Raw genomic sequence first — 72,089 nt, 5'->3', positions numbered from 1 at the left:
GCCTCTTCCTGTGGTTCCCATGGGTCATGATTCAGTTAGTAATTAATTTAACTATTTTGGAAGGGTCCAGGATTGAGACAGTAACAAAGGAATTTGAAAGTATAGCTGTAGGAAGTGCATGTATGTCTACTTTAAAGTAGAGGTCACTATATTAAAAGAAAAAAATATATTATTTCTTACTGCCTCTCTTACGCTGTCAAAGTTCCTTCATCGGGTATTAGTGAGGCCTATTACAAAGCAGGACCCTGAATGCCAGACCCAAGTATCAAAATAATATTGACCATACATAAGTGTAACAGTCATTATGGCTTTTCTGTGTTGCTAGAGAAGATAGACATTGAATTTTGTTACATCCAGTTGATTGTATACTCTCGCAATGAATATGTGACCTTGATGATCTTAACTGTTCTGAACGAGAGCCCACTAAAGAAGCTTACTTAACAGCAAGGGGCAAAAAAGGGGTAAAGAATGTCAAAAGATCTCAGTCCTTCAGTATCTGGATTTTATGCCAACAAATAATCTGACAAGTAAGGTAAACTAAGTTTATACAGCTTTAAGTACCTATCAGATAGTCATCCTTTTTATCCATCTTTGTCATGGCTATTTTGAAATAGACTTTTGAACTGGGAAAAAGACTCATCGCTCCTGGACCAAGGTTTTCTGGGCAAACAGAAGAAAAACATGCATGGAAAATTAGCACCTTTTCCTAAGTGCAATTGTGTATCTTAGGTACCAAGCTGAGCCTGGAAGGTTGAATAGGAATCTTGTATATGTAAATACACACTTGCAAATAAACAAACAAATGCCTACAGATACTATAAATGTTATATGATATGCTGGCACTTGTTCAAAACTTAGAGGCATTGGCATTATTTTAATCATTTTTCCATTGAAGTAAAGAAACTGCATGTATAATTAAACAGTCGTATTGTATTGCAGAAATAACCATGTAATGACATAGTTAGAAATTCTTGGTTTTTCATGGTAATATCAAGTATAATTACCATGTAATCTGCAGAAAGCAAACAAGGCTATAATTATTCTGTAATCCAATTTAATTACAGGGTAACAGATTTGTTATTCCTTCCCCATAAAATACATATGCAAAGGAAATAAACTGGTACAGAAAAGATGTTTTTCTTTTAAAGAAGCTTTCTTTAAAAAAAAAGAGAAAAAAGAAAAAAGTTGATGTCCTTATGTCAAAGGTTGAATTGAAGCAAACATTGGACATCCCACAGGCCAAACCCTGCAGTGCATAATCTGGACTCATTCCATCACAAGAGATATATTCTTTGCTTTATTCTTTCCTTTTTAGCTGCTAAAACTGTTGCGCTTGCATTAGAGTTGAAATTATATATATGTACAGTTCTATAGAAAGTTACTTAGTTAAATTCCTAATGAAAGGGAATCTTGTAGATATTCCTAAAACATGCATTGTGTATATTTCAGAAGTCTTTACTTCCCTGTGCCACCTGCCTCAGTGACGTGGGAACAGAAAAGGATGAGCTGACCGTGTCTGTTCCATGTTCCATCCTTTGCCACAACAGTAAGCAGATCCTGACACTGACTGCAGCTGAAACTGTTCCTTCCATTTTTGCAAAGTGCCCACTTCCAGCTACTCAGACATAATGTAGGCTTTCCCCAAGCTAAGGCAGAATGGAACAGCTACCTCTGTCCCCCAGAAGCCCCAGCTTGTTAGAGATGAGATCTTTATTCCTAGACAGAAAAGAATTAGTACTGTAAGCTACAGGAGGGGTATTTTGTGACCCCTTGAGATTGGGATTCTAAGCCAGCAATATTCCACCCTTCTAGACTGTGCATAAAGGACAGACACAAAGTCAAGATAAAGTCACCATAAGCTGAACTGTGGTCTTCTCATTGTTTTCTGTGCTCTTTCTGTTTAATTAGAACAGCGCCAGAGAATGTAAGTTCCTTCTTCCCCACCAGAAACTGAACTCAGAGCTTGGTGCTAACCTCATGGTCCCAACATTCTCTGGTCCATAGGTGTAGCACAACATCCTTTTGTCCACCACCTGTTCCTGTACTGCACCATAGTCTGGATCTATACAAGAAACTGCAAGACAGGACTGAAATCATTGCATCAGAAAGGCACAAAAGAAAGCAGATCTGCTTCAACCTACTTCCATTTATCATGCAAGCAAAAACACTGATAGAGTTCAGTGGCCATTTGAATTATAAATTACTGTATTGCAAATAATAACTTTGCCCTACTGTGCCTGGCCTTCTCTGATCTCTTTTTTTTATAACCTTGAACCACTCTAATCCTCAGCATTCCGTTGGTAATCCTTTTAAGAACAAGATGAAAATTGGTGCAGTAAAGCAATGTTTGAGGGCATGCTAACAATTATACTTCTGCCCTTAGCAGGTGCTGTTTCTATTTCCAGAAATTGTTTAAAGGTCTTCAAAGTATGAATAAATTGAAAGTACTCTTTCTGCTCTGTTTCCTCATACACGGTACCTTCTTAATGAACAATACATTCCACACTGAAGGAGTCCTGGGGGTCAGGTTTTCACTTAGAAAATTTGGGCACTCGTCATTAGATATTAAATAAAAGCTCAAGACATTTCCTCTATTTTGATGCAAATATGATTTTGAATGTGCATAGTGTTCATTTTCAGAGCATGAAACATACACACCAGTTCAATGAATTGGGACAATAGACTTCTGTCTCCTAGAATATAAGTGTGAATTTCTGGGGAGGGGGATAGGAAGAGGCAAATTTCAAGGGTCACACACTCCTGTAATACTTTCTTCCTATCTGCCTCTCAAGCCAGGTTTAGAAGCTTAAAAGGAGGAAAGGCTATTACACAGCAGTAGTTCTAAAAAGAGAATACTTACAGCAACATGCCCACAGAGAAGCAGTTTTGACAGTCTGCCAGATGCACACAGGCTTCTGACCCACGTTTTGAATTTATGAATATTTGTCTTTGGGTAAAGTACATCAGCCTGGTTGTGCGGGGCTGCTTTTTTTTCCCCCTTGGTCACACTGTTGTAAAACTTTCAATGGGGAAATTACGCGGGTGTAGGACTGGTGGCAAGATCCATTCCTGCTTTGAGACTACAGTTTCTCTGGGGAACAGCTTGGCAGGGTGGAGAGGGAGTCTGCTTCCTGCATGTTGACTTTTGCATGTTTCTTTTTCCTTTTCTTCTGAAGGGAATGAAGCATATGCAATCACGTTGTGTTGGAATGTTCCCTCCTCCTTCAGCTTTTCATTTTGCAAATGATTTTAGACACTACTAGGAAATTTCAGCCAAATGTGATAGAGGGGTGGGTATTAAGTCTCTTTAAGTTTCCTGAAATACAGTAGCTAAGAAGGGTGAGAGATAGTGACCCTGTGGATATGACCGCAGCTTGAACATAATTTCTGTTAGCCATAAGGGTGAGAGACATTGTGTGTACTAGGACTAGAAAACAAATAGATAGCTGTCACATCAGCAAGTACAAGTGCAGTGCACAGGTCCATGGAGAAGCAAGTTCCACCTGTGCCACAGCTTCTTGATGCCTGCTGTAACTCAGGTGACAGTCAAACAAGAGTCTGTGGAATGAGCCTCCTGAGGTGCATACAAACAGATGCATTGAAACTCCTATCAAAAAACACCACAAGTCAACTTAAGTGACAAAATCAAGCTCTATAAACACCGGCAATGACAACAGATACAGAATATGCATATACAAAGACTAAAATACCAGCACGCAGTGGCTTCATTTTGATTCAATAACTCTTTTTACTTCTTTACTCAATGCAGTTATATACATACATGCATATTACTGCACCGTGGTGGTTCTTAGTGTATGTATGCATTTCTTAAGGGTGCTAAATCGTGTTTGCTTTGCCAGTGAAAACTGATATTCTAGTTTAAAATGAAATAATGATGTTTTAACTGTGTGCAACAAAACCCCAACATCTCGTGATGACGGAAACACTTAGTGTTCTGCTCACTTAGTAATTTGAATTAGTGAGCTAGGGAAGAAGCATATTCTACTTTATACTGTGTGCTCATGTGCTTAAAGACACAGTAATACATACAGCCCTCCTAATACTATATAAGCAGCACATGCTGAATGTTTGACATTTCAATAGTAACATTCTTAAAACAAAAACAACACAACAAACAACTTTCTGGATCGAGTTCAGAATTAGGAAATTATCTCCTCCTTAATCTTTCTCTCCACTTCTATCATGCAAAACCACACTGACTCCACCCAAGGTCAGCAAAAGGATTCAGACAATAGATATTTTACTGTCTCTCTTGAACTGTTGACAGCTGGAGACGTAAAAAAAACAACCCTCTTAAAGCCATTGAACACAGACTAGTCAGCCAAGACATCAACAAAAAACATCTCAACAGATCGAGCACTGATCTCTGGAGAAAAAGCAAGATATGAAAGATTTGGAGCTCATTTCTTTACTTACATCGAATAGACCCTTACTGTGAAAACAGTGGAGGGAAGAATGTTTAGGATGCCTTTACAATTCACTGAACCTGGTGCTTAGCATGTGCTAATGGCCTTTGATGAATGAACTTCTTCGAAGAAATTCTACCTTCAAGACACAGCTTGAAGAGTGACTCAATCGGAGTGAAAATCTTTTTGTAAAGTTCTTGTTTTCTAATGTTATCATTTCTTTCATATCAAAACAAACAACACAGCACCAAATCTCCTGAGCAAGCACAACTTCTGTGAGCTTCGGTAAGAGGAGATGCAGATGCCCAGCACTGCTCACAGAGAGATGAGGGTTGGTTACCAACACCATGGTATGTCAAGTGCCTGTGATGAGGCTTAAATGCAGATAATTGTTTACAATATCACTTCTTTGCTTACAGTTCCAGTATTTGTGTATAAGGCCATTCCCATGCTTAGGGATGCTCTTTTGGTATCTCCACAGCATACTCTGGTTTTATCAGTACAGTTGGAGTATATTGCCAGTATATTGGTTGTAAACTGCACATATCTGAGCCCTTAACCAATGTGATGAAAGTCTGCGCATCTGTAGCATGATCCCACCTTGTCCACCCCAGCCTTGCATTCCCATCTTCTTCCTCATGACAGCATTAGCAACCATACATCTGGCTGTGACTGACAAACGAACTCTGGTGGGGGTTAAGACTTCTTTTGAATGGGATCCACTCACTGATCTGACCAGCTGCACAGCTGTCCCATCAGTGCTGAAACAGAGGAGAGAGAATACACAGCAGGACCCTGGTCTTTCTTTGGCTTAAACTGTTTGATAAAACACACTCTTTGAGTGGTACAGGGAGTGATATCCAGCATAAAGATTGCTGGTACAAGATCATCTGAAGTGACAGCTTTAGCAAAACAGAGAAAGTCTATTCAGCCTCGGTGTTTTGATGCAGTACTACAGGACCAAGCACAAATTTATTATATCACTGAACTATGGGCTCCAGTCTGTACCCCAAAGTACTTTCAGTTTGAAAAGGCAAGTGAAAGAAACAAACAGAAGAAAGGATGCATTATCCACCCATTTTCACTGGAAGGTGTAAGGTCAAGTGACCTACCCAAGGCTGCACGTCAAGTCTACAGCTGAGCGGGGAATTTAATCTGGATTTTCCAAATCTTACTTTGATGTCTTAACCGTAAAACCACCCCTTGCTCACTCACACAGCCCTTTCATTCCAAGAGACAGCGAACTATAAGGCAGGATTTCTTAAAAAAGGCCTTATCCTTTTGATGTACCACAAAACATGTTTGAAAATCTGACCTTTCTGCAAATGTTCAAAAAAACAAGTGAAAAATCCAGCTCGACTTCCATCTGCCGTGCATTTGGAAAAACAACTTGGAACAGTTGCTTTGTTACTTAGGCAAAACTCCACAGAAGCACAAAATTTGGAAAGCCACAGGGCAAAGACACAGGCAAAACAGGAAATATTCTGCTGTCTTCCATCCCTAATTGTAAAATATGGTTTAAAAGAAGATTCACTCTCCAATTCCCACACAGATTTATCTACTGAACACCTTTTATTAGCCTTTTACTGCTACAAAGTATTTTCTCAGTAGGTGCTTAAAATGTGAGAAGAGCAACTCTAAATAAAAAAGTGAAGGTTCTCAAGGCACGAACATTGCCTGAATTTAATAACTGCCCCCTGTTTAACTGTTACAGAAGCAGTAGGTTTTTCTGGTTGTCGAAGTATTGGCATTGCTTTATTGGCATTGCTTTTCTTAGATTGAGGAAAATTGAGCATCGTGATATAAAATTTTTGTTTCTGATACTAATATCTATTGGCAAAACTACCACTTCTTAAACAATAAGGCTATTCAAATGAATCTATTCAATCTAATCATGGTATCTCCAAAGTAGAAAATTAATTGGATGAAGTTAAATATCCTCTTTTTATGTCAACAAAATTGGTTTTTCTGGGGATTAAAGGATTAACGTGGTGTTAAGTCCCTAAAGAGGTTAAAACACTTTATTATTCATTACAAAACACAAAGATTGGGCTGTTATTTTGTTCTTATGTCACTGGTTGTCATTTCACTGAAATAACAAAAGTAGGAAAGGAAAACTTTATTGATTCAAAAAGAGGAGTAAATGTAAGAACTGCTTTGAAATTAGTAAACTGTCTATTAAATTGTCTTTAAAACAGGGAGCATGTGCATTCTTTTTTGTATGTGAAGAAGAAATAAGGCAGAGCAGAGTTGTGGTTCTGCATAGATATGTTAGCATTTCAGATAATTCCACAAGTATTACCAAATTAATCTTTCAGTTATCTTTCTTAAAGCTATAGAATGAATAAAACGGTTCATTACCTCTGTGTTCAGAAGAAATTCTTGCTGAGGAGAAGGTTCTTTATCTAGAAGAACTAACCCTCACAAAACACTTCCCTCAACGCTATGGAACTGATCTAAAGCCCATTAAGATGACCAGTACCTTCGATCAGCAATGGACTAAGTCCTAAGAGCTGTGACATGTCAACATCATTAAAACACACATTTTTCAAAATCTGTTACAGAAGCAAAACTTTGCACTAATATGACCTTTGAATGATACCCTTTATTAAATTAAAGTAGTGCTAATAGGTGCAACTGCTGCTAGGTACTTTTACCACTCTTAACTCTGAACAGATCAATGTCAGTAGCTCACAGTTCAACAGCACCAAGTGGAATCAGTGTATGGATCTCCTGGTGGAATCCGAAGACAGAACCCTACAGCTTGTTAAAAGCCAAGGGTATGAATGAGTACATGATCTTAAAGCAAGTCAGATTTTCCATCATAATGGCAGCTCACAGCCATCAGTAGAGTTCACTGGGATAGGCATTTCCAGAAAAAGGAAAGTTCCCATTTTCCAAGTGTTCCTGTTTCATGAAAAGATTCATCATCTGCAAAAAAAAAACGGATCCCTTCACTGACCTGACACCTACAACAAAGTTCAAAGTAGCTGTTTCCACCAGTTTAAGAGCTATTATGAGACATTTCCAATCTGGCAGCCACTTCTCAGAAACTTCACTGGCACAAATGAAGTGTCACTTGTGACACCAGCTAGCAGCATCTGGAAGAATGATCTTTGATTACCTGCCAGTTAGCCAGGAATCAACACTTTATTTGTGTGTAGCACTGTGAGAAAGTGCATGTAGGCATGCCTGCTGAAACACGTCACATAGCTAACTCCAGTCTCATTGATTTTCAACTGGAGAAGGTCCTTGGACACTAAGTAATGTCCACATGGGAAAAGTATAAAAAACAATCTGGTTGATTTTTGTTATCTGCTGCACTGATGCCTTGGCTCAATATTACTCTGCTAACAAGTTACAGTGCTGGAATCCTTGGCACCAGTAGGCCATTCTTGGAGGAAAAATGCCTTATAGCAGTACTTCAGCTTCTGTGAATTCAGCCCAACTTTTAATCTGTATCACATAAGGTATGAACAGTGAACCCCACAATGCTTTACTGCATACAGCTTGGACCCAGCCAACATGCAAGCTCACGCCAAAATAAATCAAGAGCCAGTTGCAGAAAGGGTGTTTAAAGGGTACCTAAGAAGAACCATGTATCACTATGAAACAAATCACCTCCCTTCAAACCAAGTGCAGAGATACTCAGCTGCATGAACAGAGATGCTTGGTCACTAAATGAAGGTCATGTGATTTTATTTCCATCACTGATTTGGATGCAAAACAAATCCCTTGGCTACACTTTCCTCCCAGATTTTTTTCTGCTGGCTGTGGAAGTATCCAAGTCCCATATCTTCAGATGGTGCCACCCTGATAATAGCAACAAATTCCTTTAATTCCCACTCCTCAATCTCTTTAGCCTCAGTGTCCGATCCAGCTAGCCTCATCTTGCCTTCTCCCAAACAAAAGTGTTAGTTTCGTCTTCAGCTAGTGAAAAGGAAACCAACATACAAATAAATAAGAAATGAAAAAAAAGTAAAGTCTGAAAACATCACAAAAAAAGCCAATCTTGAAGCATTTCCAGCCTGAAGCAAAGCAGGAAATTCTAAAAACATCATAATAGAGATTATCTTCTTGATACATCCTGCCAAATTCTGGCAGTCCAGTAGAAAGCAGTAAGCTGACAAACTCTGAATTCTTAATGCAAGCTTTGACCCATATTAGTTATACCCATCTTTAGTCAAAACTCTGTTTCTCAAACCCCTTAGGGCTTTTTCCAGTCCCACTGCTTTGATGTCTGTATAAGGAAGATTTGTAATCAGAGCTTTCACACTATCACATGCTTTAATTTTCAGCTCTGAAAAGAAGCATCTTTTCTTTTCATAATTCTCACCTCATTTATTATATTAATTAGGCAATCTTCCGTGCTACTACCAAGTCCACTGCAGAGGAGAAACTTTTCCACATCCTTCCCGGCAACAAACAAGCACTCTTTATGGCTTTGTTTCATGAGACAGAGCTAAAGGAAAGGGATGAAGCAGGATAAAGCTCCATGGAAACTTCCCCTTTGCTGTCCATTGTAGTCAGCGTGGGTGAAAGCTGCATCCCTGGCATGAACAACCCCATTGCTGCAATTAGATTACAGTGCGCTGTATCACCTGGCATGATGTCGAAACAGATGTTGATTAGCAGAGGCACATGGCATTCATTTTGAGCAAAGCAATTTCAATATTCATTTCATTTAAAGAAACAGGATAGTTTTGGATGTGAGGAAAGAGTGAAAACAAACTGATATGTATTGAATGTGATGAAACTACACATTCTTTGTCTCTTTGTTGTGCTCAGCAGGTGGTAATCAATGACCTGATAAGATTAGTGAGACCTTTAACATTTCAGAAAGGAGTGTAGGAGCCATGAAAAAGTCTTATAATTGACCGGTATTGCAGTAAGCTCACTCAGTGCCAGAGCATACTGTGCTCATCTTTTGTTTATCTCATCTCTGACAGTAGATATCAAACTTGTAATGCATTTTCTGAAAACAATAAAGTATCAAAACAATACTACTACAAACCTTTTCTTTTTGGCTAACGATGGATACTCTAATTAAATCAAACACAGTCTGGACTTGCCATAGAGAAAAAATAGAAATCCAGAATGCTGTCACTTAGCTTTAAAGAAGTCATGCTGGATTCATTTAGTAGTGCTGATTTCACAGCAGAGAAGAGAGACTGATAAAAGTGCTAAAAGAATTTGAGGGTAGGTATATATCCTGGTGTATGTAATGACAGCAATACTCTACATTGGTGATGACTGCTGTTGTTTACTTAAATTAACCCATGCATTAACCCATTAAATATAGTTTGCATGAGACTGCAACAGCTACAGAATCTCAAAGTTCCTCTGAGCCTAATCAAATAATACTGACTGACAGGTAGTGCTGATCAGTGGGTTCAGCAGCTGACGTGACAGCAAAGCCTTCACCCTCACCAGACTTATCCATGTGCAGAAGGAACATCGAACTTCTAGGGCAGTTGTCTGCATTGCAATAGTTACAGATTATTTTCAAGTATAAGATAGAAAACGCTGGACTTCATACCATTTTCTTTATGTATAAATGTGCCCAAAATTAATTTTCATCTGGAAATGGGAATAAAGTCTGACATATTCTTAAGTTCTATTTTTATAATTGAAATCTAATGCATTGCTTTTCGTAGTTGTTTGTAAATATGGGCTTACCCACTTCTCCCATATGTACAGGTTATGTCAGAATCTGGGCAAAGCCAGTGAGCGTCAAGGACTATGAAAGAAAGCAAAGAATCAGCAATGATTGGAAGCAAATTTTGTTTGTCTGGCTGCAAAGTATGAAGCAGTGTTGAACTAGAGGTGGACACAGCTTTATTCTGACTAGACTTACGGTCTATAAGTTTAATTTGGGGCAATGCTCTGGGAAGGAAGAGAAGAATGTACCTTTTCTCTTTAATTTATGCAGAATCAGCTTCCAGCCACCTGGAGTTAAGACTGTGGATATGGTTACACCTCTGGTATGCGACAGGATATTTGGGGAAAAGGGAGTGTATTCAAAACCCCAAAATGGGACATAAAATGAAGACAGACGGGAAGATCAGGACTGAATTATTGAGTGATATGAATGCAAAAAACAACACATTTGGGAAACGTAGGGAAAAAACAAGATGTGGGCTCTGTGAGGTTTTAAATTGCATTATTGGCATTTTCCCAGCAAATAACCCCGAAAAAAACTCACTTGGTTTGCCAGAACTCTGGGATGATTCTCTACATGAAAGAAAAGACCTCTCACATGAGAAAAGGCTGATCCCTTCAGAAATAGGCCCTTTGACTTATTTTTCCTTTCTCGCATAGACACAGCGAAACGACTTTGGTCACTTGTCACATATATGCAACCCCTGTTGAAGAGTGGAGATACTACACAGATGAAAGTGGTTCCCAGATGAGCATTTTCAACACAAAGGAGGTAAGTCATCTTAAAATCTAGGAGTCTTCTCCAATCTGAATTGTCTATAAGCAAATAAAAACATTAAACAAAAAGGAAACCAGCTTAAATATTTTTTATTCTGTCTTGCAACTAGTGCAGGCTGTATATTGCACTTCAGACACAGATACCTTCATAATCCTTAGCTCATGTCTTTAAGTGACTACTGTTTCTGAGACGTGCAGTGTAGTGGCTAAACTGTTAGCATTGAATAGAATAGGACAGAATAGCTCAGTTGGAAGAGACCTACAAAGATCATCAAGTTCAATTGCCTGACCACTCCAGAGCTAACCAAAAATTAACACATATTATTGAGGGCATTATCCAAGTTGAGGATGCATCAGTGGTAAACATAGTGGGAGAATCACCTGCTTTGACCAGCTGGCTATGCTGTGTTTTATGCACCCCAAAATGAGTTTTGACTTCCTAGCTGCCACAACACACTGCTGGCTCATGTGGAAGCTGCTGTTGACCAAATGCCCCCAGATCCTCATCTGCTGAGCTGCTCTCCAGCCACTTTTCTCCCAGTCTCAAGACTCAAGCACATCCATCTCCTTCATCACATTCTTTATTTGTTCAGAGTTCTGTACTGATCCAGAGGGATAGAAATCCACATACAGGTCAGTCAGTTAAATGTGAGCGTGGATTTACCTGCGCTGCATTTCAAACCAACAGTGTGCCCCACCACTTGTTTACCATAAAATCTTTGGGAGGGATGTGATGGATAGAACCCTCCAAACCATTCAAGCTGTAAGAGCATGAAACAGTCTGTATCCGTCTATATCTTCTCAAAGAAAGCAGGTCTGATAGACCCATGACAGAAACGAAATATCCACTCTGCAGTGAATGGCTTCACAAATTCATGCAGAACACCAGGCTTACAACCAAAAAGGGATGAGTCACAGGGCTCGTGGAGCTGCCTTTAAGGATAACTAAATGTCATGGGTTTGGAGGATAAAGGAGAGAATATCACCTCTGCCTCGCCCAAGATCACCCTCAGTGATGGCTCTGCAATGCACAGCTCAAAAGTGACAAGAATAGCAACAGTGACAAGAATGGAAACATTTTAATTGATTTCAAAAGTCCTTGAATATGGGTCATAACATGCAGCTGAATTTTCAATAGTAAAATCTTTAGGGCAGGAACATCAAGCTTTTATTAATCTGGCAGTCACTTAATTCTCCACCCCCTTTTACTTAGAGCACTACAGGAATGATTAGCGTGAGGATCTCAGCACTGCAGTAATCTGCCCTTGCATGTTAGTATCTCTGGCTGTGGCTCACATGAATTAAAGGTTCATCAGCATCAAAACCTGGCCACATTCATAGAACCCAGGCACCAAGGTCACACCTGCCAGCAAAAAAACCCAAGGAGCTATGGAAGGAAAAGGATTTGTAACACTTGCAACACAGAGGCCAATAAAACCAGTCAGATCTTCAATGAACTTGTCTGAGCCCTGCTAAGAGGTAGGAGGGACCAGCAAAAAAAAGAAAGGGATTCCAGTGGAAAATGGTTCATCTCCCAGCTTCCCTGGAGTCTGCAGCCACAGCACAGGGATGAAATGCTCTCCTACCAGGTAACCCAAACTCAGCAGCAAGCTAAGTGCTTTGCACGCAAACAGCACACTCAAACAAGGAATACAGGAGGCTTTTATAATCACAGCACTGACATGCACACATTTAGAAGGCTATAAAGATTCTTGATTTCTCAGCCAAAAGTGATCAAGAGCTGAGTTCAGGCCTCAGACATTCTGGATGAGGTTCCTTTCAGCTGAGGAATCATGTGAGCAGAAGATGTAACAGAAGCCCCTCCGCGCCAGCATACAGAACTCAGCAACAGCACTAATCTTGCGTGCATGGCTGTACTGCTCAGAGCAGTATGCTTTCTATTAGAAGCTGAACTGTGAGACTCTGAACTAGAAGACAAGATGGTGACTATCAAACCCATAGCAATCTCAGCAGCTTTGCACAGAGATCCAGGCACCACTTTGCTAACACAGCTCTTGACATCATCTCAAGAGAAGGAAAAAAGAAGAGTGTCTCGCTGAGCCTCAACACTTTGCAAATGTCATACAAAGCATAAAACTTCATAGTTTGTATTTAAGTTATTACATTTTGATGATAAAATAATACTTGTTTTAATGTGTTACTTTAGTATTTTGAATTTAAGAAATGACACAGATCTGAAAACTTCAGATAAAAAGAACTTTGATACTCATTCACAGATTTAAAGCTGTGTTTTGCCGGCCAAGGAGAAATTGTTATTCCAGACAAGCCATAATAAATTCCTATTTTGTAGTTTCTAAAATATTTTCTTGGAATTTATGGCATCACTGGAACTTATTCCTTACATTTTTAAACACAACTTTATTATTTTGCCAGTAATTTTATGTATTGCACTAAATCACTGTGTTATGAATGTTCACATTCTTTTTAGCTTTTGTCTTTTGTAGATAGAATTAAACACAACCTATAAAAATGCACTATCAAGTGTATGTACTCCTAACTTTGTTGAGCATTTCAAACTGGGTATACTTGAAAACTCAGAATTAATAAAGCCAATATCTTGAATTGATATTATTTTGATTCATTTATCATAGAATATAGTTTGTAGAATCTGATTTTGGCCACTCTGTAGCTCCAGTGACAACCACAAATCATGTGCACGCATACAGATTTCCTTACATCTCCCCAGCCTCCTCTGCAAACAAATCTGTTTCCTTTCTGTCTGCACAGCCTTCTCAGTTCTCATTTCTTCTGCACTCCGAGCCTTTGTTTTCCATTAAAACAACACTCTCAGCTACTTAGCAGAGAGCATTAAGTGACAAAGTCTGTGTACTCCTTTGGTGCTGCCCTAGAATTATCTTTTCATACAAGATGTAACGTTCTCTTCTTCACCTTCTGAAGCCATAAAATGCCAACCCTCTGCAGCTGAAGGGAGGCAGAGATTTATTAGCCTGTCTAAACCAGACTTTGAGAAGTGCAGAGGAAATTTCTGCTCAGCAGATGCCCTGCAGAAGGCATTTGCAACATTTAAAATTAACTTAACGTTCCTTTTCAAGGGACTGAACAGACCATAAAACTTGGGTCCCTTTTGTCCAGTTGCAGCCAGTTCCTCTCCAACATCTCCTGCTTTTTCCACAACAGTCCATTTTAGATCTTTCTAAATTCCACACAGACACACTCAGACCAAGTTCACAGTCCCTGCAATCCCTATGATCTCTGCTTGTCTTTTCAAGGTGCTGCTGGCATGTCAGAACGCTTTTCTGCTGAGCTGCTTCTATCCCAAAAAAGTCTTATGGCCTAAATTTAACTTGACTGAACTATGAAACCCAAAAAGAAGGATTTGTGTAGGGTATGGTGAGAGACTTGTAACAAGGACAACACAGCAGAAGCTGAGGAGGTACAAGTGATGCTGAGAGATCACTTGAAGGAATAAAACAATTCCAGAAGATTTGCCTGGCAAGCAAAAACATATTTAAACACTGAACATCTCAGCAATCTGGTTTTAAATCAGAACCAAATCAAGTACCAAGAAATTTACAATTAGGTGACATTTTAGTCAGATTACTTAGAAAGAAACATCAGAACGGTACTTGCAGAATGAGTCTCTTTTTTTCAAGAGCAAGTTTATCACATGTGATTGTGGAAAATCTGTCAGGTTTAGAGTTTATTATCAAGGCAGCACTGAATGAATATGAATTACATGTTGGACACATTGCTGCAGCTAAGTCATGTCCTAGGTAGCCCCAAGCCAGAGACTTCCTCAGTGTGGCAGGGCTCAGCAGTGAGCATGACACCTGGTAGCAATAGCACTCACAGCATCAGAACCAGAAAGCAGGCGAGCGTTGTAAGCTTTTGTTAAACCTGACAGTTTAACCTACTGCTGAAAAAGGAATTTATGGACCTCGAGTTTTGATTTAAGTCGCTGATTTATCACTTTCATTCCGTACCAAACTTCGCCCAGTGAAAGACTTTGCATTAACGATTCTACTTCTCTTAGCAGAATTTTTTGGAGGAGGTTCCTTATGTGAAGAGTAATCGGTCTCTTCTTTCAACATCCATTCTCTACCAGTGCCTTGCAGGCACACAGGGTACGTCCAGTGTAACAGGGTAACATTTTTCAGACAATTATCTTTGTCAGGAAATGTCACACTGGGACAACATGTAGAAATATCTGAAAATTCAGGTCAGATTCATCAAACAATTTGAAAATAGCAAAATGGAATGAAGAAGTAGCGTCTGGACATTTTACTGAACCAGTTTCTGAGTGAAGCATTTCAGCAGCTCATAACAAATTATTGGCACATCTCATGAAATAAGGTATTTTTCACATGAATAGTTTAAATAAATTTTAAATGTAAAAAAAAAAAATGCAAAAAAAAGTAATAAAATAAATTGCTTATTTTCTGTTACAGCTGTTGACCTCAAATAATAATTTTAGCCAATCACAGGAAAGATTGTTTTTTTAATTGCAGGAAGTCATTGTGGATCACCCTGAATTTTCTTCATCCCTTTAACCTTTTGATTTTTGATTTAACAGGAGGCAGGGATACAATGAACTTATTTGCCCAGCTTTAACCATGGAGTGCTGCACATGGAAAGAATCCCACTTAAAAATAAATAAATAAATGACTAAAAAGCACATAGCATTAAGATTTACACTGAAATTTGTCCTCATATAAGTAGTTCCACATATTTCGGCTACCCACAATATCTTTAAAAAATTATTCCATTGTGAGGCTGCATATAAATGATGTGCAATACCTGGAATGAAGTGCAGGAAATGTCAAGGACATTATTTTAGCACTGCTTCCTAAGACGCCCCAAGAAGAGACGCAAGTGAAATTCTGTGAGCAGATAGATGCATGAAAAATGGACCAACTGTCCCTCCCTGTGCAGATATCCTCAAGTGCTGGATCCTGTCTACACTACAGCTGCCTCTGACTACACAGCAGTAAGTAAAAAAAGACACTGATTGAGAACATTTATTGTCTGCTATTGGAGTTAGAGCTGTTTTCCTTAGTGTGGCATGATTCTACCCTAAGTTACTTCCGATTACTGTGCTCCTAAAGGTGTGACCTCCCTGCCTACAACAACACATAGCAGTGAACACATCTGAATAACCTGGCTGTATTCATCTCTCTGAACTATCCAGAAAAAGCAATCAGTTCTTTTTAGAAGTTCATGAAAGCACACGCAAAAAGGGAAGGGTGAATAAACTGCAAACCTTCCTAGGAAAAAAAATCTAATGCAAAACACTGTGCAAAGGCATCAGGGTTTTAAGCCTCTGAAAAAATCCAGGCCCCACTGAAGAAATTAATCTTGTAGAACTCCATATAGCATCTTTCAGCCTATATTGTTTATGACTTACCACAGCATCAGCAACACATCTAAACGAGGGGAATTTTACCCTCTTCACAGTACCACACACTGACTCCTCACATTCTTGAAACAGAACTTAAATAATACATTATCTTTCATTCTCTCTCTGCGCAGGAACTTTTCTGCCAATATAGTCATTGTTCAGCATGTAATCCAAAAGTTGTGCCTTCTCCTCTACCACCTTCCAGTTTACCCTTTACTGAAACTTGTTACACCACTGTAACTCCCATAAACCACATTACCAATCTTCAGACTTGGCAAAGAGAAAGTACGTATGTCTGGCAAGAGAATGAAAGAGAGAAAAATAAACTTTATTCAAGCTCTTGACAATGATTTGTCAAACTCAGCCGAGCCCTGCACTCATTCAGTGGTAGGGAGCAACTAGACATACTTACATTGAATCCAGCCTTATTTGCTCTTGGGTTATACAACATACTATACCTTGAAAACGGCACTTATATAAGTGAAGTTAGAGTGGACTCACATTTCACATGTAGAGAAAACAGCTGCTTTTTTAATTCAAAAAATCCAAATTAAATCATAACTTAAAAGCTATGTATCGTCATCTACAGAACATGCCAAATCGTATGCCTGAAATATAAAACTGATGCTGAAATTCTGGTAATATTTAACATATTCTTTATGAAGAAAACATTCTTCTTGAGCTTGGAAACTGACTGAACAATAGCAGCTTTAGGACCTCCAAAGCCGAAGGCGTACAAAGGTTATGAGAATGTGTCTGCCCAAAACTACAAATCAAGGAGTAACAACAATACCATATGTTACAGAACATAAAGTATCCTTCACAAACACTATAAAATCCCCACATATCTCTGCCTCCAGAGTCCCACTGGCCAGTGGATGGTTGTGTTTCATTACACTATCACCATATAAGAGCATTTTTTCTCCATTTTTAAAGGCATGTCGAAAACCTAGTAGTACCACTATGTGACCTCTGGAGGGTTAAGACTAAGTAGTAATGACAGAAGATCGTCTTTGGCCTAATGCTGTTTAAAAATGCAGAAGCTGATTTCATGGAGAATGGATCCATGTGGCTTTAAACAGCAGCCAAAAGTGGTCCTTACTCACATTGTTTGTTTTATTTAAATTAGAGAAGGTATATAGACTCCCATAAAAACTATTTTTGTTTGGAGTAATTCACACGGAAGTACCAAAGGACCCTGTGGTCTAAGGCATGGCAACTAGTTAAAGAAATGGGCACATCTACTCTGACACTGAGACTCTGCATCAAGGCAGAAGGAGAGAGAATTAGTTGCCTACCATATTAAACAGCACATACTCAGGGATTTATAGCACGGAGATGCACTCACCACCTCACTGGGTTCACAGATGGAGGGACTTGGTGCAATAGCAGCTTCTTCCACAGCCAATTACAAAAGATGAAGTACCACCAATTCCATTATCAAATTCTTCATTTTATTCCCTGGAAGAGAAAGTAAAAAAGTGTGGGAGTAGTGCTTTCCACGCATCTACATGTCAAAATGCTACAGCTAGCAATGTTTCGATCCAGTAAGGGCACAGAAAACTTGGTCACAGAATGAGAATTAGTCCAATGAGAACAAGGCCTTTTAGAAAGCCTAAATTAAAAGCAGTAGATGTGGAGAGATACCTACAAGTCCATTCAAGACCCCTCTAAAATCAATGAGTTATGCTTTACAGCAGCCCTCTGAGAAAGCACAATGAGACAAAGGAGTTCAAGCTTGAGCCTGAATGTTTGCAACTGGGACCTGGGTTAAGCTGTGCACGTAGCCTCACCCTGCACATAACTGTTTGCAGAAGCATACTCCCTTTTGAGAAAGATTAACATAAAAGTATCTTATAGAGTCACCAAACATAAATACCAGACATTTTCAGCAATAAATCCCCAAAATTTTAGGAGGTACATGGAATAATCTTAAACAGTTCTTTAAATAGAAGATAATAAGCAAAAAAACCTGTCACTCTCTTTGCTATATTGATTTAAGAGACATTTTTCTTATTCTGTTAAAAGTCCTTTTTCAGACTCTCAGCAGCAACATTTTTGCTTGGTAATACTTATTCACAACCTATATATGGTTTACATGGAAGCTTAAGTAGACTCTTTGAATATAGTTATGGAAACAGACATTTTCTGATCTGCCATACAAATGCTCCCATCTCATATTAACTTGTGAGTTGTTCAGGACACTTTCTCTAATCAAAAGGAAAATTACACAAATATAAGATGAAAAGCTTCAGCCAAACCCACCACTCCTCATACCCAGAGCACAACCACTAAACAACATCCTCTACATCACACAAATGGACTTACCTGTAGACAGATCTGAGGGCAGTGAGAAAGAATCTTTCCAGGCTGGACCTTAAACCCCCACACTTCTGACAGATTGCTGTGGCCATCTGCTGTCTTTCCACAACAGGTGGAATAGGCTTTATCAGATCTGCCATTGCCAAGACAGCTATCATTTTACTCATTTACAAGATTTATGCCCCAATTGTCCTCATTCTTTCACACAGAGGACTTGTCTGTGTGGGAAACAGTGCACAGTAAGCCAAGATGCTGGCTTTCAGCAGGCAAACTTTTCTGTTCCTAAGCTCCAAACATCCACTTTGTTACTTTTTGATGAGGTGCTCTGAAAGAATACGTGGTTAGAATTTGGTACAGAGAAGCTGTGTACAACTCTCAGCCTCCCAGGATGGAGGTTAACTTTCTCTGGTGAAAGCTGGCATGGAACAACTCTAAGAAAAAAAAAAAATCAGGGTGTAAGATCCCACCAACTTCTTTCCTCAGAGATGTGGGAGGCAGGAGATGTGTATAGGCCCTGCCAGGTAGGCCTCAAAATGGCAGCTAGGCCCAGGCCCTCAGCCAAGCTCATGGGGCAAATGCCAGGCTGGGCAGAGCTGTGGTGTAGCTGCAAATCAGAATCTTCTGGAAGGGGGGGGGAAGTAAGATGTGTGGTGAACATGGAGCCTCTGCTCCAAGCTGGGCTGAGGTAAAGTGCCACAGCCAGAGCTGGGTCAGGAAGCTCCAAGGGATCCATCACACTGATGGCAGCTCAGTTCTCCATCATGCTATTGTCAGACAAAGCTTGGGAAAGAATCTACTTGTTCTTGCAGTCCAAAAGCAGACAGTTTGTTAGAAAAAAAAAATAAAAAATCTCATCCTTCACTCCAACTAATTGCATAAAGAAAAGCATAGACCAAGGCAGGCAGATTTATCATCAAAAACATCCACATCCATCTAGTTTCAGCAAGAGGTAATTCTCTGTGGTGACTGGAGGTATTGCACTATCACATTTATGGCAGTGCCAAGTGTGGAGAACAGAGGATGATGCTGTGCCAGCTGCTGTACGTTATCATTATTTGTACTAGCATCATGCCAGGAGCCAGGTGCTGCACAACATAAAACAAAAAGTAATTCTCTCTTGTGGACAGGTTACAGAATAATAGCAAAGGTGACCACTCCTGACCTGGACAGCTTAGTCTAGATCAGGACAAAACAGCATGTATCAGATGTCATGCTTAAATAAAACATTTTTCTTCCCCATGGAAAGAATCTGTGACTAACAGGAGTCAGGATTACAACACTGGAGACAGTCTGAAGGGACACTTTGTAACAGTATGTTTATTCAGGGTCCTGTATGAAACATTTTATCAAAGACACCAAACCCCTGCAGTCTGACTCAGAAGCCAGTTGGAAAAGGTTTAGTCCTTAGGTGGTAGAAATAGCCGTGGGTCTCAACACAGTTAGAAACCAGCACTTTTTTTCTGAGTAAATTCTTCACCTACAAACACACACAAAGCACTGCCCAGCTCATACACTTAAAAACAAAACATTACAAATTTATCCTAAAAGCCCAGTAAAGTTGCTTTCTCCTGCTCCTTGTGATGGAAGAATCCATCCCCAAGCAGTCACCTTGCTTAGCACTCACAAGCTTGGTGAAGCCTTGAGCACAGCCAGATGGAAGCCCACAGAAATGGGTGGAATAATCTTTTAAAGACCTAGAGTTTTGTTATGCCACAAAGATAGATCTTTACCGATTAAAACTTTAGGGGAGTTTCAACATGATCAGCAACAGAGTAGGGGACAGGAACTTGATTTTTGTCATAGAATATTTCTGCTTTCTTCACAACTGGAATTCAACTTTAAAACCTCCAGGATAATTTCATCAAAATTTCAGGGTTTACAGGTAAATAAGGATATTCTTTCTGTTCTGTTGAAAGAATCATTAATACTTGCTTAGCCAGAATGAAAGTCTCCATAACACAGGTCTATCAAAGGTAAGTTAGAGGAAAAAATAAATAAATAAATAAGTCACCTTTTTGAATCTCAAAGAATACGTCAAAGATCTCCATCAAAGGAAGACCAAAATTCCTACAGAAATATGCATATAACTTCCAAATCCACCCCAAATTTTCAGAAAGCATTACTTTGTGGGCAGTAGGAAATCTGAATAAAAACTAACAGGTATCCTTGTAAAGAACTTTATAGAAATCTGATTGGTGTGTCTCTTATTTCATTTGACTGAATGCAAAAGTGAAGTTTGAGAAATTTGGATTTAGGCAAAACGTGCCTAGGAAGATCCATTCAAAGCCCATTTCAAATGCTCCTAGGTTTTCTATATGGTCCCTGCCCTGGCACTCCCTTCATCTTAGTGCTCATTGTTATGTATCTTAACTCCGCACACAGGGCCCAAACGAATGAACTGCAGTTTTGCCATTGTCCCTATAGGCTGATGGATCACAGTCCTAGTATTTTACCTGCATAATCCTTCCTCCCAGAGGGATGCCCCTAATTCTAATTAAATGAGTACCTTTGAGTCCCTAATCTATGCAAAACCCTTTTTAAAATGTGTACTGATAAAAGCACCAGGAACATATGTGCATGCCACAACCCTATATGAAAAATACAAGAATTTCCTTATCCAATCACAGGCCTTATGAATATTTTTTGCATGTGTTGAGTCTTACACTTTCAGTATAGAAATTATAAGCTATTTGAAAATATGACCCTTCTGCTTCTAATACTGGTATTAAGATGATGAAGGCAGGCACTGTACAAAACCAAAGTATTTAGTGGGAAGGGAAGATTAAGATGGCAGAGAGGCAGTCTCAGGCTGGTTGCAGCACCTGACTTTGATTATGATCCAAGCAGACAAAAAAATGAGTACGAGGATAGTATCCAAAAGACCTCTCCAAGAAAAGTATGATAGCTTGTCATAGTGTTATGACAATTGACGTATGTCCATACTAAGCAAGACAACTTCAGGGGTCTTCAACTAACATGGCAGTCAATTGCCATAAGGTGGGCTGGAGCTTGCTTGTTGCCTTGAGAAAAGACTCCAAAACCTTTGGACTATCAGGCTCACATGGTAACCTCATCTGCTGCTACTCTCTGAATGAGATGCTTCAGAAGCCCTGCTTTAGCTTTAAGAAAAAAACGAAACAAACAAGCAAGCTACCAGTATTTAGCCTTTTAAATATATATATATGTTTTATAATTCCTGGAGCTAGATCTTGACAAGTTTACTCCTGTGATCTTACCCTACAAGAAGTTCCACATAATGTGCTGTTCTTAATAAAGAGTAGCAACAAGTAAATGGCTGTGAATGAAATGTATGAAGCATCATCTACTCTCCATAATCACTGCAAATAATTTCAACTTAATGCTGTTCTTCCTCTGCCTGCAGAGTATTGTGGGTTTGCTGATGCCCCCATGCAAGCTGAATGAGAGCCCTAACCTCTCGAGAGCCTCCCAAATCAACAAAATGTCCCCTCCTCATTCTTTCTCTGCTAGAATTTGTTTTGCATGGAATTTATTTGCCCGTTTTGCATGAGTCGTTTGGCTGTAATCTCAGCAGCATGTAGCCTTGCCAGATTTCAGAAAGATGAGTAAACTTCTGAATCTGATAGCGACTTCAGCAGAATACCAAAAAGGGGCTTCTTTGTTCTCCATAAACAGACTATTTACTTTGATCTGGTAAAATGAATTAATGAAAGGAAATGACACCTTCCAATTTGGTGTGTGCAAGAAAAAGAGAAATAGGCTTAATTTTTCGTGTTTTCCCTTTTTACAAAGATGGAGTAGGTTAAGGGGTATCCTTTCCAAAGTACAGTGCTGATAGAAATAGACATTTTCTCTGGTAAAAAGTCTCCTCATAACACTGCAAGGTCCATGTATATGCAAGCAGTTCAGAGTTATTACAAATCTAAAATAGGAAGCTATTCACTTGATCTTTTGGTTCAATCCTATTAGGACCCCCCTGGAGCTCTAAATGGATACCAGCCTGTCACAGGCCTGTTGCTGTGACGACCCAGTCTTTACAGAACAAGAAAAAGAAATGATAGTGATTGGCAGACCTTCCTTGCCCTAGTATGTAACACAAAAGGAGACAAAATGAAGAGGAAGTCAGACTCTTATTATAGGTTTGATGCTTCTTAACCTTACAGCACCTTACACCTGGTAAGTGTCACCCTGCAAACTTAAACTCTCGGAAGAGTAATGTAACATTTCAGTCTCGGATGTGAAGAGCCAAGTCAGGCATTAATTTATCTGTCCCGTTGTTTTGGTTGATTGAAATGCAAACAGCATCCCTAGCAAAAGCACATCTGCAAAAGGAAGAAATAAACAGAGGTTCAAATCCTCCTGGCCATGCTCTCACAAGTGGGTTTACGGGTGTAAAAGCAATGGGCCAAGCAGGATTTAGCTCACGGTGTAAATGAATGAGGGACTAGCAAAGCAAGGACTACAGGAGGGAACTGTCTACAGCTCCTATTTGCCCTGCATAAGAAAGGAAAGAATTTGATAAATTCTACCATATGGTGCCATACTGTATCCTGCTAGCTGTAAATAATGGTCTTTCTGTTACCAGTTTCTTTAGCTTCCCTTGGTCGCTGTGACAGACTTTCAGCATCGGTTATAAGAAAGTGCAAAATACACTTTCCTTCACTTGCTTATTGCTTTTTATTTTTGGAGGGTGGGGGGGAAGAGGAGCGGGGAGGAGGCAACCAAACAAGAGAAAAAAAGATCAGAAGAATGGGAATAAATTGCAAAGCTTTCCATTAGATTATCATCATGAAAATTCAGATAAAGTCATCGTGATGTTAAGAATATTGTAAGTTCAATTGTTGCTATCAAGAACTGTCACATAAAATGATTGCCTAGGACTGATAGATATATATACCTGCATCCACAATGCCTGAGCTGTGAACCTATATTTCATGCATGTTTTTTGCCAAACTTAATTATAACTTTTTTTTTTTCTCCCCATCACTCATTAATCTTGAAGTAATCCCAGCAGCCAAATAGCTTTCTCGTGGTGCTGCGGAGAAAGCAGATCGGAAGCTTTTCTATTTTCATTCTTTCCTCAAGTTGCCTTAAAAGAAACAAAGTTTTTACTCAGACTTTCAAGCAGCATTTCTGGCACTTTGAGTACAACCTGGTATTTAAGAGTGTCACTAAACAAATGTTTGCTTGAGCAGGGAGATGAAATCCAATAAACTGTGACCCTTAACGACGGTATATAAGTTTTGTGTTAGCACGCTCGAAAAAATGACATTCTGTAAAGATAATAAGGGAATGTTAAATTAGCAAGGACAGAAAATCTGGCTATATTCTGAAATGACTTTTTTAATATCTAACTCACAGTTCAGAATGCTAATTTTCTTGAATAAGCAAAGCTGAACTTTTTAAGGTCTGCAGAAAAGCACTTGCACTTAAAATAACATTCAAATAATGGCATAGATTCCAGCTGATCAAAGCCAATGGAGTTGCAATGATTTTAAACAACAGCTCCCGATCCAACATCCTAAAAGCGTTTAGATTCAAAACTTACAATATGCTACTGGGTGTTTTGTATCATATTTAAATATTTACATTTACAGCTCTCCAACATTATTCCTTCATAACCACTCACTTGCAAAGGGACTTCCACCTCCAACACAAAGGATAAAATAAAAACGTGCATCTTTTACTATTGAGGTAGGGCTTAAAAAAATTTACCTTTCTCAGAACATTAAAAAGCAAGAAAGTCAACATAGGGGCAATGGTATATTTTCTTTTAACCTGTTAAAATTAATTTCACAGATGCTTTAGAAAAAGATAATGTTGAACTGAGATGTACTTACTGCAACATATACATATGTTGCCTGATGAAGGCTGTGTTTGAACCTGAGAGTGCAAGCTTCTGAAGCTGGATCGTATGTAAAATTTGCATGAAAATATACTTGTTATCCAGGAGAGGAGAAAAGTTAAAGGGGTCAAAAAATAAACTCTAAGATGATTTTATTTTATCTTTAGTACACTGAAATAGCCTGCTTTCACAATAGGCATTGCTAATCGTTGCCAATTGAGAAGCTGGAGCAAATGCCTCTTTTACAAACCCTTCTTCAAAAAAATAAAAAGGAATGAAAGAGAAAAACAGAACTGTAGTACACAGAACAATAAGCTGAGGCTTACCCGGCATAAGCAGAAATTGTGCCCATACAAAGTTATTCTTACACTAATACAAGTCTCCATATGGCAGCTTGGTAAATATGCACTGACATTTTAAACACGAGATGAAAACTTGAGTTTAGATGAAATGAATGCACGATGTTACAGCAATTCAGCAAAAAAGCCGTGCTTCATACAGTTTCGTACCACCAACAAATAAGCTGTTTAGTTGAATTGCCACCAAAGGCCACATAATGAGTTCACAACCTATTATTACTAATTTACTTTTTATTACTAATTTCCTATGTTTCAGTAAGGAGAAAGGGAAGGCATTTGATAGCTCCATTTTAACTAACAGATAACATGCTTTCACGGCATAGTTTTTGATTTCTCATCAAAACACGTGGACACGGTGCCTTATGAATATCTATTTATCTCACAGATGGATTTCTTTTTACTATTAGTGCATGAAAGTTTGAAAAAAGGAAAATAAGAAACCAGCTGTACACAATGAAAGAAAAGCAGCACTCTGCGCAGCAAGAACTGCTTGCTCTGTAAACATTACACTTCCAAAGTCATTTTGCAGTACCTTCTTTAATTACCATTATTGCAGCATGATGATAGCATTTAGCAGTATGAAGTTTCTCTGTATTTTCCCCTTTTCACGCAGTTAACATTGTCATCCTTAGAGATTCGTACCAGAAAACCGGAGTTAGAGGGGTACACCGAGAGGGTTAAACCTCCAGTATTTTTCCTGGGTAGTACAAGTTGGAGAGCAGCCCCTGGAAAAAATGGAATTAGTCTCCTGTTTGTGGGATGAGCAGGAGCTTTGCACCACCTCCTGGTGCATGGGGGAAACGCCAGAGAGCAGGGCTCTCATTGACTCACCCTTTTTCTCATCTGCTCCTGTTTTGTTTGGGTTTTTGGTTCTTGTTTTGTGTCCATCCCCTTTTCCCACTATTTTTTATTTTATTTTTTTAAACTCCTCCTTATAACTTAGTGTTCCAACAGCACCAGAAGGATGAATACTGTCCTACCATCCCCAGTACTATGAATGGATCAAAGGGTTTTTACAGCTTCCCTACAAGAACCCCTCTGTGGACGAAGCCAACAGCACAAACACATTGCTGCTGTGAGCCAGACCCCTGTCTGGAAGGCAAGGGAACCACAGGGAGATGGCAGTGCTGGGCTAGCGCTGTGAGGCCATGGGCACTGAGAGCCCTCCAGGTGCCAAATCCAGGTGGGATCATAGGTGCTGGCCCTTTGTTCCAGCCCCATCTCTTTGGTCAACCCATCACCAAGATTTAACCATCTTGAGCTTTGCACCTGAGTCCCAGGAACAGTCTGGTCTGAAGGCCTACAGTAGATGGACTATTCCTGCCTCATGTTTTTTTTTTTTTTTTGCATCCTGGATGTGTCTATGGGGTTTCTGCCACAGAAAATGAATTAAACATAACAAAAGAAAAATAAAATGCAAAATCCCAGAGCTCCTGAACTGAATACTTCTCTCTTGCACTCACAAAACCACTGCGTGATGGAGACTTGGCCCTGTAAGTCTCGTTATAGTTTAGAGCAAAACAAAAGAGCTAATAAGGGGGTTTCATCATCTGTTTGGCTTCGCACTCCCAGCTTTAAAACAAAACAAGACACTACCACCATAACACCAGCAAAATAAATGCTTTTCTTTCTTAGGTTCATAAAACACTCATTACACATAATTAATCATAATGACATGCTGCATTCAGGCTTCTAGCTAGGTTCTGGCTGGAAGTGTAACGAATTGGCTTCTCATAGCTTCCAGTACTTTACCCGGGATGTTCTTTAGGATGCAAAATTGATTATCCAAAATAGAAATCTCTTCGTTTCCTTTGTTTTGGTTGCTGTTGAAAAACCTATTAGTTTTTAAGCCTCTGCATTTTCCACTTCCCTTAAAGAGACGGCTATTTAAATCCATTGAAGTTTGTGGGTTTACACCGCAGTGAAGTTAACCTAGCAGCTACAAAGTCATTAAAAGCTTGGCTAAAGATTGACCAAAAAGTGACTGAATCCTCACTAAAGACTTTGGGCTGCTACTGAGATCATCAAGAAATTATATGTGTGCCTTAATACTATCTACTCACAACAGACCCTAGGATTTAATATATAATATTGATTTTGATACAATCTCTCCTTGCCAAAACAGCAGTTGATACTGTTCATAAATATGATACTTAAATTTTAAGTTAAAACAAACCACAAGACCTTGAATAATAAATTCCAAAGGTATACAGGACCATAAGAATATCTTTGATTCTAAAAGTAAGGAAGGAAGGAGAAATCAAATGGTTGTGTGTAACCATCACCCCAGCAGACTGTGACATTTAGACCAGGAGTACAAATTCTGCTAGAGAGATTTTGTTCATCCTTACATCACTCGCACTGAACACCGATAACAGGAGGTTGGCACTTGATCCAAGGTCTATCTGATCAGCGGTTTTACACTCTGCTCATTTCAGCCTACAGGTCAAATTAGATCAACCCCCTGGAGAGACAAAGCCTGCTAGCTTCCTCAATTTCATGTGTGATATCAGGGCTGTAACAGAAAAACACCCACAGCCTCTTGGGAGAAAAACGTTACCTCCTTCAGACTCCACTTTAACTATGGATATCCAAACCAGCTTGAACAGACAACAGCCCGCTGCATGCTGAACACAAGCCCTGAGCCTTCTTACTTGACAAACCTGACCATGAAGGGTGTTTGATGTTGCAGGAGTAATCACTACTGACTGCTCCTCAACAGGGCATTTATACCACATCAGCAGGACACTTCCTTCTCACACGCCTCAGAAAATGGGTTTGCTCAGACAAAAGTGGCAAACCTACAGAAACCTTCCCAAGTCAGAGCGGGTGGCATTGTTATTTGCTCACAGAGATGGGCCCCAGAGCTTAATAATAATAATTGTGGATTATTATTGTTGCAAGCCAGTACGAAGACTGCACAAAGGATTATGGATTTACTGTAGAAATCTAAAGCAGGCTTAAAAAGAAAAAATTGGAAGCAAAACTTTCAATAAAATTCTATGGGCCACACTGTGTTTGCTTTCTGCTAAGCTTGGTCTAGCTGTAAGGGCTGTCAGTTTATGGCTCTCTAACACATCCCCATGGGCTGCTCTAGCTTTCACCAGATGGCAGTGGTGCCTCAGGGACTATCCATCAGATGAGGTTAGCAGCAGGGTCTCCTCCCCTCTCCAAAAATGCCTCCCAAATGTGGGACTTCAGGCATTCTGCATTCTTCCTTATCCTGTTCAAGAGTCTCCCATTTTCAGTGGTATCCACATACAGAACATTAGAAGAATCCCTAAATCCACAGGGTTCCCTAAACAAGATTCTCTTTGTTGTTCAACAGCGTAAAAATAAGTGGTCCTGGCAGTTTCTCTGGTTCTGTCTACAGATTTCTATGAAATTCCAGAGATTTCTTGTTATTCACCTCAAAAGGACTCTTCTTATCAATACAAGGATAAAGAACAATTAGCAGGAATCAAGGCTTATGGATCTGGCTTTGCCGCAAGCTCTGTTTGGGCTGTTACCTAACTTTCATTTTTCCATCTGCATGATGATCACAGTAACGCTCCTTTGACTGACGTATCATGGGCTTTAATTCAGTTGTCATCTGCAGGCTGCTGAGGTTGATGGCTACCACAGAAGCATCTATCTGAACACTTACAGGGTGTGCATTCTTGGAGTAAAGGAGATATTTTTCTTCATGCTTGTGGAAGCAGAATGGAGTTTCCAGCAAAGGATTTCCAACCACCACTTCTCTCAGCTTTTCAGCCCCCTTCGCACTCCACACTAATTCATAAAATCACATTTATTTATATTAAATAGTGTATGGCCCCTCCTATATAGCAATCAACACATTTATTTATCCAATTCTACCCTCCTTTTCCTCCACTAATAGAGTTGGGGGCAGTTTTCCATCAGTAAACCCTCACTTTGTCACTAATATACATCCTCAATTACTTATTAGAAAAAAAAAGCATAGACTTGTATTAAATCCATCCTGACAGAAGAAATAGACCAATTCTGAAACTATATCTAAGAAAACCTTTTGTTGATGACAAACATCTGAACGAGCACACATTCTGCATCTGTGCCCTTCTGGGCGAGTGTAATGGTACAATCTCAAAGTCAGTTCTCAGGTTTGATTCTCTCCTCCCCAGATTTACACTGGCCCCATTGACTAGAGCAGTGTTTCAGTTTCTTATTGCAGCTCTTTAGCACTGCATAGAGCCTCCTGTACTGACTGCCAACAGCTTTCACCAGGTGGCAATGGTTTCTGCAGAAAAGTCAGTAAGAAAAGCTCACATTTAATGTGCTGAATAGCGATATATCAACACTTTGAGCATCTCTATATGCCCCAATAATCCTAGAGCACTTTGTGCCTCATCAGCCAGTTAATTTTATGTGCAATTTCAACAAAATCAACAAGACAGACACCTGTAAAAGAATGCAGTACAGTTTGAGGTCTGGTTCTTGATACCACACTGACCTAATCTCTTCTGAAACAAAAATAATATGGGAAATCAAAAGTAGACCCTCTGATAACGGTTTGAAGCTGCATCATCTGAAATAATGCAATTCATCCTCCAGTTTCTGTGGAAAAACTTTTTCTGTTGCTGCAGGGAACACATTTATAAGGGAGAAGATGGAGTTGCAATGCCAGGCAGTAAATGAGAAAACAACTTTGTCCTGCTCTAAGCAGCGCACAAGATGATATAATCAAATACTTAAAGAATTATTTTCAGCAGTCACAAGCAATAATGCACAAGGCAATGACCTCTGTTAGCCGTGACGGGACTAAGGGTTCATAATAAATCACACATTTCCCTATTTTATGTCATCAACCAGCTTACCCAGGGACTTGGAGCTGCTAAGGGCCAGATGATCGACTCCAGAATGATACCCATGTTTAAGGCTCAGCATCTACACAGAAGTCTGGTGCAAACCAGCTTGGAGCACAGGCAGTGTAGGGAACCGTTAATCTGGTCAAAGGCTGTTATTCTTCACTTGGGAGCATGAGATACATGCATGCAACTGCATACACATCTCTAGCACCAGTACATGAGTAGTCTCCTACAGCAGTCTCTTGTTTTTCCTACAGTCTTACCAAAGGCTGAAAGCTTTTCCTGCTGAGATAAAGCTACTGTAGCATTAAAAGAAACGTTGGCACTTAATGCCTTTTTAAATGGCCAAAGAATTGTCTCTGAGCTCAGACCTGGTACCAATTCAGCCTTCCTGAGATGTGAAAAAAGTATATTCTCTTCAGTAACATGAAATGTGACCTGAGACACAGAAGTCTTCTCTGTCATATAGAAGCACAATGCAAAAGCAAAGAGCTGCCCAGTTTCATACAATGAATTCTTGCACTGCAGAATTTTGAGCCACAGCTTCATCCCCACCAAGCCACAATCCTGCAGCTGTGCAGAAGCACATGCCATCCTGCACAAACAGGGAAGAGACATTTTTAGTAAGCTGTTCTGACATTCCTACACTATGGCATTTGTATTTATTACAGCAAACCATCACAGTGCACATTGCAAATCAATAAAGTGAATGTGAATGTGAAGCTGTTCTTAGCACTCATAGCCTTGTCCATTACTGTAATATCTAGTTGTTTACAGTGCAGTAGTGAGGCACTTGTAGGCCTCGCTCAAATATGGCTTTCATTCTCCAACATGATCCAATGCCAACTGCTGTACAATGGCTCCTTTGTGGATCGGGTATATCCCAATTTTAGCCCTGGATAACACTGCAGAAGTCAATAGGGTCGTAGTTCACTCACATCATCAGGTAAAGATAAATTAAGTCAAAACCTCAGACCCAAGCTGTTTCCAGAATTAGCAGACTTTTGGCTCAGGTCCCTTTTTATCAGGAAGAAGAGTTTAAAGAGAAGAAAAGGATCACAAGGAGAAAGGGGGTGTGGAGACAGAATAAACATCATCTCAGGCATGCATTGGCAGCTTCCACAAGAGAGGTCTTAAGCTCAGCCCAGAAAGCTATTTCACAGCTTCTTTGGCTGTCTGTGCAAATGTCTGCAATTTATTTCCTAACATTTCAGTCTGATCCTGCATGGGACAGACTGCAGAGACAGCCTGTTCTCCTTGCCACGTCCCTTCAGTATCCTTGGTGTGGGTTATTGAGCGGTCAATTAGCAAGTGCCCTGGAGAGCTTCGCTTCAATTGAGTAGTTATTATTATTATTATTCCTTCTTCTCACAACAGAAACATTAACCCTTGTGAGAAAGAGCTTTAAGCAGAGTGTTTGCATTCCAGCTTTTCAAGAAGGAAGCTTCTGTTCTTCTCCCACAAGGAAAACAAACAGTCTGCCATAGGTTTCAGGTTAGAAGAGCTGCAGGTGCGGGAGGAGTCTGGTATTGCATGGGAAACTCAGGACCCAGAGATTCCAATAAAAGGCTATGAGCAGCACAGAGTAGCTGAAGACAGAGCTGGAAGTACTCCTAGTTCCCCCATACCTCCCTACACAATTTGTCCCTATTGCTCAAACTTCCTTCTGGCAAAATGTGCACCTATACTTTTCCCTCTAAATGTCACCTTTTGGAGGGGGGGGGGGAGAGGGGGTGCTGTAGAAAAGAACAGGACAATCTTTCTTCTTTTTGCTCTTTCCCAGCCACAGATTTCCCTTCCTTCACACCCTTAGTTCATTTCTGTCACACCCACCACCTCCACTGGCCCTTAATTGATAGAACATCACTCATTATCTCCCTGCAGCAGCAAACAGCATTATTACATTGCTACTCCTAACCCCAGCCCCAGCTACCTGTTCTGCAGCAACTCAGCTATGCTGCAGGGCCAATTCAAAGCAAACAGCTCAAGCAGGACACGCCAGTACCTGCTCACAGATGTGGCTAATGAAGCCAGATTGATCTATCCAGAGTGACTCCACCTGGACAAGCACTGCAAGGTTGACTGGTGCATTGAGTGTGCTGCATTTATATTTTATTAAACACAACATGCTGTGCAGCAACTTCAGTTGTATAATATTGCATGCATTGCTATCACCAGGAGGGAACAGCAAGCAGAAGAGATGCAAGGAATGGCATGGCTATGCCCGTGTCAGCACCTGGTCTGAAACCATATGCCTTATGAGGAAGTCAATAGATAGGCAGGGCTGCCTCTCTAAATTGTTACATGGTTTCAATTAGGAATTCTTGCTTTGCCTGAAGTTACTCAGATGTCAGAAGCAGCACTGCTGCTTTAGAGCCTTGCTATGCTGTTTCTCAAATCCACGTTCCTCTGGTGTGTACAAATAAACTCTCCCGCTCCTGCTCCAAAAATATTTAACAGCAGCAGCTCCAGGGATTGTTCACATTACTGAAATGTAATTAGTCCTACAGGAAGCATAAGAACACTTACTAGCCTATTATATTAACATGAAGAATAATTACACTACCTTCGCTTTCTCTAACACAGCTGTAGAAGTACATTTTTTGCTCTGTCAGCACATGGAGAGGCTGAGAGGTTTGGTAAGCCTGCAGGTACGTGTTTATTTTACTCATGGGAAGAGCAAATATCCAAGGTTTCTAAGAACCCTGGAAAAGGGACAAATGCACTGCAGCAATTTAACAAAGTGCTTATTCTAATCTGTATAAATATGCACCACATGTACCTTTTACAACTGTTATGTTTTGTGCTATTTCGGCAATAGCCAGGATTGAAGGCTTTGTCAGTTATGCTTCAATGGACTCATAAAAGCACCTCTATTTAAAGAAAGAGGATTTCATAGTAATGGACAAAATTGTAAGTGCTGTCAATGGCTACATTTCATCTCATTGATTTACACTGTGTAGGATGATTGCCTTGCTTTGAATCACATATGCTGGAGACGTACTTGCATTCAGTGCAAAACAGCCGGATTTCACAAAACAAATGAGCCAGCAAAATCCACTAATTCTCAGTGCGGAGTCTGTGAGTGGAAAACTCATGGGGCTGTGCTGAGACACGGCTTTCACTGCAGCAAGGATGGAGGCTGAGTCTCCAAATAACACCTTAAAACTGTCCAAAACGCACCCGCAACTTTAACAGGTGGTGAGCTCTAACTCAGAACTCAGTCAAGTGAGACCTTGGAGAACCTCTAGCTATTGTTAGGGATAGAATAACCAGGGCGTGCAGATGGGGTTGGCCCTGGCATCAAAATCCGCTGATGGTTGCTGCTGTCCTGGTTGGGTCATTTGCAGCCTGGCAAATTTGTGTCACTTTCCTTTTTTCCTCCATTCTGCAAACCCTCTGTTGAAAGGTGTGTGTCTCTGAGACATATAACACCTTGGGGTTGAGCACTGTGCACAGTAAGCCCTGCTTGTCTTGTACCTTACCCAGGTAACAACACTGCTTTGTTCTAGTCTTCATGAGTGTTGATCAGAAATATCACCCTGACCAATCTGTGTTCTGCCTCAGCTGTGCTATTGCAGTAAATCAGAAGGTAGAGGTTGGGATTTGGCTTCCAGAGCACACCAAAGAATAGATGCAAAGAGATCTCGTTTGCTTCCTGACCTTTTCATATTATCCCTAAGAAGTTATACTTTTATTCCTCTGTAGACAAACCAAGTGTAACCTGGATACAACCAGTGCTGAATTAGTCTTTTTACTCTCTCAAACAGGGATTGAGTCTATATGACCATACAGTACAGACACACACACACCTTTCCCCTGAACAATCAGATCAAAGCAGTGGAACAGCAAAAGGAGTAACGTGATAGAAAGGTGTTACAAAAGAAAAGTGCTCACCCATCTCTGAAGATTCAGGCTCACAGGGAGAATCCCACTGGAGAGGAACCTCCAACCAGAGAACCTGCTCTAAGTAGCACTCAGTCCTTAAATGGGGTCTCTAGGAGAGGTGCAGGCAGGCTGCAGCCCTTCCAAGTCACACAGCTGAATTGCCTTCACCTGTGCTCCCAGGGCTGACCAGGTCCTTTCCCCAGGTGTTCAATCAGTGGTTCAGGCTGTGACTCAACAGTTGCCATACACCCCTATGTGCATCTGATAAGCACAGAGTAAGCCATTTCTAATGGCTTAAAATTCCAGCTTTACAAAGGGCATTCATCAAAGTGTGCAATGCACAAAATCTTTCTACAAACCGAATGCGTTATAGCAATGGGACAGACTATATTTCCAACACATCTGAAATATTTAGCATAGGAGAAACATGGAAAGGTTGAGCTGGATTTAAATGTGAGATGAGAGATAAGTTAGAGCACAGAACAGGACAAAGAAACCGGAGCAAGGTCAAAGGAAGGTAAAACCTCTGTGCAGCATGGTGGGGAACCATGCAGGGCTGGAGTCCCAGAGGCAATGCAGATGCACCAGTGCACATGTTAATAAGCTTCATCTCAGTAAAAACGATTACCATGGGCACAGCCTCCTGCTACACCAATTATTCTGCTTTCAGAGCTAGCTTCGTTTCTCCAAGGTGCTCCATTACAAGCAACCTGCTTTGCTCCCATTCCCTGTACAGCTGCTTCGCTAGCACATGGGCCTGCCTTCCAATGAGATGGAGCCATCCCATTTCAGCATCCCAAAAATCTTTGTCCTCGGCCTCACAGGGCCCAGGAGGGCAAGAACGTGAGTTCTGAAGCCAAAGGAAGTTTTAATTGCAATTATAACATTACTGCATTACATGGCAAGAGGAATGGGGGAACTTCCCAGTGTCTTTTTCTTAAGTGTTATTTTAACTGAACTAACTTCTGCTGAGCTTTCTGTGACTTACAAGGATTGCTTGGGGGATAATTACATCTGTTTGGAGTATCTCACGCTGGAGTGATTGATTGATATCTCAGCCTTGACTCATCCTTAATGCAGGGGTTTTGGCAGAGTTCAAGAACCATTTCCCACTGAACTTAGATTTAAACCTAATAGCCAATACTGGGCCTTTTTTCCCTTGCACAAAGGGCCAGATGCAGAATTAAGTCTGAAATCAGATTTTGGCACTTACACTTAGATCGTCTTGAAAATCAATCATCTTGCAAAGCCTCTGAAGTCCACTTTGAAGGCACAGACTGGGCAGCAGGGAACTGGGCACAGCTGTTCTTGTTTGGAGATGTCCCTGGAGCAGCCGGGGGAGGGTCAGGTGATGTTAAGTAAAGGTTCTGCCCCAGAGGGCAGGGAACAGGCTGCCCATGGCAATGGGCACAGAGCTGCTGGAGTCGAAGGAGTGTTTGTACAGCACTCTCAGGCATAGGGTTTGATTTTTGGGTGGTGCTGAGTGGAGCCAGGGGCTGGATTTGATGATCAGTGATGTCTCATCCCACAAGAACCTGTGCCTGAGCACGGTGGGGAGCCACACCTTATGAAACTTCCATGAATTGGCATGGAAAATGTAAAAACAGAGGGAGGGGTCTGTTTTCTTCTGGCTCCTTAACACAGACAGAGCTGAGTGCTGTGCTGCACTGCGCTGTGCTGTGTGCCACTGGCCTCACACAAAGCCAAGGTCAGAGGGAGGGAGAGGCAGAGGAAAATGCGCATTAGGGGAAGGGAGACGGCAGGTATGTCTGATGGGAGCCAGCGTGTGGCCCAGGGATGGGGAATGTGTGAGACAGAGAGGGTGAGCAGATGAGGGACCTGCCAGCAGCAAGTGTGAAGATGAACACCCAGTAGTGACAATGATGTTCTGGCCAATCAATGATGCTTGATGCATGGAGGACGGGATAGATGTCATTATTCTACAAAGCCATATACAGGCAAAAACAAAGCCATCTTTTTTAAATAAAAATGAAAGAGAAGTGACAGGGGAAAAGCAAAATATTTGTGAAATGATTTAAACAAAGAAGTAAATCCATAGAATATATATTCTTTCCCCCACTGATATGATGTACTGTATAGTTTACAAGAGAAGAAAGAAAAAAATCAATCCACGGCAGTATCTGATGTGCTTCTGTATAATAAACTGCTCTGCAATTATATGAGCAAGGTGGTGGTGGTGACGAGAGGTATGGGATTTCGTGTCTCCAAATGTGCTGGGTTTGTATCATCCTGTCACCAATTGTTCAATATTGTGATACCGGACAATCTCCAGCGTTTTTCCCAGTAGGTCAGTGAACTTATTTTCTTATCAAGCCTTAAGGCAGGTGCAGAAACGAGGAAGGCATTTGCCTTTGTTTTTCTCCTTCAGCCCTGCCCAGCAGCTCCTTAGTATGCGGAGCCAGTGATTCAGACGCACAACTTTCCTCCTCCCCGTATTTTCTTTGCGAGGGTTGCTGCAAAATGCACAATGGGGAGAAGTTTCATCTCCCCCGTATGATGCGAATGAGAGAAATGTCTAATGCCTGTTGTGGAAGGTGGCATTTTAATTATCACAGAGCGCTCCAGCAGGCACAGGTACGCATCTGCCTACGTCCACGCACAAACCCGGCATGAAAAAGCTCTTCCTCCTCCTCCTCCCATCCCTTCTTCGCCTTTATGCAACCCGGGGAACGTGGGCTGATTGGAAAGGTCTCTTTCCTTGATAACAACAATTCAATGCGCCTTGACATTTTAATAGCCAGCCGTCCTAGTGAACACAATCGAGCTGAGCAGTGAAGCAAAAATCATTAGGTAAGCAAGATAATCTAAACGAAAAATCAGCCTCGACCGGCTTCCCACATCTGGGGTACAGCTGGGCAGAGGCTGCCCTTTCCCGCTTCCGAGCAGCAATCCTCTCCTGGGAAGGCCAACGAGGGAAAGACGAGCGTCTGTGGATTTATGGCAGGGGGACCCGGCCCGCCTGCCCCCCCCGCCCCTCCCCTCCCACCGCCCTCTCCATCGCGGGGAGATGCTGACTCTGCAAGCCGCCCGCTTTATGAATATGACCCTCAAAGGGAAGCAGCCCTCTTGCAAAGCCCAGAACTATGTTATCATCGTTATTAAGGAGCTTAAAAAGGAGCCGGGAAGAGGAGACACCGGTGGAATTGCAGCCTGATTGTGATTGATGTGTTCCTATTAGCTCCTCACTGTTATCTCTCTGGATGGCAAGAACAGCCAGTGGCTTGTAACACAACAGATTACCTGAGTCCTCAGCCCTAGACGGATGTTTAAATAAAATATAGTCTCTTTTAGCGAGAAGCTCATTTTCTCTCTGAGGCTCCCAGACTATTTCATGTCAGCTGTGATTCGCTGTGACTCTCCTCAGTAAACATGTCTTATCATTAATAATTCTTTACAAGCACAATTTCATGGAGGCTTCTGTCTGCCCACATAGCAGAGGAGGGGGTGTGCATGCGCACACGTCGGGCTCAGCCTCGTCGTGAGGCGGTTTGGGAAGCAAGGTGCTTCTCCTCGGAATTTCACCTGCCTTGCCAAAAATGATTGATTATCCCGAGCAGACTGGGTGTCCGGCTATACCCAACAAATGACTTTGGCCCCTAACAACAGGCCTTGGCCAGATAGAAATCAATATTTCACCATTAAAATCTATCAAAGAAGAGTTAAGGCACCATCTGTCCCTGCCGCCTTTCCATGGTGTGTGAACATTAAATCCGACACTTGTAGTACATGAGTAATCAATATATAGTAGTTCACAGATCATTTGTGGTCCCCTTTTAGCAGTGATGGATGCTTGGAATAGTTGTGATTCATTTTGTCACACCATTAAACAAGATTCTGTCCAGTTCCTTCCTGATTTCATTTAGAGGATCATTCTTCACAGTTCATAAGAGAGAAACGGTTTTACCAATCTGCTTCTATTTCAATAAGTCACTTTATAGAGATTTTGTGTCCTGCAGACTGTAAAAATTCTGGAGAGATAGTACAAACATACCTCTAAAACTATTCACTGCATGACATATGCATAAAGTGTGAAAAACTGAATGTAAATATGTTTACCTCTTTATCTACAAATATTGGTTTTAACCCTCCCAGTGCTGGAGGGGGCTCAAGGCAGAAGCACATGCAAATGCAGCCGTTCCTAGGACAGGTGCAGGCAGGTTTGGAAATGGGTTGTAATTAAAAACAGGGATAAAACCACTGCAAGCTCACTGGTCGATCTTCGCTCTTGAAATTGAAATGGAGAGGCCTCGGCAAAATAAACACCTTTCTTAATTGCTTCAGCTGATGCTCACCCAGCGTTCTCTGAATTCTTCACTTTATACAGTAAATGTGTAATTGCTGAACACATTTTTAATGATTACGCAGAAAGCTGAGGGAATGGGATTGCTCAGTCTAGAGGAGGCTGAGGGGAGACCTTATGGCTCAGAACAGCTCCCAGAAAGGAGACTGTGGTGAGGTAGAGGTCAGCCTCATCTCAGCCTCAGCTCACAGGTAACCCTGATAGGATGAGAGATAATGGCCTCAAGTTGTGCCGGGGGAGGTTCAGGTTGGGTATTAGGAAAAAAATTCTTAGAAAGAGTGGTGATGGAGTGGCACGGGCTGCCCTGGGAGATGGTGGAGTCAACAGTCCCCTGGAGATGCTCAAGAACCATGGAGATGTGGCACTGAGGGATGGGGTCAGTGGGCAGTGTTGGTGGACAGTTGGACTGGATGATCCCCGTGGTCTTTTCCGGCCTTAATGATTCTATGATTCCATGATCATCTCTACTCCCCCAACACTGTGCAAAGCACCCCTATTTAGCCAAGCCTCTACATGAATCGATTTTTTTGCTAATAAACTGCATAGCCATGATTCCCTTATTATAAATCTTTTCCTAAGCACAAAAGTGGGCAAAGGGAGGGGGAAGGGGTTGTAGGGTAACAAGACTAATCAGGACTTCACCATCAAAGCAAATACATCCAATTAACAGCTATTAAAGAAGAATGTTATGGCACTGTGCACAGTGAAGGCCATTATATCCAGCGGAATTAATCTTAATTATTTGTACCTGTGTACATACATGCAAAGGAAAGCAACTCACATTAATCTACATTAAACTTAATATGCAGTCGGTGTATTATCTTCGGAGTCAAAATTGAGTGCTGGTTTCCGCATATGTATCAGTGATGCTATCTGCAGTAATTACAGTACGGCATGGCTAAAGACACAATTTGCTCCACACAGCACCACTTGGTCATTAAAATCTTCCCTGTGATTTTTAAGAAGCCAAAGAACAGAATGGCATAGGCAAATATTATCCTCTCAGAAGTCTTTCTAATAAAAAAAGCCCAGAAGAAGCCATACAGATTTATTATCCAGCTTAAAGGGAAACCGAACAAATATAAATCTGCGGCTTTCTGAGGTTTAAATAACGGCAATTACTACCCCCAAAATATTGCATTTCATGCACTGTGGACAACGTTGTTAAAACCACCCACAGTATTTTGGACTGCGGGGATTTTTTTCCATGTTCTTACCGAAGTTGACAGTAAATTATGTTGGTTGTTTGTTCACTTGGTTTGCATTATTCGATAGGGCTTGTCGTGGAGCTCTGTGCTGCGGTAAGAATAATGAATGGTGCACTTTTTACTTTAAATCCCTGCCTAATGAATATAGACATAGGCAAACAGCTGCTTAGGATTCCAGAATATAACTAACCGCAGCACAGGGCTCCAGCTGGTCATCCCTTCCAGCACATTGTTCAAGGGCATTTTCCTCATCAAGAAACCAATTCTGAGTCCTAAGGAGCAAAAAGAGAAAATAATTTCTATTGTGTCTAGAAAAAGCACTCTGGCTTGATGGTGATTGCATGCATAACTGCTAAAGAGTCTTATGTTTGCACCTTACAGTGGGTTTTATCCCAATAACATCTTGCAAACTCCTGAAGTCTGTGGGTTTCATGCAGCATCTCAAGGGATCTCTCTCTCTGGAGATGTAACTTCAGTAAACATAGGTCTGTGCTTTGTCCCATGCAAAAGAAGAACCATTGCATTTTGGCTGTGTTTTAACATAGGTTGATTCACCCTGACTATCTAACAAGGTTGTAAAATCTCACCTTCCAAAGCCCTGTGTGCTCTGAATGACCTGAGGGACGCAGGTGGGGAGAACATCAGCAGGGAGATCACAATACAAAAAGATGAGAGCTCTGTGCTTGTAGGTTACAGTCGGTGCTGGTGAGTGTGAGTCATGGAGACAGGTGGTCCACATCTCAGCACAAACACCATTGTGGGCTACAGTTCTGAGAGCTCTAAGTACAACACACACTTCTATTCATGCAAAGACCTGTTAGAGTGCCTCAAACCATCAGACAAGCAGGTAGGGCTAGAGAAGGGATTTGTATACAAAGCTGTGTCTTTGGGAGTAAAGGAAAAAGTAAACCACAAGTGGATGTTTCTGAAAATATCTCAATCCTGAAAGATTAGCTTCAGCAGAAGTGTCACTGCAGAAACCATCTGCATGCTGAAGAGGTTGCCTAGCGAGATTTTTTTCCTCATTATTATTTTCTACTTAGGCTGCTCAGAAAAGATCTCTCCGGAGAAATAACAGCAGGATCTTAAAAATAGTTCCAAACCCACAATTAAAAATTCAGCACAGATATTGTCTAAGCCATTGCCCCTGTGCCGTTCTGATGCTGCTGCTGTAACTGTGCTGAGATTCTCTGCTGGGCTTGTTTGCAATTCTAAGCACCTGCCCCAGTGCTTCCAGGATTAGATGCCAAAGGGTACAGCGGTGCTCGGGGAGATGCCAGAGGGCTCAAAGGAGATGTGAGGGCAAAGGGCTACTGACCTGCATCTGCCTAGTGCAATAAGCAAGAGAGGAGTGGGAGGGAAGTGGAAGAAAGCAAACCAGAGGTGTTACCCTGAGAAACCTCAACAATAAAATGAAGCAAATTAATCATTCCTGCCATGTGCTACCCAGAAAGCTGGGGGTGCCCCATCCCTGTAGGTGCTCAAGGCTGGCTTGAATGAGGCCCTGGGCAGCCTGAGCTGGTGGGTAGCAACCAGTTCACAGCAGGGGAGAGGAAATGGGTGGGCTTTGAGGTCCCTTCCAACTTAAGATGTTCTATGATTATATATCCTATTCTTTTACATTTTCACCTCTGGAAACTGGATGTCCTTTGCCCAAATTTGTTCCATCACCATCTAAATATTCCTCTTGCTGCTCATCTCCCTTCCTACTGCAGTGACTTGTCCTGCTCCCTGCCTGAGATCCTCATCTTTGATCAGAAAAAACAAAGATGAGATGAAGAGCATCTTCATCATGAAAACAGGAGAGGAAACTAGGAAGCCAGCTAGCAAACTGTCTAGGTTGCAATAAAGGCCATCAATAGAAGCCCTGAGGGCCAAAGTATTGCTATTCAAGTATTGCTATTCTGCTTCTGCGATGTCATGTCCAGCCAGACCAAACATAGGGTTGAGCTCCCATCAATTTGCTCATACAAAGCAGGATGCAACTCTTCTCTGTGTCACAAATGTTTATATTGTGAGGGTCACGTCTGCTCAGTTTCATTTTGGTTTGGGATGCAAACCATCCAGATTTTTTCTGAGCTATGGACAAATGGGATATGTAAGCGGCTGTAGCATCACAGAGGTAAAAGCATGTGGGTGGTGGGTGACAGTTTTTGACATATAAATACCAGGAAAATCATCTTAGTTTCCTTCCTAGCTTGCTGATAGAAACTAGATCTTGGTATTCTGGAAGAAAAATAGAAAGTGAGGCAAATGTTATTCTGATGCATTTACTGAGGGAGAAGGCAGCAAGTGGAAAGCCATGTTAAATTGTGAATGTCTACGTTTGTGGGAAGGTGAGTAAAATATTGACATTTTCATAATTCATCTTATTGTGTAGAATATAAATGGAAGTGGGTAAAACCTCAGCTGTGCTGAAGACAAAGCAAAGCTATTCTCAAATCCTTAAAACACCCAGCAGAAGCCATCATTTTAGGTGGGTAGGAAACACTGCAAGGATTTATTGTCTCCTATGTTCCCCATCACTAAATGCCCATAAGCACTTCCCAAATAATATCTCATTGTTTATGTTGGTTTTCCCCAAGGGAGAGCCGGGACAGTGCCATTGAAATTTCCTTGCCACAATCTGTACCTTGGGGGTACAGTTTGTGCACACCCATATTTTTTCTGTGGCAAAGGAGGCAACAACTAAGAACCCGTGCCTTGTAACTGCAAGTTTCATACCACTCTGGACTTGGCATCCCCACAGGGATCCACCTGGCAATGCAGCATGTCCAGGCTTCGGCCAGTCTGCCATACATAGAATCATACAATTGTTTGAGTTGGAAGACACCCTTAAAGCCATCTGGTCCAACTCCCCTGCAATGAACAGGGATACCTACATCTCAATCACAGGGCTCAGAGCCTGGTTCAGCCTGGCCTTGAGTGTCTCTTAGGCTGGTGGTACGGGTCCATGGGCACTTTCCCATCCAGAACCCATTTCATAGTGTCCCCCACTGACTTAAAACCTTTTTTCTGATCCCACAGAATAATTAAACTTCCAACCATGCTGCTGATCCTATCAGTGTAACAATAGCAGCCACCACATGTGAGAACAATAAAAGAGCGGTATCCGCCAGCAGCCAAATGTAATTGGGACTCCTCAGTTCCTTCCAGTTATTTACAAGCATTGTATTTCATAAACAGACCGCCTCTTTTGTGACGTTCTTTAGGAAAGTGGTATTTTATATTGGCATAATGGTCCTCTTCAGAGAGAGCATTTTGTTTTAATAAAGTGTGTGCCACCATATTTAATCAATCAGATTGATTGACACCGGCAATAGCTGAGTCTCCTGGCAGATGCTGCTGCTCCTTCATTCTTATTCCAGCTTCATTTCTCAATCAAATCCACGTGTAAAGAAACGTAATGTGCTGCCAACCTAATGTAACAAAACTTCAACCAAAACGCAGCAACTGAAACAGAGAAGTCAAAATATGGGGAAAGTTAACTTTAGAAAAATCGTTTTTGACTCAAAAATATTGAAGTTTTACAGTTCAGATATGCCTGGACCAACCCTAACATGAATAGTTTCACATCTGAGTAGTGAAAAATCCTAAGGAAGGAAACCTGCCTAGAAGTGACCTAGCTGTTAGTTCCCTTAATGTTCTGCAATCGTCAGAGTTAGAGCCAAGTCAGCTGGATTAAAGCGCATGCTCACCCAGGTGAAATGAATTACAACTTTTATCCGAACAGCTCTACTGCCTCTGTTCAGGTGAGCACCAGCCAGCAGTGATGCATGGCTCTGTGTCAGAGGCTGAACTAGCAGGTTTGGAAGTTAATGATTCATACAAGCGTACTGGGTACCCTAATTGTTAGATGTCACACACAGGGTGAAACTGTTCTCAACTCTATTAAAGTTCGTTCTGAATAATCTGCACAACTCACCTTCTGCATGCAGTATGTGCAGCCCACAGAGCATTCTCCTGGGGACTTTGCCTTTACCATGCTCATGGGTGATGCTTTCAGACCACTGAAGTTGCGGCCCCTCATGAGATATAGATTTCTCATTATATAGATGTCAATTTCTATAGGTTGAGGTGAAGCAGGGGTTGGCCTTTTCTCTCGGCCTCAAGTTGTGCCAGAGGAGGTTCAGGTTGAATATTAGGAATAATTTCTTCTCAGGAAGAGTGGTGATGCAGTGGCACAGCTGCACAGGGGGTACTGGAGTCACCGTCCCTGGAGGTGTTGAAGAACCGTGGAGATGCAGCATGGAGGGATGTGGTCAGTAGGCATGGTGAGGATGGGCTGATGGTTGTACCTGGTGATCTTAGAGGTCTTTTCCAACCTCAGTGATTCTAGATTTGTCCCTCAAACATTATAGACAGTGACACCACAAACCCTCAAAGCCAACCTTCATTATGCCAACAGTCCCCCAAAGCCTGTAAATGATGAAAGTTAAGTGCATGGTTGTAAGCTAAACTTTATGCTTTATGCATAATGTTTTCATGTGGATTTACTGAAGGAAATGCGAAAAGAGCTCCAGACCAGTTTTCTACAGGCAGAACAATAAATGACTTCCCCTTCGCTTATTGTATACTTCTTCTCTCAGTGATGATGTTATAGGAAACAGATGCCATGAAAGAACATGCCACAAATCTCCATACTTCTCTTAAAAAGGGGAGTAGAGGCTTTAATCTGTGAAAATGTCTTCTTTTTCCTTTTTTTTTTTTTTCTAATCACACACTGTGAAATCACTGTGAAATGAAAAGCTTTCATTAAGTGCAGTCAGTGCTGGGCAGTGCTTCGGACAATCTACATGGCAGTGGTAGCTATAGGAAGTGTGCAAGATGTGGCAATATTGATCATCTTTCTCTTTTCCTATTTTAGGGGAGAATGACTTCCTGAAGAAATTCTTTCAGTGCAGCTAAATGTCTATGGATGCCTTGGCCACACAGCACATTGGTGATCACATAAAGAATCTGGGGCTGAGGTCTGTGATGAGTGTTGTTCAAACTAACCTCAGATCCAGAGCTGAGGATGTTGGGAGCTAAATGATAGAGGAGTCAGCAGTGTGTCCTGGAGCCAAAAGAGCCAACCAGACCCTGGTCAGCTTTGGGATTAGGAAAAGGTTCTGCACCAGAGAGTGGTGGGCATGGAACAGATTTCCCAGGGCAGTGGGAATGGCCCAGAGCTGTCAGAGCTCAAGGAACATCCAGACAATGCTCTCAGACAAATGGTCTGATTTTTGAGCGATGTGGAGCCAAGAGTTGGACTTGATTGACCTCATCCTTCCAACTCAGTGTATCCTGTGATGCTATGAGTCTATGTTTGAGGTGGGTTGTTATCTGCCCCTGAGGGTGTGTCCTGAACAGGCATTCACCCCAGCAACACCTTTGGAAGATGGAGGCAGACTAGATGTGATGGAGCTGATGCCCCACCTGTAGCTGCCTACAGAGGCAATGGGGTTCCTGCCTTCTGGCTCCAAAACATGCAAATGATTCATTGTTTGGAGAATGTGTTTTGTAGTGAGTTCAGTCCATGTGATTTAGTCAAGTGGATACTAAGCAATAGTTATCTCTTGTCTAATGGGGAGTGGGGGTGGGAAATAGTGACAGTAGAGGGCTCTTTAAACTCTCTTTAAAGCTGAGATAGAGAAATGCCAGGTAGCTCCAAGGTGAAGCTGTACAGAAGTGGGGGCCAGATCGCAGGGAAGAACGGCTCCATTAAAACACCAGTGAGAAATAATCCATAGCAATGTGACTCTTGAGCTTAAAAATATTTAGGTTAAGTTTCAACCAAATGTGTGCTCAGCCTTTTCCTGACACACCCCTAGCAATGTCCTTCCAGGTAGTCACAGTATGTCCTGTTCTGCATGGTACCAAAGGAACGTAATTGCATCCGGCTTAATGCCGCCCTGTTCTGATTAGGAAGGTAGGCACATACTGGAAAACCTGGGCGGATTATTTTCTCTGTAGGATGGTGGGGGAGTTGGACTAGATGATCTCTAAGGGTCCCTTCCAACTCAAACAATCCTATGACTGATTTTGCAACAAAGACCCTAGAGTTTTTCCTCCCTGCTACTGCTATTTCCCCTCACAGAAGCCCTTCCAGCAAGGCACAGTTTGGCAATGTGTGTGCGGGTGTGAATGCCTCTCATTCTCTCTCCTGCTCTTCTCTGTCATTTCAGTGCTGGGTCTTGAACTAGGCAGCTGTTGGTTTCTTCTCTGCAAAAGCCCAGGCTCTCCTGCCCCGTGATTTGACTCTGGATGAGAGAAAAACAGGAACCATAAAGAGCAGGTGATGAGAGAAAAGGAAACAGTGCTGCAGCTGCCCCGCTCCCCATGGTTTGCACTCTCCCCAGCACACTCTGCTCCCGCTGCCTCCGCAGCACTCTTCCATGGGACCTTTGCCATCAGCTGTTTTTGGCCGATATCCAGTTTTCCTCAAGAATGCAACTGGAAGAAGGGAAACAGCAATTTTTAACACTTCATATTTCATCCAAGAGGGGATGAAGTTTTAGCAGAGCGAAAACATGGCAGCTGAGCACCCTGGGCTGTCTGCTCACTGACACTGCAGTCAAAATATCACATTGTGAATGGGACCTTTCTGTGAGGGGATGTGTTGCAAAGGCTAGAAAAAAGGTTTAGGGCACATCTTCCTCTACTACATGCCTGGGAAGTCTGAAGAAGAATAGAGCCATAGAATCATAGAATTACTCAGGTTGGAAAAGACCTTAAAGATCATCAAGTCCAACCACAGCCTGACCATAGTATCCTAACTCTAACAACCCTCTGCTAAATCATATCTCTGAACTTCAGGCATTCATTCTTTGAGAAGTTTTGAATGCTCAGACTGGTGTAAATATCCTCAGTCTTTGTGAGTTTTTCAGTTACTATTCAATATCTGTAGCTTCCATGTTTTAGTGTCTGTAAGGGGGCTGTAAGACAGAAGGGGACAGATTCTTTAGCAGAGTCTGTTGTGGTAGGATAAGGGGAAATGGTCTCAAACTAAAAGAGGGGAGATTTAGACTAGATATAAGGAAGAAGTTTTTTATGGTGAGGCTGTGGCACAGGTTGCCCAGAGAGGTGGTGGATGCCCTGTGCATGGAGACACTCTAGGTCAGGCTGGGTGGAGCTCTGAGCACTGATGGAGCTGTAGGTGTCCCTGTTCATTACAAGGGGTTTTACTGGGTGGCCAACCCGGTCTGTACTTGGAAAGGGCAAGGATGAGGGTCAGGCAGGAGTGTCCTCATTGCTGACCATGGACAGATGAGAGCTGTTTGACCGGCCTATACTAGCATCTCTTGCTTGTTTGATTTTCTCTCATCCAGGCAATTCTCATGCTGTTTTCCTTGTTTCATACAGTTGCTGAGGTTTATCTTTTATATTGACACATTAATTATGACTCACATTCGTAACAGTGGAAGTATAACAGAACCATGATTTGGATGTAAATGACAGGTGATGCCGTGACATAAAGAAATAGAAAGTTTCTCATTGACATCTAGAATGGTAGAATATTTTAGCCAACAGCTTCTCTGTGAAGCATGAGAAATTCCTCCTTCATGAGGAGGAACCACCTCTAGAACAGCCCAGCCATGCTCCACCAAAGTGACCATACAGACTGGGACCTGATGAGAGCAATTAAAGGGCTGATTTCCTCTCCAGCATCCTGACAATTGAACATCTCTAAGAGAATCCAAGGTAGAAAGATCAGCTCTTAGAATGATAGATTCATTAAGGTTAGAAAGACCTCTAAGACCATCTAGTCCCATCACCAACCCATTCCCACTATGCCCACTAACCATGTCCCTCAGTGTGACATCTCCCCTTCTCTTCTGCAGGGGCAGTGATTCCACCACCTCCCTGGGCACCTTGTTCATCAGATCCAGGTCTTCCTTTCCCTTCAACTGGCAGCTAAGGAATCCAGTTTAATTTTGTCTGTGAGAAAAGTGAGATAAATGGTGTGTACGTGCCTACCAGGTAAAACGTTTGATCTCTTACCTTCTCAGTCGTCACTGACCTTTAATCACTTATTATGTAACGTTACACCCAATGCAGATTAGTCTAGGGCAGAAATCACAGCCATGCAGCCTGCAGAAACAAGGCAACAATTTGTCTGCAGGAGGAAGGTTGCTCTTTTCTGTGCACCCCATACACAGCATCATTTATCATGGCTGAGAACCACCCGGAGGCAGCAGAACAATGTTTCGCTCATGTCACATGAGGCCAGCTGCCTTCCAGTGGGCTCCCATCCAAATAGCAGCCAAAACAAAGACTTTCCCAGGGCAAAGGCCTCTAAAGTGATGCTGGATCAGTCAGCCCAAGTGGGCTTGTAGGACTTCTAAAACTCTTGGCCACTGCTGCAGGAAAGTATGGTCTTTTTCAGGCTACCTCTGTGACAGTGCCATCGTGTTCAGAGAACTATTGTACTTGCAGACTGAAAACAGATCTACCCTACAAATTATTTCCTACCAAAGGAACTTTCCTGATCCTAAAAAACGTAGCTACAGATTGGCTGTACACAACATGAAAAAGCATTAATATTTTATGTTGTGATTATAGGACAGTGTGGGCTACAGCCATCTGCTAAGACAGGGACGTTCTGCAAATGGAACATCCTGGCTGTAATCCACACAGCATTTGAGTTTCTAAGTTACCATGAGCTCTGGTACAGTGTGGATGCCCATCAGCACCATCAGCACACAAAGCATGGGAGAGCTGACTTGGGGCTGAGGGTGAATTTTGGCACATATCTCCTTTTTTCAGAACTACAGTTGGGTTCAATCTTCTATTATGACTGAGAATTTGGGTGGGGTTTTTTCAAAGTGCCCAGCCTTGGCCTAAATCTCCTCCTGCTGGGGACAATGAGCTTCCCATGTCCCCTGTGGCATGAATGGCAGAGGATGGAAAACAGTATGAAGTGCTTTGGGAAATCCCTCGTGCACCACCCATCACAATGGGTCAAATCCTTCATCCCTGTGTGAAGTCTGAATGAGCAGCATTGCACAAGGATGGGGAGCTGAAGGCACTCCACAACCACTCGGTGTTACCTTTCCTCATTCATGGAACAGCATCAATCCTGGCAAAGCTTCTGGGACCTCTAGAGTTGTTCATTTGGCCGATGTTCCTGAAGTTCCTACCCATGGGATGGAGATGACCGGACACAATTCATACTTCTGCCCCTCACACAGCTGGCACAGATCCTAACTTCTGAATTTGAGAGCTGTAGAGAATGGGAAAACTGGGATTTGATGATTTTTGTTCCACTTGCTACAAATGTTGATGCAAGGCATTATTTCTGAACATTAACTCTTTTCATTAATTAATGGAAGTAGCCACAAGCTACTGAAGATCTTTAGAAGGAGAATAGGAATTTATTGTCCACTGGAAATAGCTGCCAAACCCATACTTATCAAAGACATTTGGATTTGGAAGTAAGGCTGGAAGCCTATTTGTCATGCCAACCATTCAGCAGTTTCTTGATAAAACAACTCAGGGCCAGCTTGGTGTCATCCAGGTATTGAAGACAGCCTGCACTGACAAGGTTCTCCCACATTTTCCTGCACAGACACACAGGCAGGACAAGTTATCATATAGTTGTTTGAATTGGAAGGGACTCTTAAAGGTCATCCAGTCCAGCCTCACTGCAATGAGCAGGAACACCTACAGCTCCATCAGGTGCTCAGAGCCCAGTTCAGCCTCACCTTGAATGTCTACAGGGATAGGACATCTCTCAGGGCAAACTATTCCAGCGCCTCACTACCCTTACTGTAAAAAACTTCTTCCTTAAATTCAATCTAAATCTTCCCTTTTTAGTTTGAAACCATTTCCCCTTAGCCTTATCACAACAGACCCTACAAAAGCAGCTGTCCTTTTCGTTCTTACATCCCCCTTTTACATACTGAAAGGCCGCTCTCAGGTCTCCCCAAAACCTTCTCTTCTCCAGGCTGAACAGCCCCAGCTCTCAGCCTGTCCTCACAGGGAGGTGTTCCGTCCCTGGCATCATTTCTGTGATCCTCCTCTGGATGCACTCCAAGAGGCCCACCTCTAACAGAGGAAGCCATGGAGAAGTAAATATGAGCTCAACAGTCTTGAGCCTATTTTTGCAGTACCCCAGCCAGAGAACTAAGCCCGTAATGGGCAAAGAGTACCGATCTGCTCCTAACAGACACCTTTACATTATTATTTCTTTCTTATCTGGGATATTTCTGGCATGGTTCGTCAATGTTTTTCCACCAAATATCAGTCCATGTTTCTGCAGGCCAAAAGGAATAAATAGAATTTTTTCTTCTGCATTAGGTAAACAAGCACAGTACATGGTCTCAGTTTGCTCTGGTTGAGGATCTGTCCCATTACCTTCAGTGCCAAGATAGCTGGGATCTTCTTATCATCCTTGTATCGGGATGACTGCAGCAAAGGCATAAAACGCTCTCTTTCTTCAGGCAGCCCTGTGAATATTGTGCTCATTTAAGAGGTATGTAAAGAAGACATCACCGCTGGATATGTGTTCTCTGGTAGCAATCAATGCACAGCATAAGCTTTTGATGAGGTTAGATAACAAGCATCACATGGAGCGAGGAGTACCACGCACACACACCCTTCTGAATATGTCAGCAATAAAATGAGAACTACAAAGGTGAGCAGGAGCTGCCCACTGCAGGATGCCTCATCTAGCTCCAGCTCAGCTGTGCAATGCAAGCACAGCTCTCTGTAGCTTGATCTTAAAAATGAACACAAAAACGCGTTGCTCTGAAGGATCAGCACAAGGCTACATCTTTGTTCACCTCTTACTGTTGAAAAAGGAATTTCTTCTATCAAAAATGGAGAATTCTTTCATGTTATTGTCAGCTCCGTAGCCCACCTAAAGCGGCGTTATTAGCACTGACAGAAAGACAGGTGTTAACAGCTGGAGAGAAAACAAACGGAGGGAACTGTGGCAAAATTTGAGGAGAAGTAGATGTGCCTTTGATATTTATTTTAATAGAGCTTCTCAAACGTGCTTAATATCGACGTGGCTGCAGTTTCAGCCAGCGCTGTGCTGCTCACCTCTGCCACCGCTTCTTTTCTTTCCCTCCTATCTTGCTGCCATAGAACAGCAGCTGCGAATCTCTCAGGAAATGCCAGTTTATTCCTCCCCCTCCCCCATATAAAATGGATAGAGTTTTTTAGCAGTGGGAGTTCGGTGTGATTAGTATGCTAATGTAAGAGAGAGAAAAGGAAATGGAGATGAGAGATATGGTCCTTCAGTGAAGAAAGGCAGCAACAACTGAAAGGAGGGTCGCTGCTAATCAATTAACCTACAATGGACCTAATGCCATAAGAAGCCATCGTGCATAAAGGGACAAAATTCTCTGTGACAGATGGCACTCGGGCGCGTGATATCACAGGGTTACTGCTTGAGAGCCGGCTCACCTCCCATACCGGGTAGGCAATAAAGCAATAAAACTGCTTATTTATTTTAAAGAGAGAAGTTGAAATGCTTATTTACCAAATCAATCAAGGCTTACTAAGGCAGAACAGCCACAGTCCTCACGGCCCTAAAATGCTGGATACTTCACTGATTTCAAATAGCAATTATCTGTTGCAGTTTCTTGAACCCGCTCTGACTGCAAAGAGACGTTTAATTTGCAAATTCTGATGAAAATTGTCATTTTTTAATTGCCTATTTCGCCAATTTGAATTTTAAAACAAACGATTAACTAGAAGCTCATTTTTTACTTGCCTTGGGCGAGCCAGGAAAATATTTGTCAAGACCCCAAGTCTGTCTGCTTAGCATTTGAGTTGAGAAATGCACAACTGCCTTCAAGTCAACATTAGCTGTGACAGAAGCAAGACTATTATTTAACAGTAGCTGAAAATGTCAAAAACAAGCAGTGCCCAGCGTTCTGACAAGGCGGCATTCAGAAGAAAATGCTTTTTTTCAACACTTGGTTAACGGTAAGAGCAAAACTGTGCAATTATCACTCGGCTCCATGTGAGGCTCTGGTGGCTCCCCAGAACTGATAGGGATCACGGAGTCATTAAGGTTGGAAAAGATCTCTAAGATCACCAAGTCCAACTGCCCAGTTACTACTGATGCTGCCCACCAACCACATCCCTCAGTCCACACCTCCATGGTTCTTGAACATCTCCAGGGATGGTGATGCTTGGCCACTAGGGTGATGTGTTCACTGTCCTGTTTCCAGCTCATACCCCTAATACTCTGCTGTGTAGCAGCCTATGACCAACTTCACTCCACATATCTCTGAGTCTCTGTGCCAATCGTTTTGACCCAGCACTGAAACGGAGCTTCCTTTGCTTCCAGCCAGCTTACCAAGAGACCCTCGTCCCTCTGCCCCGTGCTATCTTTCCAGGAATGCTATGTACTTCTGCATCTACTACTTATGTAACACTACATTTCTATCATTTCTTCTAGTACTTATCACTGCCAAGGATACATCACTATATTGATTCATGCTCTCAAGGCATCACTCATTAGGAGCTCCCCATTTATCTTCTTTAAGTCACCTCTCCAGCTTCAATTTTGCTTGTTACACTAATCTGAGGGAACTGGTTGGTAAGAGGGGCCTGAAGGCACACAAAGCGGAATTATTTCACTCTCTCCAATTTAATCAGAACAGGCATGGGTCCAAAACAAGTCATCAGTTGGATTTCCTACAAGTGAGACTGGACACAATACGCAGGACTGTGGCAAGCCCTTGTGACAACAAGCTCATCAGTGGCCAACATTTGGCATTTGCATCATTATTAATCCCCTCAGTCAGATCTGATTCTTGTTAAGTCCGTCTGTCCCCCAAAAGAGATGAGATACCATAGAAACACACGTTGCAAATCAAAGAAAATAATGACACTTTCCATCAGCGGCGAAAGAAAAGAGAGACAGGCAGAGTCTGCTGAGGGCTCATACTGGATGCACGATGCTTCTTGGACCTGTGGTATGCTACAGAAAGGGGCTCAAAACAATTTCACTCCATTCAAACACAGTGGGCTGAATTCCTGACCAGCACGGCGTGCCATACACCCGCTGCAAGCAGTGGAGCTGTGCCAGCTCGGTTGAGAACTTGGCTTCGCGTGTCAGCCCATTCAGCAGTGATTGCACTTGACGTGCAGCACAGAACAAGCATTTGTTTTTAGAAGAAAACAGTGGAGTCTTTCAGTGCTGACCCAGCCTATAAATAGTCCTGGTTCCAAGAATGGGATTAAGTGTCCTTAACTCAGGCTCCAATGTATTAGTGCAAAGGGAGAGTGAGGAGAAGAAAGAGCATTCTTCTCTCTTTGGCACGTCAGTGGTAGGACTCACTTCTCCAGACAAGAAACAAGTCTGTTGGGCAGGACAACTTTGCTTTGCATGGGACCCTGTGGTTGATGTATGCTCTTAATGCCCTCACAGGGACCTTCACTCCCACCCAAGCACAGTGCAGCTCCATTCCTTCAGCTCTAATAAAGTCACCACCACTCCATGCAACCATGCAGACTGCTGCTTGCTCACAAAACCCAAGAAGAATGCTGGTGCACATGGCCTGCTGTATGCTGAGCTCCCAACTCATCTGTGGAAAAGCATAGCAGCAACCCTTTCCCATTATCTTCTTTCTGTTCTCTTCTGTCTCCTATATGCTGCAGGCAAACTAAAATTGTGTGACAGTGCTACAGGAACTGCTTTGGCTCTTCAGAAATGAAGAGCAAGCAAATGCAAAATCTCCCTTCAGCCTGGATTTCAGCTCCAGTCATAACAAGAAATGACCCGTACTACTTCTGTGGAGCTACTTTAAGCATTTAAAGCACAAACTCCCAGTATGCATCCTTTAATTTGAGGCTTTGCCATTTGAGTGGGGAAGGTAATCAGGAAAAGGAGCCTTGTCCTGATTAGGGACCGTGCTGCTTGAAGTATGACAACAGACACCGCATCTCCATGCTGACTGTATGAAGCAATTAAGGTGGTGTTTACTATTCCACAACAGTTAACGTGCTGGACTGACCTTTCATTTACTGCTTAGCACTGAACATTAAGCCGCAAAATCGCTTATGCTTTGCATTTAGTCCATCAAAGCTAACTGCATTCGATAGCTATTCCCACTGCAAGACACACGTTCCTTCTGCCAGCTGTGCAGGTAACTCCACAAGCACTGTATTTCTTATTGAGTACGACTTATGTACTATACAGTCATTTGCTCCCAAATGTAAAAAGCATATGCAAAATGTCCAGGGTGACGCTGCTGATAAAATTACAGCCCACTTCACACACTGGGAGAGAAGAAAGAAGGCTGGGATGCCACAGCTCCCACTGCAAGTCCCAGCCAGATGGCAGAAGTGAAGCACGGAAGCTGTGGAAGAAACTTTGTTTACTCTCCCAGATACTCACATCAGCAGCGCTTCAAAAGGAGGCACAAAATGCCTTCCAAGGGAGCTGGGTGGAATACACTCTCGATTGGGCAACTTTCCACTTGCAGCCACAGGCAGTGTAGGCAGGACAGACATTTTCCACTGCCCAGGGCACTGCTCTCCCATAGAGGCTATGGACAGCCAGGAAAGCAGCTTTGCCAACATGCATCTGAATGAACTCAGGGCTACAACTGTCTAAACCTCATTTTTATCTTCAACTGTAAAGTCAGACCCTTGGCACCCCCATGACTGCCTTTCAACAACAGTTAGGTTTTTGGGTCACAGCTTACCCCATCCAACACAAACACGGCTCTTTTCCTCCACATTCTTTCCAACGTTAAGCTCCACTGCAACTGGAGCAACCATACACCTGAAATACTGCTGAATCTCACTTGCTGTCTTACCACAAACTCTGCCTTCAGGTTTTTCCATTACACACTTCTAAACCTCTCCCCGTGTTACAACACACTTGAGACACCGAACAGGCAATCAGCAAATACTTCCTCATTCCATTCACATCCAGACCAGAACATTAATAAATAGAAATATATGATAAGATTCTGTGCCACCAGCAGTGGTTTGTTTTTTTCCCCACATTCTCAGAGACTATTTAAACCTTTAATCTTTTGTATGGCAGCTGAAGTTACCTGGTTTATTCTCTCCCAGCTCAAATACTTCCACTGCAGACTGAAAAGGACAAATTTTCCAAGGCAGCTCAGCATGTTAATTACAATCCAATCACCGCCGCTTTGATCAGCCATTCCTTTTTCAGTTCAGGAACCAAAATGCCAGCTCAGTGATCAAAATTATTACAAGGCGGCTGATGGAAGGTAACTCTGTGTGTTTTAGCTCAGTAGCATTTAAAAACAAAGAAGAAACCTATCAAACAAGGTTACAGTTGTAGTTTAATGCACATTTTGCTTTTAACAGCAATTTGCCAGTTTAAACAGCATAGAGCTTACAACGCTTAATTAGTGAAGAGGTTACAGTGCTTATAAAGTCGTATCTAAAATATACCTTATTTATTCTCTATTGAACAACATTTTAAAGACAGTCTATAATTACATGCTATACAGTAGCAGCATGTTCACACCACTACAGTTAAGGCCGTGTCTGCATTCTCATCTTGGACCTTCTTCAGGGGTTTGAACATATCAGCCATAAAATTACAACGCGGTTTGAAGAACAAAAACGACACATCCAAGATCTCAAATCTTGTAGCAACTTCAGTCAAATAACAACAACAAATAAAAACACACATAATAAAGGACTCCACCCAAAGGTATTTTGGATGACTGCTGCCTTTGCAAGACACGCTCAAAATTTCCAAAATGAAATCGAAAAGGTCGCTGACAGCACAGCCTGATGGTGTTTAGATAATCTGAGTGCAAAGTGCTTTCAAGTGTGTGCCACAAACGCACAACCACCACTTCTCACATACTGCATACATTTTAACGTACACAAGGCTTCGGTGTAAATATTTGGACTGGCAGTAAAAGCAGCTCTATCACCGAATGATGAACACAAGCAACTCGTCTCCGGTTGTACACACTTACTGGTCAGGATGAAAGCGAATTGTTCACCAAGTCAGCACACTGACTGAGGTACCGTGTTTTTCTCTGGTTAGGATAAGAACCAACACCTGCATTTTTATGCCACTTGTACCTTGATAATCCAAGAGAGACTCACCAAGCTGAAACTATTTGTTCAAGTGAAGAAGGCAGATCAGGCCGAATACTGCACAGAAAGGACAAGTTTTCATTCTTAGCGGGATGCCAGAGCCTGCCTATGGAAACTCACTTCATACTCAAAAGGTTTCTTTGCGTTATTCATTAAATGATTTTTATTATCACACAGCCTGATTAAAAGCAAACCTTTATAGAGTCAGGAACCTGCTGCAACGTTCTATGTCAGTTTAAAGTCAAGAGCATCTACAAGTGCTTCCTTGGGCTGTTACCAAACACAAGAGTGCTTTTTGGTGCAGAACTGTCATGAAACCTTAATAAGCTGATGGAAGAATGGAGCTGCAGAACCAAGCTCCAAGTACCAAGTATATCATTTGATTATCATTTTCACACTTTTCCAATCAACAAATTTTCCTTCTCGTGGCCAATGTTTTTGGAAGCACTCCAATGCATACTTTTCAGGCTTAGAATAAGTGTGTAAGACTGAAAAGGAGTTTCCTATTTCAAGCTTTGTGTACAACGCATATACACACCTATTAATAAAAGCTTGTCTGAACACCTATTTGTTCTTTGGACCAACTCCAGTCTCCTTAGGTGACTGTAACATTTCTTATAAACCTTTCATAGAAGATTTAAAAAATATACTTCATGACAGACAACGAACCAGCACACTAAAACAACATTAACACAGAAATAGGAGGAAAACAAAGCAGAGACATTTCACACCAAATTCACTGCTGGTATAGGCTGGCAGAACCCTCTTCAAGTCTCCTTTCTGCCTTCTTGTGCTGTTGCTTTTGTCTCAGGATCTTAAAAGGGAGCTGCAAAGTCAACATGAAGAAATTCCACGTCCATGACCACGGGTCACACTAAAATCCTTCTCAAGAAGAGAACAGATTTAGCATAAGGCCCATTTCAGCTTTGTCCTGTCGGACTTTCTGTGCATAGGCACCTGTAAAATAAGGGCAACATATCTCTACTTCGGACAATTGCTATGAGAACAAATGTATTTGAGTGCCAGGACCACAGCAAAAAGGGCTACTTCAGGCTACTAAGATACAGCCTTTGTCTCCCCTGCAAATGGACCAAGGAAAAGACAAGAACTCTCAGGAATAGCATTGGTAATGGAGGTCTTTCTGACACTATATGGTAGTGGCTGATTAAGTTCAGCAGAATAAAGTTTCATAATAAAAAAATCCTAATACATCCCAACCCCCTGCTGCGGGTTGGTTGCCACCCACCAGCTCAGGCTGCCCAGGCCCCATCCAACTCAGCCTCAAACACCTTCAGGGATGGGGCATCCACAGCCTGCTCCTGCACCTCACCACCCTATAGAGTAAAAATGAATTGCACCTTGTTACTCAATACAAAAAGTAATTTCAGAGAGTTTGTTCACATCTGATCATGGTCCAAAACAAATGCATATCCAAGCACATATACTATTTGTTCCAGAGGAAAAAAGAGCAAAGAAATTCCAGCCTCAGTTTCCACTTCTGTGTTCTGGATATGTGACACTGGACACAAATCACAAACAAATGAAATGATACAGCAATAACCTACACAATTCATATTAAGTCTCCTCATCCGTGATGTGAATGATAGTGCGTTAATAGGCGGAAATCAGTTACTTATTGCATCAAGGCCCACTTGCAATCCATGTACTTCTTAAATGTATTACTAGCTATCATCATGTAAAGAGAAGATCTTCATTCCTAAGTCTGAATCCCATATTTTTCACTGAGCGATTAATAACAAATTCCTCAAAACTTTCAAGATAAAGTGAAGCAGAAGTTGCAGCTACAGAAACATAGTGCAAAGGTTCAGTTTGGCACTGCAACATTATGGACAGACAAGAAGTTACGGTAAACTCAGTTTAGATTTGGAAGAAAAGAATCCTATAATTGAACCGACATTATCAAATGTATTGCATACTATTGTAACTTCACAGTAATCAAAAAATCAGACATTAAGGTTTCTATAGAAGCAGCAATCACAGATTGCAGTAAAATATACCACTGAAGGGGAAAAAAATTGCATTTTGGCAATTTCATAGTCAAGTGCTCCTTATGCTCCTCCAACAGTCATTTGTCAGATATTTTCCTGTTTTAAAGGTGCATACTGTTTCTTCTCAGTCCTCGTGAGACTTCTCTGCAATGACCTTGCATTCATACTGAAAAACAGAAATTGGCAAAACAAGAATAATTATGTACATAACTAATAAAAAAAGGCTATGAAGGGGAATTTTCTACAATATAAACTGAAATAGCTCAACTTACTACTTTACCTAGTTAGCTTGGTCTCCCTAAGTTCTATACAAACAGTGCTGGCTGTGATTTCTGCCCCCGTGAGCAGCAGAAGTAGTACAGACTGAGGAATGGCTTAACTCCTGCCTGAACACTGGTGCTCTCATTTAGTTTCTGAGACAAAAGCACGCACCCCAGCATACAGAGCAAAGCAATGAGCCATGTTCCTATTAAAAGTGCTGATGGCTCACTAACCTAATCAAAAAGCAACAATTACCAGTTTGTACCTCATCCCGCAGCCCCAGTTCAAATTACTGATTGGTATGTACAAAGGAAGCAGTGACTGGAGATCACTAGAAGGCAGTCAGTCCTTCCCCAACACTTACCATTGCCAGCTGCCTGCCAATATTGCCCATCGTTATTCCACCAGCAAAAAATATACATGGCAACCAGGAACGGACGTAAAGGAAATCTGGAGATGTGTATCTGGAAAAGAACAGTTTTTTAGCTCAAACTTGTGCCATACATACAGGAGAATTTTTCAATCACAGGAAACAAATCCGTAGGCTTAAGTTATAGACACTTCAACTCAAAATGCTACTATTATAGAAACGTAACTGCTTAAAGTAACTAACATTGTTGATAAAAGCAGCGATTTTACTGAAATACACAACTCCCAACTGAAAGTCTTAATACAGAGCTTTCACAAATGTATTTTACTCCCCAAATTAAGTTCTGACTGTTTTACAATTCATATCAAATTCATCCCCTTCTGACTTTGTATTACAGATTCAGGATACTATTAGTTAGCCTCAAAGAAATAAATACTTACTGATAAACTCCATTGTAGACCAGAAGCTGTGACACCAATGTGGCCAGGAAAGCAATTCCTACTCCAAGACCAAAGCCACTTCGTGATCTATCAAACGTCCACCACAACCCAATTGACAGAGCTGCTAATGTGAGAGACAACTGGATATTGTTGGCAAAATCCACTTTCTGTGTTAATTGTTAAGGAAAAGCTTGGAAATACCAAGTGCAAATGTTAAGTAGTTCTCTTGGTTCTGTTCATCATACTTTAACATAACAGTCTTTCCCACCATAAAAAATACAGCAGTAGCTGTATCTGTTACCACACACCTATGATGAAGGAAATAAGCCTTGTAAATGTTGCCAGCATATCAGGAAACAACTGAAGTCTCTTCTTCATGTTTTTAGTGTCTTAGTACTGTAAAAGAGCCAGGACTATATACCTGCCAAATAACACTACAGTTTCAGATGCAGAAAAAAATGCACATTATTACTGTTCAGAATAAGGACTTGCCATCCTTTCCTGCTCCTCTATTGCACTATGCATAAAATCTTAATTCTGCCATTAGACTCCTTTAAATGACAGAGATTTACTGGAGGGGAAAAAAAGAAGATACTTGTCACTCTTTCTTCTATCATGTTTAAATGACATGGTAGCTTGCATTCAGCGTAACATTAAGTGCTTTCCTAAAAATGAAACATAGATAATATTAACATGAAAGTATTCAACACTGAGTATCAGATTTATGAAACCTATAATAATGACTGAAGCTATTTGTATTGTTTCACCTTCCTCAAAATGTTTTGGAAATACCAACTCATCCTCACTATTTGTTTCCAAGAGAGAGTGCTGAAAAGGAGGCTGCTGAGTTTCAAAAGTCTGAAAGCAAATTTGTGGGATGAAAACCTAAAATCACTGTCCTACTTTCTCACAACGGCCCGGAGGGAGCTACAGGAAATTAGAAGTTCAACTAATAAGTAAAATTAATCAATTACAGGGTAAAAATCAATAGCATCAGAAAACATGCCAAATGACCCAAGACCACACCAATATGGTAATGTGCAGAGCCAATAATAAACTAAAAAGACAGCTTTCTGGGAGAGCTGTCAAGGAGGAAGCACAGACAGTACATTAATGTTATTCTGGAAGTTTTGCAACAGCTGTTAGAAAACTGCAAGGTTTGTTGCAAATAACTTGAACCATGTGAAGAAACGCTGTCAATTCTCTCACATTTCTTCAAAGCAACAAAGTTGTATTTGCTCACAGAGCAGGTATAGATCAAGGCTGATGAGAACTACAGGACTATATCAACAGATCTTTGAGAAAAAGAAAACAAACAAGGTTTGTGAGAGACACCACGAATGACTCAACTTCGACAGCCCCAGCTTGTCTGGCCGTGCTGGATTGGTTTTGCTCCCACAAGCCATCCTTGCAACAACAACAAAACTATCCAAGGGCCACCTCAGTAAGAGCTCTGTCAGCTCTCACATCATTCACCGAACCTGTGCTCTTTTCCTGTAAATCAGGAAATTCAGTAGCCTCTTTTAGCACTCCCACCACACATTTCTGCTGTGTTGGAGCTGACAGGGAAAGGAATGAGCTCAGAGAATACAAACATCCTTTCAAAACAGTTTACACCACAAGAAAGGTAACTATCCTCTCAGCATTGAGGCCACATCTGTGGAACGGGGTAACACCTGAAAAATGCAGTTTCATTGGAACACAGGATACAGCGCTGGCATGATTTATTCCCACAAAGACTGCTACACACCGCATTACACTGGACCATTCTCTCTTAAATTTATGTGGCTCTCCCAGATGTCTGTCCATGCACGGGTACAATAACCCAATCACAGCTGTGGAAACATGAAAGAAGAAAGGCCAAAAAAATTAAAGCTCTGGCAATACTCAACTAAACCAAAGACTAGCTTGATTTCGTCAATTGCTGTAACCAAAAGAAATCTTCCAAGCACACGAATGAAAACACACATGGCAAAACAAACACATACACAAGAAACAGTAATTTGAACAATTTCATAGTTTTAACAAGCCCTGTAAAACTGTTCAGCAGCATCTTCAGGCATGGCAGCAGAAGACTGTAAGACTGAGCCAACCAGAAAGTATCTAAGAGCACTGCACCCTACCAGAGTCTGTGCTATCTCAAAGGAGCTCAGAAAGAGTTAATAATAGCTTGCAGGATGGCACTTGTGAAAGTCTCCATATCAAATGTACATGTTAAAGTAACTGCAAAGCAAACACACCACGGTAAGGGAAGAGTGTGATCTGTAACGTCAATATTTGGTGTCTTCTTTTGTTGCTTTACAAGCAGTTTTTGTTTGGGTAGTGTTTTTCTCTTCTTCAATGTTACTATGAAGACTCCAAGTAAGAATGAAAGCCATTAGCCTACAGTAGCTGTTGAATACAGATAGCACTTTGAACCCCACTGAACTGCTCTTTGAACATTTCTTCCTAAATTTATTCTGTATTGCAGTTGCAGCTAAAAAGACTCTTACCAACACAGCTGAGAGTTAACTCCGTTGCTTAATGTCAGACTGGTGCAGCAGGAGGGAGGCAGAGACTGAGAAATCAGTATGGATTGTAATACCCTCCATTTGGCATGCTTTTACAGGTATGTTATAGCAAATGCTCTTTATTTTGCTCAAGAGGAACCTGATCTCCAGCATGAAAATAAACAAGTAAAGCTAGAGAGGAACACAAATTCTCCACAAGCAATTTTCTTGCCAATGTCACCAGGCCAAACTGATGACTAATAACAGGGAAGAATGAAAGACTATCTCTGAAAGCAGTCTCCATTGCCACTGATTGTAAATATGCAAAGTATCTTTATTTTGCTCATAACAATAAACCACACCGCAAAGAAGCATTCACATCAGTTCCAGGAAGGCTGTGCAAGTCAGAAAGGTAACAAAGCAGACAAATTATCAGCATTTACCATAGAGATAGTGTACATGCATGCAAGCATAGGGAATGAGGAAAGAAAATAGGAGAAAATAAGGTCTGATAATGAAAGAAACAACTCAAAGTTTATCAGGAGTCACTTCAGCTGGGGGGGGAAAAAATAAATAAATCAATTAAGTTCCAACTTTCAATCAGGTGGTTTAAAAGCAGGTCGTACAAATACCGAGGAGGTGACTGCATTTTTACAAACAACATCCAGTCTTGCCATCAAAACCACCAACACATGAGGAGCCTTTTGACTGCCCCGTACACAAAATATCATTACTTTACCAGACATGTTTGCCTGGACTGATGGAATCAGAGGGCTACTTGGGGGGATTTCCTTTCAAATCATTTTTCTCTATGCTATATCTGGGCTGTACTGTTTCAACAAGCTATCAAAAGGAAAGCAACTAGACGAGTAGAAAAATAATAAACTTACACATTACCATCAGTGGTATCAACTCAAAAGCTCATTTATTGACTCATGTTGATACCCACAGAAGTGAGCTTCTCAATCTTACCAGAACTATCTCCAGGAAGATATTGCCTTTACTGTGAATGTTCACTAAATCAGAATCCCTCAATCCTGGCTGCTGAAGGCATTACCTTAGTGAAGTGTAGAACTGACCCATGTGTTCAATAATCTTCAGAGCCATGCAGTAAGCCTAATCCCACCATACTTGTAACACAGAATACTCCTTTTGACACTTGAAGATGAGAGAAAAAGGGCTATTTCTTACTGCCTACAGCAGACAACTCACTTAAACTAGCTCCCAAACCACACAGAAAAGCCTCTACTCTCTAAGTGGTCAAGGGAGAAACAGACCATGTTCACATCATCTGACCCAATACACAGATCTAACTGAGGTGCTCTGTGCTGTAACGCGCTGCTACAGCTGCACACACCGCATATCTTGCCTGAACTCCCTGAGAAGCAGTCAGGCCTCTGAGTCCTACAGAGATAAAGCAGTGCCTCAAACTGAACTGAAGAACAAATGGAAAGCTGGACCACAAAATGGAGCATTACTCAGGATGCTTCACTTTGCTTGAAGCAAGCTGCAGCATGGAGCACCATCTGATAAACCCAATACCTGCGGAGCACACTGCTGTAATCCAGCCCTGAAGTTACACGTTGCACCACCTTCTGAAATCTAATAAAACTGTACTCTAACCCAGCAGAAATATAAAGGTTTGTGTTCTGCTAACAAAATCACAGCATAGCAAGTTAATAGAGCAAAAATTTTTGCATACACGTATGCCTATCTGTGAATATTCAAAATGGTTGGGATAGCAACAGAAAGAGCAACGTTGTTGGAGGATGCATTTTTCACTACATCTTTCATGTGAAGGTTTTTCTAACCATAACTCCCTATGCAACCTTTCATCTCCATGCCAGGCATACAAACACAACTGAACTTACCTGACGCTGTGCCACAGCAAGGTGGGACCCACCAAGCTGAGGAGAAGATGCTTGTGATCACATCAGGGGGGAAGAGAGTAACATTTCTCTGGATCTGAAGCAAGTTTAACACTAATGCAAGAAAAACGCCAATAAAAAACAGCACTATACCACGAATTACCAAATTCATGCCACGACTGGTTACAGATGAAATGTATGGACCGCTCTTTTTTGGTAATGTTGGCTTTGCATCATTTTCTGCCATGACTTCTTAAGGTCTCAGAGACATCCGACAGGCTCACTGAGGAAGATTCACTTGTAGATGGGATTTTAATTAGGAGATACCCAAACCCTGAAAAATAACAAAACAAGGGTGAAAAATACAGATAGAAGAAACATAAAGATATAGATATTTCTCCTAAACAAAAGAGATATTTCACTGACTTTTCTGAAGAAGGCAATTAGTTCCTTGAGAGCAGAAGCAACCAAAAATGCTTTATGAAGAAAACAAGTTTTACAACTAGCTGTCCACTAAGAGACAACGTGGGATGGGATAAGTAGGAATGCAAAACCACGGCGATAAGAGAAACAAAACTGATATCAGATGGGAGATAGGCTTGCCTCATAGCAACAATAAATTCTGTTTTGCTTCCCTCCTTTACACAACAACTGGAGATTACGTAATCCAGAAGCACTTAACACAACCCTCAGCTTTGAGACAGCCACAGGGGTTCACGGGTCTCTCTTCTTGAAGAGAAGCCAGAAAACATTTCTCAATTGGAATGAAGGACCTGAGAGAGATTTTTCAGGATGGAGTCAGAATTTCAGCAGTCCCACAGTACATCAACTGGTGTAAGCCCTGATACAGAGCAAGAAACTTGGCTCACCGGAGAAGTAACCTCAGACAAAACCAAAATAACATGTGTTTTGTAAAAGGTATCATACATGATTATGTACCCAAATTGTAAACAGGTACAAAAGAACCTGAGAGCAAAGGGAAGAAGGAGCTCCACCTGCCCATGCTCAGGATAGCTTTCTATATGAGTAACTGCAGGCACCACATGAATGGCAGAGCTCCCATCCCAGCCCCTCTTTACAAAGAAAAAAAATACTGTCAATCAAGAGCCTTGTTATACACAGATTCAGTGCCACACTCATGTATAACAACAGTTTTGATGGACAGCTTAGCCACCTGGAACCTATAAAAAAAACAAACAAAAAAAAGCCCTGACAATGTTTTTAAATCTGGAGCTGCCAACTGGTGGCGGCTCCTGTTAACTCTTACTTATGGCCATGCAGGTGGAACAGGAGCTGCAGCCTTCCACGCTAGCTGACCCATAAGGACAGTGCAGAGGCAGACCTACACTTTTGCTGACCCAATGCCAAAAGGCATGGGAAATACATTTGGGCTAGTTAAGACACAGTAGATAACTCCAACAAAGATGTGAGGCCATCCTGCAGCATCCTCCAGCACTATTCCTTCCAAGAAGCAAAGCAAAAAAAGTGTTCAAATCACATGCAACTCTCTGCTGGCAGTTTGGGGAAGCAGCAGTCCTCACAAAAAACACAAGGCCTCTTCTGCCTGGATGCTTCTGAATGGTATTTGTAACCACAAACACATCCTGGTGAGGCAGAGGGGGAAGAGGGCAACCAGGGTGCCTGGTTCTGAGTCAGCAGCCTGACTCACACTGAGCACTGAGATGTCTGCAGCAGGGCTGGCATCTGCAGCATGCTTCCTTCCAGCAAAAAGGAGGTGCTCCAGGTTTTGCTTTCCCCTCCTCCGGATGGCACAGTGGCAGAGCTGAGATAATACATTTAGCCTCCAGGAAAGAAAGCAGGGAATGGTGAACGAATCACACCTTCAGATGAGAACCTTCCTCGCCCCGGGAACTTTGCCCACAGATGATGGCAGGAATATACACAATTCTTAGGGGAAGTCTTATAACTACAAGATATCAGAGACGCTCCTTATCTCATTTCTTCCTAGGAAAACAAACTAAACTGACTCTCTACTTTCTTCATTACCCCAACAGCTCCTAAGTCTGAACATTCCTTATTCTCTACTGTATGAACAGAGCTGATATATGCAATTCCAAGTGTGGATCTCTCAGCCTTGTACAAGGAAGTTCCCACTTTGTGCCAACTTTAAGTTCTGCTGCAGCACACAGACCACCTTTGCTTTTTTGCACTCCCATTAAGTAGCAGCTCAGCTCACATCCTGTGATCCATCACTACTCCCTAGTCTTTCCTTTCTCCTGTTGGCAGCCTCTTGTTTCTTAGTACCAGCTCCAAACCTTGCACATTACATTTTATCCCACACACACTGCTCTGACACTCAATGTGATTCCATTTTTCCTGCAGGATAGCTGTCATCTTTGACCCTGCAAACATTTCCCAACTTTAAGTCATCAGCAAATATCAACACTATGACCCTATTTTGTGCAAAGTCATCAACTAAAGCATTAAGCAAGACCAACTCAACTCCCAGTCTTTGAGGAAATCTATTAATAATTTCCCTGCAGCGATTATTTCCCTATTTTATAATCATCTCTTGATATCTCCCTCTAACAAGACTCTGCTTCTTGTAATTCTTTGAGTACAATAGTCTCCAACTTAATTAAGAATCATCAGCTGTCCCATGTGGCACCACATAAAATGTTTTACTTGCACAAAAATTGATCAGATCTTACATTTCCTGCCTCCCCCCCCCATGTCAGAGGATGGGATGCTGCCTTTTTTGCAGCCCCTGCAGCTGGAAGCCATTCGAGGCATTGCAGACTCCAGTGAAACTCATACTATGAGGCAAACTGCTCGATCAGCACAAGGACACTTGAGGTGGGCCAACGCTATAATGAATGTGCTTGGAACAAGTAATGCCAGATCTCCAATTAGTATGACGTGGTGACTTCTGCCCCAGTTTCTCACCCTATACACGTTGCTTCCATTTAGTCTATTATAGATTCTGGGTTTTCTCTGCTGACTGGCTTCTGCCATATCACAGACAGAGAAACTGAAGAGAAGATAAAGGTATCCGCTGATCAAACCCAACGACAGGGCTCTTCACAGCCTCTGACAGTCTGGATATAAGACTCTCAGGCAGAGCACACACTTGCACATCAAAATATTTACTGCTGCTTCCTTTAATGTAGATGGAAATTAAGATTTCTAAAGACATCAACTCCTTCTGGGCTGGTAGCTGGTGATCCACCTTTCAAGCTCTGCATCTTGCACAGGGTTTCCACTGAGATAGAATACTCCATCTACGGAACCAACACTACTTCTGAACCTCTGTCTCTTGAGAACCAGCATTCAAAGCTACAGAAGCACTCAGGAAGATACAGGCTGGCAGGCACACGAAGTCCCTGCTTCACTCTCCCCCTTTGGTGGCACACAGCCCCAGCCCAAGCTTTTTAGCACACCAAACATAGGAGATGACAGAGCCAGGTATGGTCTGCAGGGCAACTGCAAAATGTCCTGTCTGTTTACAGAGTTAATAAGAAAATCATCACCCCTGACTTCTTAAGTCACTCAGTCACTTAACTAGTTTATTATTAGAAGATCCATCCTGCAAATACTCTCCAGTGCTCTATGGGCTCACGAAGAGCTTTGCTGGCTCACAGTGCTTCTCACCCGGTAAGATGCACTACAGAACAGCTCAGCACACCGGAAAGAAGGGACGTATTGCAGCAGGTGGTGAAACAACGGGATACCACCACCACCACCTGTGCCCTAGGAGGGGCAGGGAGCCCGGCAATACCAACCCTACTATTCAGGGCACTGGGCTGGGCAGCCCACCGTTCAGACACCTCGGCAAGCACCCGCGGGCAGCGCTGACGCCTCGAGGCACGTTACGAGGCCCAGCCGCCCAACCGGGCCTAGCCCGCAGGCAGCAGGCCCAGCTGGGGGCTTAGTGCTTCCCGGGGGGGCCTCTCCCTGAGGCAGCTCCAACCCGAGCTCCTCCACGCCGCGCCCTCCCTCAGCGGCCGCCCCCCGCCGAGCCCCGCGCACCCCAGCCTCAGCTCTGAGCCGCCCTCGGCCTCCACCCGGCACGGCCCACCGCCCCCCTCGGCGCGAGTGTCTCCGTAACAGCCCCACGACTCACTCGGCCTCCGCCATCTTCTCCTCCCTCGCCAGTCCCCGCCCCGCGCAGCCTCCGCAGCCTCCCGCCGGCGGGGGCGGGCCGGGCCGGGCGCTCCGAGTGCCGGCCCGCGGGGCGGAGGGCCCTGAGGCGTCGGGCGGTGCGGTGCTCCCGTTCCTTGAGGTCTTTCGCCATCAGGCTTGTGTGGCAGCCAGCCCTCCGCCCTCGGCGTGTGTTGGTCTTACAGCACAGAAGGCAGAAAGCAGCCTGCGTCCCCTGAGTGTTTTCACTTCTAAGCGAAAATGTGAAGTGTAAAATTAAAAAGAGTTTACACGTTCCGGTCGAAAGCAACGTACGTGCAGAGTAAGGGGAGAAGTAAATAATCCAAAATTCAGCCGTGGTTAAACTGTACAACTGGAATGGACTGCCAAAGTAAATGGAAAGAGGTGGGCCTCGGGCTTCCTGTGACATGGTTACACGGCAAGCTGCAGGAGTGGAATGTGGAAGATGAAATACTTCTTAGCTAATGCTGCACCCCTGTAAACCATGACAACCCCAAGCCCAGCTGTCTCGAGCACCTGACTGCAGGGAGCTGCACATGTGCTTCACTTTATTGATTAAGGCAAAAGGAGACACAGCTCATTACTCCAGAAACCGCGTTTTCATCACCAATTTGCGGTCTCTCAGGAGGAAGGTGCAGTGTGAAGCAGGCGACAATCTGCTTTAACCTTTCTTCACAAGTAGACGAGGTCTAACAATAAGCAACCATCATTTATTGTATACGTGGGAAGGTAAATCGGAGCATAATGCTGCTGCGTTCATTATTACATTTATTTCTGTATCATATTTATTATTATTCCCCGCTGAACTTTTTCTGTTCTCACTGCACTGATATTTAATGCAATTTAAAAATGTTTGCACGCAGCCTTCATCCAGGCTTCGTGTTTCATTGCAAACACTTTGCTGAGCTCTCCATATCCCCAGGCTGATTCACAGAGGTTCAGTGCAGTGCAGATCCCATTTCCAGCCCTGGGTTAATGCTTGGATAGAATGAAATTCGTTACTGTGTTTACTACAACCGTAGTACAACAGTATCTTCAGTGATAACTGTAGTTTCTCTGTGCTGATATGTTCTGAGAAACACTGTGCCAGAACACAGATAAAGGAGAGCATATGGATCTGTAATAGACATAATAAAAATGGGAAAGGAAGAGATTTGCAGCAACAGAAACCCATTGTGGTTTGGATGAGCAACGAATGAAGTTTCAGATCATTCAACTTTGGTTGAATCTAATTTTTCTCAGTAACTCCTACTGAGCTTCTTGCCTGAGGCAGAGTAAAGGGGACCAGAACTGTGGGTCCATGTGGGAAAGCCTGAAAACGGAAACTTGATGTACGTGAAGTGTGAGCATTAGAAAGCCTGGCATATGTGGATGGTGAGTACAAATGATGGCTTGTTTTTCCCCCTTCTCTTGACATATGTATAGCCATGTGATGATTTGTCTGTCAATACGATTAGGTTAGCTACAGCAGGGCCTATAAAATCACAACTCTTATAAAAAATAAGTGGATCAAGTACAAAGTATTAACTATATTAGCAGAAAAGTATTAAATGTGATAAAAACCCACAAAACAGTATTGGTGTAAAACTGCCACTCCAAGAACTTTATCAACATTGCCAATATGAGCTAAGAAATAGCTAAAGACTTAGTCCTTACAACCATCTGGTTATGCTAGAGGGAACAATGCACAGAAATGAGAGGAACGTGAGGGGAAAGTAAAGGAAAGTGTCTGGCTAGGAAATTAACAAAATAGATACATCAGCAGATAGATAGATTTGCAAAGAAACAAGCAGGCATATGACTGGCAGAGGAGTGTCATTTGCTCTGCCTTTGACTGGGATTGCTATGGAATATCATGGGAAAAGCATTTTTTCTGGAAGCAATACAGGGCTGTTCATTGTGCTGGCTGCAGAGCATGACAATACAGAATATTCTGGATTTAATTTGGGGAAATATTTTGTGGATATGATCAATCTGGCAATGAAAAGCGCTGCAAAGTTCATACAGAGCAGAGGAGCCTAGAGCAGCCACGTATCTATAGAAAATTGGAATTGCTCTCATGTCCCTTAACAGCCACTTCTAGAAGCTGCTGTTTTGTTAGGGCTCTTGTGGGCTGGTTGCATGATTCAAGACAAGACTGCCTACCTGAGGGTGTGGGACAGTAAATGAAAGGCAGTGGATGAGAGAGAAACACTTAAAGAATGGGTGCCTTGATCCTGAGTGTCTCTGGCATCCTTTAGGCAGGACACTTTGAGCGTGAGCTGTGCAGGATGGCTGACAACTGCAGTGTCATAACATCAAAACCCATCCTTTCCTTATTCCAAGTTCCAGACAATGGCACTGAGCACTGCTGTTACTTGGGGCCTTTAGCTACTACTGCAAAAATAAAGTTGTAAATTACAGATTTATTTATTTTTTTTATTTATCAAAAAATTCTTCAGGAATATAAATCTCCTTCAGAGCCTCCTTGGAAGCTCTCCATGCATACAGAAGGCTTCTGGAGTGCCTTCAGAAATGAAGAATTATAGAACTGGGCACATTTTCCACCAATGCCTTTTATTGCACCAGCTGAGGCTGCTGTCTTGCCTCTTTTATTATCTCCAAAAGAAGGCGTAGTAGCCATCCTCGTTAGCACACAGCTGGGTCACAGGCACCACTCAGTGGCTGACAAGTCCTGCAGCATATGGAAGGCTCGTTATGCACAAAGGGGCAGTGTACTGTGAATGAGTCCTGGGTCTTGGCAAGAACACAGCACACAGAGAACTTCCATAAGATTGATTTTCCAATAGGGTTGGCATTTTAGAGAGGGAAGGGAAAAGGAGACAGCAGCAACATGAAACCGTCAGATCGCGTGCATTCTTACATATGAAAAAGGCTTCTGCTTATCTCAGGTTAGCAACAGGATGCACAATTCCAGGGCTGATATCAAAGGCATGTTTTTGTTTGCGTTATTTGTTTAGCCTCTTGCAAAAGATGCTGGGCTGTCAGCTCCAGAGGCTAAAGTCCTTTGTTTATCTTCTGAAAGGTGCAGCATGAGTTTCCCTGTATCACCGTGCCAGTGTGGCTCTGCCCTGATCTGCTTTCCCCACTCATTCAATACTTGCTAAAATCGATACCTAGGGATTATGTGCTGCCAACCATGGTCATGGTTCCTGCGATATGGAGCCCAGCCCAGTCGGAAGTTGACTGAGATAACCTCATTGCATCACATGCCAAAGAGCTTCACACAGCTGTAGGACTGTGGCATTTAAATAAGATATTGAAAATGCGAAATAACCCTCATCATGTTAGAATACATCCAGCTACGGGATTTAGAAATTAAAGATTTCCTGTCATGTTGTTACAGTGCCATACAACATCTAGATTCAGTAGACAGGCTAAACAAAACTGGGACACTGAACTTCATCAAGATGTTGTTTCTGCAGTGAAAAATTCTGGTCGGTAGCAAAGGCAGTAGAGAAACTGAAGGTATGCATGGAATATATATGGGTATGTTCCAGCTCTAGGTGTGTGTGTCAGAAGTGTGTCATTAGCTGAAAGTGAAAATAAGGTCAGTGCAGATGAATTAGTATATGGGAAAAGGGCAAGAAGGAAATTCATGTCAAATCAAGTTAAAAATAGGTGGCTGAGTGGGTAAGAATGCTATGAGAAATGCAAACAGGAAAAGTGCAATGTCTGAGAGTTAAAGCAGTCCTGCACAGAAAGTTAAAACATTTTGTGAGCTGGATTGAAAATATTCTACATGTGTGTGGCACTGAAGGTAGAAGAAAGTGGTTTCCCTATTGATGTGTTTAATGTTTGGTTTGGTGCTTTACAATTTCTCACTGGCTATGAAATTCAGGTCCTTTCCCTTTATTTCCTTCTTAATCCATTTGTGGAACCTCAGATCCACAAGGAAGCAGAAGACTCTAGCAATGGTGTTTGGAAAGCTCCAAGTATCACAAGACTTGCTGAAAGTCATTAGTGAACACTGGCAATGCTGATTGCATCTGATAATTCTGACCGTATTTCAATTTACATTCAGTTTGTAGGGATACAGACCTTATATTTATGCCTGTAAAAAAGTGACAATAACTAATTTTAACTGTTTTCAAAAGAGGGTTATAGCACACACCCTTATTTTGCTATTTACTTATGGATACACTGTGAGAACCAGTATACTCCTCTGTACTTTACAAACTAGAGAGAGCAGCAAGTTCCTCTGCAGCTGGTAGAGAGAAAACTGGAGTGACTCCTCCTGCTCATTTGATGGGTCTATTTTAAGTTTAAAAACGTTATCATCTGGAGAAAGCTGCTGCTTTCCATCACCTGTTGCAGAGAGAAAAGATGCCAAACCTCATTTAGACGTGTAAGTTTTAGACCTCAGAATAAGGAGATAATGGTGTTATCCTGTGTAATTTGCTAAACAGTGCAGGTTATCTGGGTCAACATTGAGGAATGTTCATGTTGCAACCAGCCTCGGATTGCTGTATGGGGCAGCAGTCACTGCTGGCACTGACACCGCTGTGAAGGACACATTTGGAGCAGTCTGAAAAGTGTCTGTTCCTCTTAGCCAACAGATATCTGTAAATCTGCAGTGACAATTCAAATACCAAAAGTTTTTGTTTCCAACAAATATTTCTATTTTGTGGCAATTTGACTTCCTCTGAAATATGACCTTTCCCTCAGACAGTACAGAGTGCAAAATGCAAAAATAAGCGAGCCAAGAGCTTGCTCTGAAACCAGCACTGTCAATACCAGCTGGGGGATGAAAGGACAGAGCACAGCCCTGCTGAAAAGGACCTGGGGGGTACTGGTGGATGGCAGCTGGACATAAGCCAGCAGTGTGCCCTCACAGCTCAGAAAGCCAACAGTGTCCTGGGCTGCATCAAAAGCAGTGCAGCCAGCAAGGCGAAGGAGGGGATCCTGCCCCTCTGCTCTGTGCTGAGAGAGCTCACCTAGAGCACTGCATCCAGAGGTGGAGTCCTCCGTACAGGAGAGACGTGGAGCTGTTGGAGCGTGTCCAGAGGAGAGACACAGAAATGATCCCAGGGATGGAACACCTCTCCTATGAGGACAGGCTGAGAGCTGGTGCTGTTCAGCTGGAGAGGAGACCTGAGGTTGGCCTTTCAGTATCTAAAGGGGGGCTGTAAGAAGGAAGGGGACAGACTCCTTAGCAGGGTCTGTTGTGATAGGATAAGGAAAATGGTCTCAAATTTAAAAGGGGAGATTTAGACTGAATATTATGGAAAAAGTTTTTTACAAAATACTGGCACAGATTGCCCTAAGATGTGATGGATGCCCTGTCCCTGGAGACACCCAAGGTGAGTCTGGATGGTACTCTGAGCACATGAGCTATCAGTGTCCCTGTTCATTGCAGGGGAGTTGGACCAGGTGATCTCTTTCATCTCAAATGATTCCATAATTCTATCAGGCTATCAGAATCCAACTGGGAGAGGTCCGTGCCATAGGACACTCAGGTCTCACCCCATACTCATGCCATCCTCTTGGCCCCTC

General features: G+C 42.1%; 1 protein-coding gene across 3 annotated transcripts; it reads right to left on the bottom strand.

Annotated features, from left to right (window-relative positions):
• Positions 1-54,241: 54,241 nt before the first annotated feature.
• Positions 54,242-66,693, bottom strand: INSIG2 (insulin induced gene 2). Of its 3 annotated transcripts, none has more exons than XM_072342153.1 (6): positions 66,556-66,693; positions 62,475-62,805; positions 59,825-59,949; positions 58,115-58,281; positions 57,669-57,768; positions 54,242-57,209 (listed from the first exon to the last, which is right to left on the bottom strand). In XM_072342153.1, exons 2-6 carry the CDS (start codon positions 62,716-62,718, stop codon positions 57,168-57,170), a joined length of 678 nt encoding a protein of 225 aa, XP_072198254.1. In that variant the 5' UTR covers positions 62,719-62,805; positions 66,556-66,693; the 3' UTR covers positions 54,242-57,167. The 3 variants fall into 3 exon arrangements, with proteins under 3 accessions (XP_072198254.1, XP_072198256.1, XP_072198255.1); XM_072342155.1 differs by having other exon boundaries at positions 62,635-62,805; positions 66,556-66,624; XM_072342154.1 differs by having other exon boundaries at positions 66,462-66,574.
• Between the last annotated feature and the right edge of the window lie 5,396 nt (positions 66,694-72,089).

The sequence above is a fragment of the Excalfactoria chinensis genome, chromosome 7 (genome assembly GCF_039878825.1).
Source record: "Excalfactoria chinensis isolate bCotChi1 chromosome 7, bCotChi1.hap2, whole genome shotgun sequence".
NCBI classification, from domain to species: Eukaryota; Metazoa; Chordata; class Aves; order Galliformes; family Phasianidae; genus Excalfactoria; species Excalfactoria chinensis.
This window is presented reverse-complemented; position numbering and strand designations above follow the sequence as displayed.

Excerpts from the sequence above, each read along its gene's own strand:
- INSIG2 (XM_072342153.1), bottom strand. The coding sequence starts at position 62,718 with ATGGCAGAAAATGATGCAAAGCCAACATTACCAAAAAAGAGCGGTCCA. Across the intron at positions 59,950-62,474 it reads TTGCTGTGGCACAGCGTCAG|CTGTGATTGGGTTATTGTAC; the intron begins GTAAGTTCAGTT and ends ATGTTTCCACAG. Across the intron at positions 57,769-58,114 it reads GTCTACAATGGAGTTTATCA|ATACACATCTCCAGATTTCC; the intron begins GTAAGTATTTAT and ends GTTCTTTTCCAG.